Source organism: Arachis stenosperma, chromosome 5 (genome assembly GCF_014773155.1).
Source record: "Arachis stenosperma cultivar V10309 chromosome 5, arast.V10309.gnm1.PFL2, whole genome shotgun sequence".
In the NCBI taxonomy this organism is placed as follows: domain Eukaryota; kingdom Viridiplantae; phylum Streptophyta; class Magnoliopsida; order Fabales; family Fabaceae; genus Arachis; species Arachis stenosperma.
Window position 1 is genome coordinate 46,470,959 of NC_080381.1, and position 72,089 is coordinate 46,543,047.

General features: G+C 37.4%; 3 protein-coding genes and 1 pseudogene across 5 annotated transcripts; 2 read left to right on the plus strand and 2 right to left on the minus strand.

Moving 5' to 3' along the window:
* Positions 1-7,677: 7,677 nt before the first annotated feature.
* LOC130981797 (transcription factor MYB124-like) lies at positions 7,678-13,761 on the minus strand. Of its 3 annotated transcripts, XM_057905503.1 has the most exons (13): positions 13,600-13,760; positions 12,644-12,896; positions 12,496-12,542; positions 12,325-12,381; positions 12,112-12,184; positions 11,812-11,867; positions 11,535-11,714; positions 11,276-11,457; positions 10,997-11,139; positions 10,339-10,732; positions 9,966-10,111; positions 8,990-9,040; positions 7,679-8,433 (listed from the first exon to the last, which is right to left on the minus strand). In XM_057905503.1, the coding sequence occupies exons 2-13, from the start codon at positions 12,749-12,751 to the stop codon at positions 8,320-8,322; spliced, it is 1,551 nt and encodes a 516-aa protein (XP_057761486.1). In that variant the 5' UTR covers positions 12,752-12,896; positions 13,600-13,760; the 3' UTR covers positions 7,679-8,319. The 3 variants fall into 3 exon arrangements, with proteins under 3 accessions (XP_057761488.1, XP_057761486.1, XP_057761487.1); XM_057905505.1 differs by having other exon boundaries at positions 7,678-8,433; positions 12,462-12,542; positions 12,644-13,761; XM_057905504.1 differs by lacking the exon at positions 8,990-9,040 and having other exon boundaries at positions 7,680-8,433; positions 12,644-13,755.
* A 3,597-nt stretch (positions 13,762-17,358) lies between these two features.
* Positions 17,359-18,825, plus strand: LOC130980763 (protein MAIN-LIKE 1-like). Its single transcript, XM_057904411.1, has 3 exons — positions 17,359-17,436; positions 17,971-18,737; positions 18,822-18,825. Exons 1-3 carry the CDS (start codon positions 17,359-17,361, stop codon positions 18,823-18,825), a joined length of 849 nt encoding a protein of 282 aa, XP_057760394.1.
* Positions 18,826-41,966: 23,141 nt separating this feature from the next.
* Positions 41,967-44,420, minus strand: LOC130980764 (uncharacterized). Its single transcript, XM_057904412.1, has one exon. It carries the CDS (start codon positions 44,418-44,420, stop codon positions 41,967-41,969), a length of 2,454 nt encoding a protein of 817 aa, XP_057760395.1.
* An 8,018-nt stretch (positions 44,421-52,438) lies between these two features.
* Positions 52,439-56,791, plus strand: LOC130980765 (uncharacterized; annotated as a pseudogene).
* The last annotated feature ends 15,298 nt before the right edge of the window (positions 56,792-72,089 follow it).

The window sequence follows — 72,089 nt, forward strand, 5'->3', positions numbered from 1 at the left end:
TGAACAACTAGAAGGAAGAAGTAGGAAAGCAGAGATTCAGAAGGAACACAGCACTTCCATACACCTATCCGAAATTCCCACCATTGGATTACATGAGTAACTTTGTCTTTATTTTCTGTTTATTTACTATTATTTGATTTTCAAAATTCTATAATCAATTATTATTCGCCTGACTGAGATTTACAAGATGACCATAGCTTGCTTCATACCAACAATCTCTGTGGGATCGACCCTTACTCACGTAAGGTATTACTTGGATGACCCAGTACACTTGCTGGTTAGTTGTGACAAAGTGTGATTCACGTTTGAGAGCACCAAGCCTTTGGAGCCATTATTGATGATCACAATTTCGTCCACCATGCTGCTCTGCCTGGTTCAACCGTGCTTTCATATTCCTTATGGAGGCTTTGGTCTCCTGCATTAAGCCTTGCTGGCTCTTTACAAGTTCCGCTAATGCAGGTGCCAGGTCAAGAGTACTCTGAGGCTGTGGAGAGTGAGGAGGAGGGTTGTTACCTAAACTTTGCAAGCTCAACACTTGTTGTGTGAGAGAGTTCAACTGTTGGACTAAAGATTCATTTTGTTCATGAATAGCGGATTCGGTTGACACTCTGTTGTCTTCCCTTTTCATTGAGGTCTTCTCTGATGGCTATAGGTATTGGTTGTTAGCCACCATCTCAATGAGTTTGTTGGCCTCCTCTAGAGTTTTCTTCATATGTAAAGAGCCACCCGCAGAATTATCCATGAATACCTTTGCTCTTTCAGAGAGCCCGTCATAGAAGATATCCAGCTTGACCCACTCTGTGAACATTTCAATGGGACATTTTCTGAGCATCAACTTGTACCTTTCCCACGTGTCATAGAGAGACTCGCTCTCTTCCTGCTTCAAAGTCTAAATATCCCTCTGTAGCTTAGTCATCTTCTTTGGTGAAAAGTACTTGTTTAGAAATTTGTTGACTACCTCACTCCAGGTGTTCAAGCTCCTCTTGGGTTGGACATCCAACCAATCTTTTGCTTGATTTCTCAAAGCAAATGGGAAGAGCATTATCCTATAGACTTCAGGATCCACTCCATGAGTCTTTACAGTGTCACAGATCTGCAAAAAAATCTGATATAAACTTGCTGGGGTCTTCTTGTAAAAGCCCATGAAACTGGCAGTTCTGTTGTACCAGGATGATTAACTGAGGGTTGAGCTCAAAACTGTCAACTCCAATAGGAGGTGTACTAATGCTCCTTCCATAGAAGTCAGGAGTGGGAGCTGTATAAGACCCCAAAGTTCTTCTGGGTTGTGCATCCTCATTTGGATCCATAGTAATTTTTAGTATTCCTGTACAAGTAAGAGACAAAGAAAAGTGGGAGTCTCTATGTCAAAGTATACAGAACTCCCAGTGAGATACCTAAGAAGAAACAACAAGAATTAAAAATATTTAAATTTTTTTAAGAAATTTTGAAAATAAATAAAAAATAGGAAGAAAAAGGAATTACGAAATTCGAAAAATTTAAAAAAAATAGAAAGAAATGGGTGTAAAAATGTTGAAATTCAAAAAGAAAGAGAAAAGAAAAATTAAGGAAATACCAAACTTTTAAAATTTAAAATAAAACAAACAATTAACTAATCAAGATTTGAAAATAAAGATAAAAGATTTAATTTTAAAAATTTAAAATTCAAAAAGAGAAGGTCCAACAAAAGATTTGAAATTCAAATTTTAAAAATAAAGAGTCAATAAAGATTTAAAAATTTAAAATTTAAAAGATTTGAAATTTAATTTTAAAATTTTGAAATTTAAAATTTAAAGATTTGAAATTCAATTTTGAAATTTTAAAATCAAATCAAGGAAAATAAGATAATATTTGAAAATAAAAATAGTTAAGATAAAGAGCAAGAATTTAAAAGATGTGATTTTAAAATTTAAAATTTATCCACACAAGACACCAAACTTAAAATTTAAATTCAAATAAAGATAAGATAAAGATTTTAAGAATTTAAATTTTAAAAAATTTGAAATTTTGAAAAAAAAGTTTTTAAAACAAAAATTGAAAATTAAAAAGATAAAGAAAACACTTAAGACACACTAAACTTAAAAATTTTGAAATCAAATACACTAAATTTTGAAAATTTAAAGAGAAAAATACTAAAAGACACCAAACTTAAAAATTTTGAAATCAAACAAAAGAAAATAGCAAGAACAATTCGAATACCAAGAAGAAAAACCAAGAACAAGTTTTCAAAAACTCAAGAAAAGATAGACCAACTAATGCCCAAAAGACAGAACAATACAAACCCAACTGACACCAAACTTAAGAACTCACACAAGCCTCAAACAAAAGATAAAGATTACTAAAGAAAAGAAAATATTTTGAAAAATTTTTGAAAAAGAATAACAAGAAACACACGAAATGAAAGAAAACAAATAAAAGATACCTGATCTAAGCAGCAAGATAACCGGTAGTTGTCAATCACGAACAATCCCCAGCAATGGTGCCAAAAACTTCGTGCGCAAAATTAGTACTTCGCACAACTGAACCGGCAAGTGCACCGAGTCGTCCAAGTAATACCTCAGGTGAGTGAGGGTCGAATCCCACGAGGATTGTTGAATTGAGCAAGCAGTAGTTATCTTGCAAATCTTAGTCAGGCGATCAGAAAAGAGTGGTTGTTGTAGTAACGTAAAAAACAAAATAAGAATGAAAATAATACCAACTTGACATAGAAACAATGATGAGGAATCAGTTAAGGTCTCGGAGATGCTTGTTCTTCCGAATTAATACTTCTTACTGACTACTTTAATAATGAGTGATTCGTTCAATGGCAAGGCTGTAAGTGATCGACACCATGCCAATGGTCATTAATCTCCTCTGATCCACATCAACTGCCACGCCAATGGTCAATTGATCTGAACGAGGGTGAAGCTCTAGCAATTCAAAATCTGATGATCCTACTCAAAATGTCACAGAAAAGGTCAGATCTTTCGGATCGAAGAACGAAGCTCAGGATTCTAGCCTTAGCACCACAGAAACCTAAGTTATCCACTACTAACGAGATTTTATGTCACATATCCCAGTTACACCAGATAACATGTTGGAACCTGTGATGCATTCTCAAGATGCAGCTCAATACTATCCCGCCAAGGACTAGCAAGACCTCATGTAGAACAGGGGTCATACGCTAGTTCCACCCAATCCATAAAGATTATGAACGACAATACATCATAGAATGAAATCAGACATGTATTAAAGTAGAAAAGTAATGATATTAATCCATAGGAATGAGCAGAGCTCCTATCCTTAACCTAGGAGGTTTAGTTGCTCATGATTTACAGGAAAGAAAATATGAACCGTGTAAAGGGTCAAGAGTCTCTAACAAGGGTGAACTCTTGTCTATATATACTAATATAATAACCAATAATTACAAAACTTAGATAGACTGGACTCCTGGTGCGAAAATTCACTTCTTGGGCCCACTTGGTGAGTGTTTGGGCTGAGCTTGGGGTGAATTCATGTGCTGGGACTTCTCTTGGGGCGTTGAACGCCGGATTTGGTCCAACTTGGGCGTTCAACGCCGGGCTTGTTCCATTTGGGGCATTCAATGTCGAACAAGGAGTGATTTAGGCGTTCAATGCCCATTTTGGGTTATCGTTTCCAAAGTAAAGTATAGACTATTATATATTGTTGGAAAGTCCTAAAAGTTAGCTTTCCAACGCCATTGAGTGTGCATCATTTAGACCTTTATAGCTCAAGACATGCTCGTTGGAGTGCACGGAGGTCAGGATCTGACAGCATCTGCTAGCCTTTCTTTCCATCTGAATCTGACTTTGCCAAAACTTGCAGTTTTCACCCAAAATTCATCTGAAATCACAAAAAAAAAAACACCAAAACTCAAAGTAGCATCCAAAAAGTGATTTTTGCACTAAAACATACTAAAACTTGATAAAATGTAACTAAGAGAACAATACCAAAAAGTGTATAAAATATCCGCTCATCACTACTACAAAGTGTAAAATATCATAACTAACAAAAGAAATCAAAGATTAAGTGTTGGAGAGAGGAATTGTTACCTACAAAAGTCGGTCACTGACCTCCCCACACTTAATGATTGCACCGTCCTTGGTGCATTCAAAGATGAACAAAGGGGTACGAAATCGCCACTTTCAATGGCCTAAGGATGATGTGACAGAGGATGGATCGCTACAACTAATGAGCTTCTTCAAAGGATTGTTTAGAGGGACTCGTTTTCCGCCTCATCAAAGCGGTCAACCATCTTCGGCCTCTTAGGAGGTGGTGGCTTGGCAGTTGGTTTACGAGTCACCACCTTGCTAGGTGTCTTTGATGCGGAATTTATAACCACACTTACTAACCGGCAAGTGCACCGGGTCGTACCAAGTAATACCTTACGTGAGTAAGGGTCGATCCTACGATGATTGATGGATTAAGCAACAATAGTATTTGATAGAATTAGTTAGGCAAGCAGAAAAGGATGTTGGAAGTTCAAAAGCATTAAACAGTAATGTTAGACTTTCAGAAAGCAAAAGCAGCAATGAGTTGGGAATAAAATTTGTAGAAAATAGTTAAGGCTTCAGAGTTATCTATTTTTCCAGATTAACTTTTCTTACTAACTATTTTAAATATGTAGGATTTAATTTATGGCAAACTATATGTGACTAGACCCTAATTCCTTAGACCTTCCTAGTCTCCTCTAAAATTCATTAACTGCCAATTCCTTGGTCATTTAATTCCAATTAGAGGGTAAAAATCAATTTTCAGTTTTCATGCCACAAAAACTCTAATTACCCAAAAATAAGGGGATTATATGTCACGTATCCCCTTAAATCCAAATAATTAAAATTTAGGAGAATATGTTTTCAAGCTATTGTTCAAGTATAGAGCTTTTCCAAGTTATACAAGAACTCAAATAGAAAGAGGGTCATACTTCCGTTCCACCCAAATTCATAATATAAAGAACGAGAACAATTCTTAAATATAAATCCAAAACATAAATTAAAATAGAAAAAGTAATAAAATCAATCCATACAAATAGACAGAGCTCCTAACCTTAACAATGGAGGATTAGTTGCTCATGGTTCAGAGTAGAAAATAAGGATTATCGTAAAAATTCTGTGTGTGTCTAAATGTATAGATTTCCTATTTATAATTAATCCTAATAAATTTAAAATCTAATTCTCTAAAAATAAAAATAATATCTTTTCCTAAAAGATAAGATTTGAATTTAAATTTAAATTAATTAACAGATCTTCAGTTGATGGGTGGGGACCACTTGATTTGTCCATTTTGCAGCTTCTAATCTGTGTTTGCTGGGCTGGAACTGGGTCAAAACGTGGCCCAAAATTGCCCCCAGCGTTTTTCTGTATTTTCTGCACGTGGCGCATGTCACACGGACGCGTTAGGCACGCGATCGCGTCGATGATCTTTTCTGCGAGTCACGCGGACGCGTCATTTGTGCAAATTCCAGTCCACGCGTTCGCGTCAGGCACACGATCGCGTCATTGCGCTTTTCTCCATTCCGCGCGGTCGCGTGAGCCATGCGTCCGCGTCGGTCTTCGCTGGTCATCTCTTTGGTTTCTTCTTTTTCTCTGCAGAAACTTCATCAAATCCCTCCGAATGCTACCTAAAATAAATAAAATTGCACAAAACTCAAAATAGCATCCATAGTGGCTAAAATATAATTAATTCTTAATTAAACTCAACAAATTAAGTACAAATTCACTAGGAAAAGATAGATAAGATGCTCACGCATCAGTCTTCTTAGAAGCTTTTTCCTTGTCTTTCTTGGTGGCCATCCTGAAAGGGGAGAAAAAGAAGGAAGATTAAGCCCAAAAACAAAGACATCAAAGCTAATAGAATATAGGTGGGAACTAATGCCAAATAAGAGTGTGGTTCTCAACTACATGGTAACTACAATATGTAAGTGAGAAAGCATCATAAGCGAATGGCATATCAACTAACACTTGATGTAAGAGTAAAGTCAAAACATAAGTAAATGGCACGAAGAGAGCACTTGGAAGCATCAATTTCAAACAACAATTGACACAAACAAGATTAGTTATAAGTATGAGAGAATTCAGTTCCAACCTAACTTAATAACAATGAAGCACAAAAACCAAAGAATAATGAGTTAGAAATGACTAAATCACTATCTTGTGTGTGGGACAAGAATTGCAAACAATGAATAAGAAAAAGTGAGTCATAAAAGACAATGTGAGTTCATATCAATGTACAAAGAATGCAAGTGTCATAAAAGATTAAGCACTGACCTAAAAATTTCATCATCCAACAATACCAAATAAGTCAAGAAGCACTAAAATGATCCAAAAAATTCTCAATAATTGAGTAGAAAAATTCAACACTAATGATAGAATAGCAAGTATAGAAAATAAGAAAAAAGAACTAACTACTGATAACAAAACTAAATGCAATTAAGAAGAAGAAAGGTAATCAAATACAACAATCAAAAGAAAAGTAGAAAGTAAGAGAAATTAAAAGATAAAACCTTGACAAAGGAAGAAAGAAGAAGAAGAAAGGAATAGGAAAGAGAGAAGAAGGAAGAAAGAAAGAAAGAAAGAAAAATGGAATAGGGAGGAAGAAACAGGGCAGCGAGCCCTTCAATTGAATTCGCAATGCAACGCGTATAAAAATTTATATGTATTAAGTTTCATATTTAACAAAAATTTAAAAATTTGTTATTGCTAGTGTATCCGTATGTCTAAATTCTAATGTCCGCATCATGGATTTTGTGTGACTAGTTTAGAATCAAATCAGTCAAAGTTTTTTAGGTGTACCTTCCAACAAGAATGTTAAACAGCTAAAGCAATGTGTTTTAATTTGTAAAGAGTTCCCCCCTTCCTTTCCTTCGTTCCTTTTCAGCAGTTGCTTTTTTTGCCAGTGTCATTATTACGTGTCCTCTGTCTTCCACCATCACCATTCAATGAAACTAATCATCAATCATTCTGATAACTAAATAAGAATGAAAACTTTCCCTCTCAGAAATTGTTCTTCTGCTCAGCACAGTGAGAAGTAACAAAACACAGAAAAATGTCTGCACTCTTGTCAGAGACTATGGCGTACAAGGTTTGCTGTATATTCTGTTACTGCAAGTGCAAGTACATAGTATAGGAAGAATTACAGGTATTTTCAGTAGTTCTAGACGTTAATCTAAATTATACATATATTTTATAATTTAAATTAATGGCTAAAACCACTTGAATACTCGTATTCTTGAAATATCTGAAAAAAATTTTCATAGTATATGAATATCTTTTACATTCTTCATATTATTATTATTATTATTATTATTATTATTATTATTATTATTATTATCATTTGTATAAAGGAAATTGAGCTTATTCTCCAGTTAAGAGCTTAAGTTTTGCAATAATAAAATGAGTTACACAAATTTAATGAATTTGTTATTAGCATTTTGGTACCACTGGCATTGATAGTGAATCTGAACTTCATTTTCATGTTCTGAAACGGGAATAAGAGTGCATAGTTGAGTTTTCATTCACAACTACAAAACCATGAAAGCCAAATTAATTATAACAGTGATTTAGATGCACTTTTTTCTTTTCCAGCTGAGAAAGTTCTTGATTTTCTTTCACTTCGTTTGAAGATTTATTTATGTCTGGTAATGTGTTTAAATTGCTAAATCAGAGTTAAGACAGAAAGTGAAAAAACAGTAGTTTTGCACACCAAAGCCAAATGCATTTCCACTCCAATCTATATTATGATTCAGTACATCAGAACCAAATAAAGAAAAAAAGAATAATCTTATTCTATGACCTATGCACACCCAAAATAACAAATAGGAATCCAATTTCCTACTGGTTAATCCTTTTACTCTCTTCTTATTTTTTTCTTTTTCATTTTTTTTCCTCTCTTCTATCTATGTCTCTCTGTTCATTATATGTAGTACGGATGGCGATTTGCCGATGTATACACACACTCCGGACGACGAAGTAATCACACAGCATTCTCTGTACAAAAAAAGAAAGAAAAGCAAACCAAAGAGAAAAAGCTGGATTGGAGAAAAAACAAACCCAGAACAAACCAAAAAGAATGACACACCATGCACACTTTTTTTGTGCATGGATAGTGTTAGACATGTTTTAAAGATCCTCTCAGAATGTGCCGTAACATTTTGGGAGGACGATGGAGGGTAAATGGCTTTCAAAACTTTTCAGGCTTACCAAAACTGCAAATTTTTTCCTCGAATGAGGTAAAAGGAGAACTAGGCAAAGCCGGATTTGCCAAGGGTGAAGAAGAGAGAAGGACATGCAGATATTTGTAGTTTAGAAGGATTAGAGAATGAGATTATAGGCTTTGTAGCAGGGCTCTTTTGCAGAGTGGTGGTTGCGAGGGGTTTAGGCTTATGTTGTTGAGGGATGGAGATTCCATTCCAAGTGTTTTCATGAGGAAGTTCCTCTCCTGCAACAAAAGAAAAAGAGGTATGTCAAAGAACAGAATCTGTTTTAATTTGTGCCCAACTCATAGAGACTAGCAGTTCAATAATAAGGCTTCAATATGTTCTTCGTTCCCAAGTTTGTCCATCGACTATTTTCGCCCGAGTTTAGTCCTTCATTTTTTAGGCTCAATTTGATAAAGGTTTTTATTTTTCTAGAGTAACTTATGAAATTTTCTAAAAGTTGTAGCACATGTGTTTGTGTTTGATAAAATCAAACTAAAAATTGTATTTGGCAAAACAGCTTTTAAAATTAAAAAGGACTATAATAGACATAAATATAAAAGTTAAATTTGGAAATTAATTAATATATAAAGTTATATCAGACTTTTAATTTTGATAAGCACAAATTAACTGTGAAAAGTTCTACTTTAAGTGTTTTCAAAAGCACTCCTGTTTTCTAAAAACTACAAGCACAAGCACATGATTTCGATTTACCAAATACAAAATGAAGAATTTACACAAATACATCTTCAAAAAGTTTTACCAAACCAAACCTTAAGATTATAGATCAATTCTCACCTTCTCAATGTAGCTTGATTTTAAGTGGTGATGTGGCAATGATGGGAATCGCTGTTTGTCATATCACCACTTAACAATTAACATATAATGTTGAGGACCAATTAATAATTATAGTAGTGCTTACAAATGCAGGACTAGAATTGTATGAAAATTTTGACAGACAAAACCTAGAAAGTGTAAAATTGAGGAACTAGTGCATATTTAAGCAAAATAATTAAAAAGGTTTAGCAGGAAACAATTCTAAGTAACATGATGACATCCACAATCCGGCCGCGATAGGAAATGCAGAAAGTTTCCTAAAGTTCCATTTATGCAGTATTCATGGTACTTGGTAGATAGTCTGCTTAATGTTCTATAGATATACCAAATGACAAATGGAGATGATGATAATAATTAACAGCTTCAATAGCATTCAGCATGAACACACTATAATTATGTTGTTCACCAATGTGTTTGTTTTGTCAACTGCTCAATATTATATTAACACATTTTCTTAGCCAATCTGCATGTGGTTACTGAAATATCTCCCTTGGAACCAAGGAATTATATCACCAGTTCTTGTTTAAAGCAAGAGATGAGATACCTAACCATAATTTTTAACTTGATACCTGAATATTGCATAAAGATTATGTTCTAGTATGTTCTGAAAGAGAATGTATTACTAGTATTTCAAATTCTGAGTTTATCACTTCCTCTGTTGACTTGTGCTGCTAAATTTTATGAACAAATATACCCTTTTTTCAATCTGCATTATTTTGAGCAGCTTAGTCCAGCAGCCAAATGATGTAAGCTACATTTTTTTAGATAACTACCAAAAAATGCTACCACTTATACTACTTGTAGTGGTATCAATTCTGTTTATCATATTTCCCATTATTGTTTATTAGTATATATAGTCAGGCTTAAAAAATCTATTACTGCCATTATCTTGCTGTCGAATTCTAATTCATAATCTCGGAGTGCGTAGGTAACTTACGCTTTCGGAAAATTGAGGGCTAGGAATTCCTGCAGCCAAGGATCTGAACAGAGGTGTAACTTGAAGAGGGGAACTGAACTCTGTCATTGATGAGGCAGAAACAATGCCATCTTTGTTCATCCGATCCTTATTTAATGCGAAAACATCTGTTACCGAAAAAATTACATAACTAATTAGCTATTCTTTCTTTATTAAAATGTTAGGACATCAAGATTAAGATATAAGAACTATTTCTTGAGAAATTATTAGGAGGAAAAAGAAAATCTAGTTCAAAATCCAGTTGAGAAAACTAATCATTTAAATTGAAATAGAGTCAAAATGTGGTTAGTCACCCGTAAACTAGAAATACTTTCACTCAAAATTCCTATCTTACCTTGATCCAAAGTTGCAGTAGAAAGAACACCTTGCTCACATTCCTTTTGATCTCCAATGTGTATTGACTTGAGTTCAGTTTCAATTTCCTGATGCAGCGAGTGTTCCGAGTTGTCGGCACCCAAATGAGGGAGGAGAGTTGATCCTGTGCTGTACTCAGAACTGCCAGGAGAGTCTTCATATAATTCCATTTGCCTAGAATACAATCCGAAACTATAGTCCTCATAGAACTTTGTGTTTTGAATGGATTTAAATTTCCTCCAACATGGTTGAATTCCCTCACTGTTACTCTTCAAGTCCTCCAACCAATCTCCTAGATCTACAAGCTGTAGATCCGGAACCTTACATCTCGGACCATCAGACTCTTTGGTTCGTTTCAGAAACTCTTGAAGAACCTGGCATCAATACCATAGGCATTAGAAGATAAATGAGAGGGGAAAAGGTCAAAGCTTTACTATGATTATCTGAAAGTTTTCATCATCATATTTGAGACTTTAATGTCAAAGAAGTTAGTCACTGAATAATGCTTATAATTAACTAATGGTGTGGCATAAAGTAAAGTGGGCCTATGCATTATCCATGCTTTTATCAAGAAATTATCACATGATCATAATAAGATTAATACTTTGTGATTAGCTTATTAAGCTATCAAGCCTCACCTTCCATGCATTTTCTAGACTTTGGTCCATGTTCTCTGCATCAACTTTTAGAGCTAATGAACTTAGCAACTCTGCTTGTTGCATCAATGCGTTTATCTTTGGATCATCCTTTTTGAGGAATGTCCCTTGCAACTTGTTTTGGCCTATAATAGCAAGATAAACCAAAAGTTAATTTAGCCAAAAGAAAGAAAAATAAAACTAAACATGGAAAGGAAAGGCTGGACATATCAATATATCATCGTGTTTACTTGTTTTCATCTTACAGCCGAAGAACATTACCATAACCATTAAACTTCAAACTGCAGATATCATGCTGATCTGATAAGTTGTTGACATTATGAGAGTTCGGAGGTAGCACGGCGAATGGCGCTCTTGGCTGCTGACTTATCTGAGTTCCATTTTGTTTATGTAATCTGTCTCCATAGTTTATCCTTTCTTCTACCACTGGAATATGCGGCCTCCTATATCGCAATAACGTTATCACTCTTCTATGAAGAATCTTTTGTGTATTTTGCTACTGAAGTTTATGATACTCTACCTCATCTTCTTAGTAGACACACCAGATTCTGATGCTGAATCTGTAACATGTCCATGTTGTAGAATAACCCTCTTATTATTTGAATTGGTGTAAGAAGTGTGGTTCTCTTTCGCTAATGCTTCATTTTTCGCTCTCTTTTTGCGCAATGTGGAGAACCGGTTCTTAACAGCATTATCCGTTCTGCACACAAAAGCAGGGAAGCATTGTATTAAGAATAGTTGTTGCTAACATTTCTATTGTAATTTTCATGCAAGTATATGAATGAATTTCTGGTTACCTGCCTGGAACCACCTTTGATATTTCTGTCCACCGGTTACCAAATAGTTTCTGAGCCTACAGAGACAATAGCAATCACACCATGTCAAAACAAAGATAAATTTCAAGTGAGATACATTTTGTCTAATCTGCAGAACTTTAGGAATAGAAGATGTTGGTTTAATGGGGTGTTTGGAAAACAATAATTTCAAGAAAATAATGGATTCTTCTTTTTCAATCAGCTTATCAATGGAGAAAACAGAAAGAAGCATGCAAAGATGAAAGTCCAAATTTTCAAAGTCATATTCAAGTTCCTAATTACCTCGCACAAGAGCATATCTTCCTCCGGTGACCAACCCCCTTTCTTGAAATCAGAATTCAAGTAAGTGAACCATCTGGTTAATTTATAAGTTTAAATAAGCATCAGATTGAGAAAAAAGAAAAACAACAAATAAAACAAGAATCATCAAAACAAAACCATCTTGAATAAGCCATGATCATAATTTGAAATTCAAATAAATAAAACAAACCTCACCTCCTTCTGCACTGTCTTGTAGTTTTATCCTTGAATTTAGAAGCAATAATACCCCAGCTGCAAATAGTTATTACAATCCAGAAATCCCTTAGTATCATCACATAACCATGTCAAATATGAAAAAATCACTACATAACTCAATATAGTGAAAAAGTGTGGTGTTATGAGTACTTTTCAGTTCCATGGATTCCAACCTGCTCCCTCAGAATATCATCCTCCTGAAACTCACATAGCACAACATATAAATTAATTATCATAAACAAAAACATTTCTAAACAATAATAGAAAAAACTTGTAGTGTAGTAAGAGAAGATGAAACCTCTTGAGTCCACATAACAATGCGATGCTCCTTCTTCTTATTAGATTCTTCATTATTGGCCACCACCACTACCTGCTTCTGCTTCTGCTTCTTCATATTATCTTGCATGATCTTTTTGGTGTCTTGAATATTCTTTTGTTTATTCTATATTATTAGTGTCGTGGCGCTTGCTCTCTCTATCAGAGACGCTCCCTTCTTTATTTTTATTTGTTTTTTACCGGAGCCAAGTTGCATGCTAAAGCCAACGCTCTCCCTTTATAATATACCAAAGCTTTTAGCAATTTTATTACAAAAGAGAGAGATATTTTAAAATTTTAAAAAAAAAGGAAAAGAAAACAAAAAGAGGGGGAAAGAAGGAAAAGAAAACCCCTTGTTACTTGTGTATCATCAAATCAAACTTTTACAAAGAGTGACTGTTCCAAAACGGGAACCGTAATAAGAATAAGATTGCATTCTGAAAAGTGACCTTAATAAGAGAAAAGCCATATGCTCTCAAAATGAAAACAAAACGGATATCATTAGTGTTAGTACCCTCCAAAGAAATGGCCTCGGATTCTAACTTTTCAGAACTTTGATCACAGAGAAAAATAGCATCTTATTATTCTCTCTGTAACCAAAACAGAACATAACAGGACACTCAAGTTAGGAGAGACCCAAATGAAATGAGAGAGAGAGATAGAAAATGGGCAATGGAGAATACATAAAAGGGTACTATAAGGGTTCATGGGTTTCGATCAAAATCTATTTTTCCGAAACCCGAGAGAGAGAGAGAGAGAGAGAGGGTGAATGTTATGTATGTGTAGTATTTTGGTGGAGTATGCAATTGATGAGGCAGAAAAGGTGGTGGTGATAGATCTAAAATTTGAACAACTTTGGGAATTTAAACGGAAAAAGAAAAGAAAAGAAAAAAGTTGGTGTTTTTGTTCAACGTTGGTTAAGTAGACATAGACAAGTACCTCGACTAAGAATGTTGTGATTTTGAGAGATCTCTGCTATATTCTGGGCGGAGACTGAAAATCCAGAGAGAGAAAACAATGGCATCAGAGAGAGAGAGAGAGAGAGAGAGAGAGAGAGAGAGGACATTCGATTGAATCAGAGACTTTTCTTAGTTTAGTTAGATGGAACAGTGCGAGTAGAGACAGTGTACTAGGGAGTGAGTCATGGGTCACCCTCCCAAACTGTTTTCTCGTCTTTAATTTTTCTATTTTATATTTTTCCACAAAGGGTCACATAGATTGGAAAATGTTAGGAACTCCATTAGTAGAGTTGATTTTATATGAAAGTTGATAGTTGAAAATTATTATATAAAAATTTAATTAAATAAATTAAATTTAATTTTAATATACTTTTAATAATGTAAAATATTTTACACATATGTATTTAATGTTTAAAATATTTTATAATGTCAATATATTAAAATTAAATCTTTATTTAATTATACATTATGATATAATTCAGTTGATATTTTAGTATTAAATCTTTTACATTTATTTGAAAAATAAATAAATAAATATTGTCAAGATAAGAAAGAACAAAAAAAAACTATTTTACTTTTTTGCATATTTGGTTATATGCTGCATGAATGATTATTCAGAAAAATAAATTTGTTTAAGAGATCGTATAATAAATAATTTTATATAGTAAGTATATTAAAATTAATTTTTTTATTATAATAGAAAAAGAGAAATAGTAAAAAGAAAAATCTTTATTATTCATTAATAAACAATAGTGAAATGGGGTGAACAAATATATAAAGAATCATATAATTCAATTTTAGCAATAAATTAAAGAGGTAACGTATAGTGAGGGGGTATGAAGGAAATGTTTGAATATGACCCGGAATTTATTTTATGAGAAGGTGCGTGCATTGTGTATTATGTTGGCGTAGACTACTGTACTCTCACTCTCCACTACGCACTTTAAAGTAAAAGAGGTACTCACCAATTTACCATGCTATGATGATGATATTGCAGTAGAAAAAGTAAACAATTTCTGATCAACTATTGCATGCAAATGATGCAAGCTAAGTGATAGGGGAGGGGTAGAGTATATGTATATATATACACATTCATATTCTTAGTAAGTATGTTATATTTGAATTTTAATTTGTGATATTTTAAGAATCCATGAGAAGGTACGTGACCTAACCAATGTGAGCGTTGCATCCTCAAACCTCATCAAACCATTTGTCTTTTGCATTGGAATTAAATGGCTCGTGATATCTTCATGCGCTTCATTAAATTTGATCAAATTTGATCAAGGATAAAGGATGATAATATAGACACCAAAATATATATATATATATATATATATATATATATAACGTCTCATAGGATGAATATAATTTGATGTATATTATTAATCTTATATATATACTATTTGGTGTAACACTGTATAAAATATAATATTGTATATTTACTAATTTTTTCAAACATGAGTAAATAAAAATGCTACTATTTTGTAATAATACGACATTTAAACACACAAAAATGTCTAATATCTATTTTTATTTTCTTAAAAAAAAAAGTTAAACTCTATATATAAGCAAATGTTAATGTATGCAATACTCTTATTATAGAGGTAAAGTCGAGTATTAATGTGTTTCTCTTAAAAAAATAATTTGATATTAGAGTTAAGAAGTAAATTAATAGGCTTTGAATTTTTATTTTTTTAATTTTTTAAATTTCAAATAATTAACTTAATTAACAAGTTACGTTTAAGTATCAATTATTCATATAAATTATAGTAAAAAATAGAAAATTAAAATTTATCTAATTAATAAAAAATACTAATAAAGAGGGATAAAGATGGATCATATAATTATAAGGATTTTTCGCCAATAAACTATAACTCAAATGATATTATTTTTGCATACTCATCTAAAAATTGTGGATTCGAGTCTCACTCCTAACTTTGAAAAAAAAATTATAAGGACTTTTCCCTTGCTTATTTGAATTTACCTTGTGGGTCGATTCTAAGCAGCATTACGTCAAAAGGGTACCATTCAAGATTGGAAAATTCAAATTCGAGCGTTCATAATAAACTAAAGTCCAACTTTAATTTCTTCTGTCCGGTATTGGGAAAATGACCCCAACCTTAACATTTGCATAGCCAAAAATACAAGGGAAGCTAAATTAATTAAGATCAATTAAAATATTGATATCCCAAAATGGAAGAAACCCTATTGCTTAAAAATTGGAAAAATATAATCATCAAAACGGCGTGACGGAAAGAGCAATATTAAGTACTATATAACATGAGCCCACAGCGAAGTGACCTAAACCTAACAATGCTGGAATTTAGTATACACTTAAACTTTCTTTAATCCAATTTAAGTTCAAACATTATGTGACATCATCATGGGTCTCAAATTAGCTTATACGGATTATGATAAATCTGAATTTGAAGATATTAATTAGTAGCGATTAATTAATAATATATATTTTTATCCTAGTACTTTATATATATATATATATATATATATATATATATATAATATATATATATAATATATATATATATATATATAGGTAGACAAATGTAACAAATTAAAGCACGTATGTTTGTGGAGAGAGAAAAAGGAAAAAAAAAGACAAAAGAAAGAAATTAACCCACTAAACCCTTCCATCAACTTCAATGTACTTAAAAGCAGCAAAACAAGAAATGAAAAGGGGGTGTTTATGTTTAACCATAGTTTTTAGTGGTACTAATAACATATTATCTTAATTAACTTTCTGGTGTTGCTCCTATAAACAAAACGGTTTTACCTACCAGATCCACCATGTCCTACGTGGACAGACAAAACGGTCGTGTGACACGTGGAGGGTTCAAAATTAAAAAGAGAAGGGTTTGCAAGAGTGAGAGCCACCTTATTATTATTATTAATCTAACGATTCCATTGGAAAATAATTAGAAGATAATTAACTTAGAATCAATTAGTTAAAAAATAAATTTATTATACCAAAAAAATTTATTATTCTAATTTTTTTAAATTTTAAAATTAAAAATAAAAATTATTTTTTAGTTAGTTAGTTTCAAATTGACTACACTCTAATTCGTCTTTTAAACTTTTTCTTAATCTATTAAATAAGAATAATAATATTTGCTTTTTAAATGTTGAAATTGGTGGAGCCCTAATAAGATTGGCATAAACCTACAAGATGGCCACCTCATTGTTCCCTGTCTTGACACCCGAATCTCCCGCCAAAAGTAACCTATTCATTAATTCCCAAAACACCCCATGTCTCTACTCTTCAATATCATTGGACCAAACAAATACAATTTAGGGCAATTGACTGAAATAAATAAAATGCTTCAAATCTTTACCCAAATACATAAAATGGAATCCTGTTACGTTAATGTGCAAAACCAATTCTATGTAATCCGTGGGAAATTAACACGGTTTTGAGTTTAAACGTAAACCGTGGGAGGTCCCAACGGTTTAGGAGCAATGCATGGCATGCATAAACCGTGGTAGGTTACCACGGTTTATGAAGAAAACACTATGAATATAAAATCCGGTAACCTACCGCGATTTATGAAGAAGTTTCAATAAGCATAAAACCCTCTAACCTCCCACGGTTTATGCATTGTAGCCTATAAAAACGTAATCCGCTGAAGGCTTTCACGGATCATTTGTGTCACCCAAAAAATTTTGAAGCTTGTTGTGTTGAGAGGAATTAGGAAGAGCTTTGAAGGTTTGAAGGAGGAATCCGATGGAGCCAATGGAGTCTGAGGATCGCTTGTACCGACTAAATGGCGTTGCTCACGTAGCAGGATACCTCGATGAAGAGGTAAGTTATTATTATTAACATTATTATTAATATTGTTAGTAATGTTATTTATGTAAATGTTGACATTATTAGCGTTATTGTTAGTAAAAATATTTTTTTATGTTTATTTGAATTGTTATTCTGATTAATATTATTTATATAAATATTGATATTGTTATGGTTATTGTTAATAAAAATATAATTGTTTATATAGAAATTGATATTATTATGGTTAGGGTTAGTAAGAATATTTTATTTTTTTTATTCTTAATGTTATTTCTACTAATATTATTTATATAAATATGGATATTATTAGGATTATTGTAGGTAAAAATATATTTTATTACGTTTATCCTTATTGTTATTCTGAGTAGAGTTATTTATATAAATATTAATATTATTATTGTTATTGTTAGTAAAAATATTACTTGTTGGTTAGAAATTGCTATTACCATGGTTATTATTAGTAGAATTTAATTTTTTTATTTTTATTGTTATTCTAGTAATTCTTTATAAGTTATGTTTATTTGTATTAGTGATTGATGTCTGTTGAAGGATTTTGTTACCCACATTTTGCAGCCTGCTAGGGTTATTAGCGGCGTCAGAAGACAACAAAATATGCCGTTACACGACCGGATTATACCCTATCTAGAGACAGCGGGCTTGTATCATTTGGCTAGACTTAACAGTCAGTGGTTCTGGGTTGATGAGCCTCTCCTTAGCGCATTCATTGAGCGGTGGCGTCCTGAGACACACACCTTCCACATGCCTTTTGGTGAGTGCAGTATCACTTTGCAAGATGTGGCATATCAGCTTGGTTTGCCGATCGATGGTGAGCCCGTTAGTGGGTGCCTGACCGAGTTTGAGAATCTGATGGAACACGGTAGACCAGCATGGGTGTGGTTCCGGGAGTTGTTTGGGGAGTTACCTCCACAGAGTAAAGTTAAGCAGATGACAGTGTGCTACACATGGTTCCATGAAAGGTTCCAGGTACTCCCAGAAGATGCTAGTGATGAGACCGTGCGTGTATACACTCGTGCTTATATTCTGATGCTGTTGTCCTCTCAGCTGTTTGCGGACAAGAATGCAAACAGGGTCCACCTTCGCTGGTTGCCTTATTTGGCATCGTTGGACGACTTGGGTAGATATAGCTGGGGCTCGGCTGCACTGGCCTGGCTGTATAGATGTCTTTGTCGTGGAACAAACAGAAACGTTGTTAACTTGGCTGGGCCGCTACAGCTTCTACAGTCTTGGATTTTCTGGAGGTTTCCCACTCTTAGGCCGAGTGGCTTTGATAGATTTGGGTTTCCTCTTGCTTCCAGGTTTGGTTTTATATTTTCGGTTCTTGAATTGTTAAACATCATGTGTTATTCTTCGTTTTGACATCATTTGAATTAAAATCGTAGGTAGGCCACGTTTATGCCGAGAAACGATGGAGGGGCCCACAGATTAGCTTCTGCACGCCTTTCATTGGATCGATTGCGTGTCCATGATGTGAGTCATTTAGTTATTGCTCTTACTTGCATTGGTTTATGCTATATGTCATGTTCTAACGACATTGTAACTGTTTCGATACAGTTTGTGTGGGAGCCTTATTCTTCTGTCGAGGTTGCTGCTGTTATTCATCCAGAGATACTAGTTGAGGAGCACCGTAGGCTTTGGACTGTCATCACTAGCCTGATATATTTTGCGGCGATTGAGTGGCATCAGGTCGATAGGGTCCTACCTTAGTTCGACGGTGTTCAGCATCTCCCTCAGCCGGCTCTGAACATAGATTGGCTACATGCAAAGGATGGCAGGGGTGGTGACCGCTGGTTCCCCACGTATTACTGGGAGTGGCATCAGTTTTGGGAGAATCGGCTTCAGTCAGTGATATGGGTTGATCGAGTCCTTGACCCCGGTCCATCATCAGAGTACCTGGATTGGTGGTGCCGTGTGGCGCACAGATTCCTATCCCCGGATGTTGCATTCCAGGATCCGAGGCCGATTTTGTTGTCTGAGGAGGCACGTCACAGAGGGTCGTCCCAGGCTCCTCCCAGGGTGCACGTCTACGACAGACCAGACAACAGGCGAGTCGATCGGCGTCGCCGAATAGGCACCCGGACCACGGATCGAGAGTGGCGTGAGTTCGCCCACCGTTTGGAGGAGGACCTCCCTGGACCTGAGCATGTGGATGCAGTGGATTATCGTTTTCCTCGGTGTAGAGGCAGACGTCAGCCTGGGCGGGATGGTCGTGCAGGGGCTCGAGGTCGAGGACCATCCGCTGAGGATGATGGCACTCAGCACGTTGTTGGTGAGGATGTAGTTGGTTCAGCCTCAGCTATGGATCAGCCTACCTTCGATGTGGGTAGTAGCTCTCAGGTCTTTGCAGACGTGGCCCCACATGCATTTGCTGAGTTTACTACGGCTGCTGTCGGGATGGAGATCGATGATCCCGTTACTGAGTCAGAGTTCTACAGGGATATAGCAGACATGCTCAGGGATGACGATGGTACTCATTATAGGCCACAGATGCCTGATGACCCTGCCCAGTTCGCTGATCAGCAGCCACGGATTGACGACGTTCAGCCTCAGATGCCTGTTGACCTCAACCAGCCTGCAGCATCTCCGTCTGACCCCTGGTTCACGTTAGGAGGGACACCTGCATCAGCGTTTAGCGCTGTTCCCGCACAGCCATCAGCACCAGCGGCAGATCAGAGACCGAGGCGGGTTAGGCGTCTGGTGCACGAATTTGTGATTCGCACAACTAACCAGCAAGTGCACTGGGTCGTCCAAGTAATACCTTACGTGAGTAAGGGTCGATCCCACGGAGATTATTGGCTTGAAGCAATCAATGTTTATTTTATTTGTCTTAGTTAGGATGTCACAAAATTGTTTGGATTACTTGAACAATAGAGTTATTTATTTATGAAGGATTGTGGAATATATTGGAATAATAAAGAATACTAGCGTTACTTGTTGTGCAATAATGGAGAATATGTTGGAGTTTTGGAGATGCTTTGTTCTCTGAACTTCAACTCTTCCTTGAGATCCTCTTCTCACATGCAAGGTCTATCCATGGCAAGCTCTATGTAGGGTGTCACCGTTGTCAATGGCTACTTCCCATCCTCGCAGTGAAAGCTAATGCTCACGCACTCTGTCACAGTACGGCCAATCACCGGTTGGTTCCCGCTTCCTACTGGAATAGATCCCTCTTTTGCGTCTGTCACTAACGCCCAGCAGGTTGCAAGTTTGAAGCACGTCACAGTCATTCAATCCTGGAATCCTACTCGGAATACCACAGACAAGGTTTAGACTTTCCGGATTCTCATGAATGCCGCCATCTATCTAGCTTATACCACGAAGATTCTGTTGGGGAATCTAAGAGATATTCATCTTCTGATAGAATGGAGGTGGTTGTCAGCACACGTTCATGGATTGAGGAAGGTGATGAGTGTCACGGATCATCACCTTCTCCACAGTTAAGCGCGAATAAACATCTTAGATAAGAACAAGCGTGTTGAATGGAAAACAAAGGAATTGTATTAAATCATCGAGACGCTGCAGAGCTCCTCACCCCCAACAATGGAGTTTAGAGACTCATGCCGTCAAAAGTATGTAATTCAGATCTGAAAATGTCATGAGGTACAAGATAAGTCTGTAAAAGTTGTTTAAATAGTAAACTAGTAACCTAGGTTTACAGAAAATGAATAACTAAGATTGGTGCAGAAATCCACTTCTGGGGCCCACTTGGTGTGCTGGGGCTGGACTAAAGCTTTCCACGTGTAAAGGCCTTTCTTGGCGTCAAACTCCAGGTTATGACGTGTTTTGGGCGTTCAACTCCGGATCATGACGTTTTTCTGGCGTTTTACTCCAGACAGCAGCATGAACTTGGCGTTTAACGCCAAGTTACGTCGTCTATCCTTGCGCAAAGTATGAACTATTATATATTGCTGGAAAGCCCTGGATGTCTACTTTCCAACGCCGTTGAGAGCGCGCCAATTGGACTCCTGTAGCTCCAGAAAATCCATTTCGAGTATGAACTATTATATTTGCTGGAAAGCCCTGGATGTCTACTTTCCAACGCCGTTGAGAGCGCGCCAATTGGACTCCTGTAGCTCCAGAAAATCCATTTCGAGTGCAGGAAGGTCAGGATCCACAGCATCAGCAGTCCTTTTTCAGCCTAAGTCAGATTTTGCTCAGCTCCCTCAATTCAGCCAGAAAATACCTGAAATCACAGAAAAACACACAAACTCATAGTAAAGTCCAGAAATATGATTTTTGCTTAAAAACTAATATTATTTTACTAAAAATTAACTGAAACATGCTAAAACCTACATGAAATTACCCCCAAAAAGCGTATAAAATATCCGCTCATCACAACACCAAACTTAAACTGTTGCTTGTCCTCGAGCAACTAGATAAATAAAATAGGTTTTAACAGAAATAAAGAAGTAATAATATTTTAGAGTTTTAAATGAAGCTTAGATTCTTATTAGATGAGCGGGGCTTGTAGCTTTTGTTTGAACAGTTTTGGCATCTCCCTGTATCTTTAAATTTCAGAATGATTGGCATCCTTAGGAACTCAGAATTCAGATAGTATCATTGACTCTCCTAGTGTAGTATGTTGATTCTTGAACACAGTTATTTTATGAGTCTTGGCTGTGGCCCTAAGCACTTTGTTTTCCAGTATTACCACCGGATACAAAATGCCACAGACACATAACTGGGTGAACCTTTTCAGATTGTGACTCAGCTTTGCTAGTCCCAATTAGTGGTGTCCAGAGCTCTAAGCACACTCTTTTGCTTTGGATCACGACTTTAACCACTCAGTCTCAAGCTTTCACTTGGACCTTCATGACACAAGCACATGGTTAGGGACAGCTTGATTTAGCGCTTAGGCCTGGATTTTATTTCCTTGGGCCCTCCTATCCATAGATGCTCAAAGCCTGGATCCTTTTTACTCTTGGCTAGTGCTCATGGCTGTGAATATATTTTTTTTTGAACTGCTTTTTCTTGCTTCAAGAATCAATTTCATGATTTTTCAGATCATCAATGATATTTTTCGTGTTCCTCATCCTTTCAGGAGCCAATATCATCAAATTCAAAGTACATATTATGCACTGTTCAAGCATTCATTCAGAGAACAAAAAGTATTGCCACCACATATAATTAATTATAAATTTATTATTAAGAACTCGAAAAATATAGATTACTTCTTTATTCTAAAATAAAATCTACTACTTTATTCATGCCTGATGATGATGAGAAAAATAAACTATAGCTTAATTGGAAATAAAATCAAAATAGACATACTAATTACTACTAAATATCTCCTAAGGTGAATTTCAATAAAATAATAAAAAAACGCTATCACTAAATTAAAGCAGGAAAATGGAACTCAGCAAACCTGTTGTTTTGAGTAGTAGATGTTCTTTTAATCTATGGAGCACTTTTCAGGGATTAATTTTTGGCGCTTCAGCTCCCTTAGATCACGCCCTTGCTCCTCCTGTTCCTTGAGCAGTTTGCAAATCATGCTACTTTGATTATTCTGTTCTTCCTTTATTTGATCCATAGCTTCTTGCAATCTGGAAATAGAAGCCTCAAGATGTTCCCAGTATTCGAATTGGGGGTTCTGGGAGGGCTTCTTGTGCTCTCCTCTTGGTTGAATCATCTTGTTGCTGTTGTCTGACCATTGATATTCAGTAATGGGCTTTTCAATTAGGATATATTCAGTTATTCCCATCTTCACTCCAGCATCTTTGCAAAGCATGGAAATTAGGCTTGGATAAGCCAATTTGGCGTCCTTGGAATTTTTGTTTGCAATTTTATATAGCTCACATGAGATCAGATGGACTTCCACTTCTTTTCCTTGCATGCAGTGAATCATGATTCCAAGATCCTGTCCAATCCTTTATTGACCCTCATCATTCTCCTATTAAAGGAGTCTGGGTCATCCTTCAGTTGAGGAATCTTGAATATCTCCTGATCTTGTCAGCATTGTATGAATGATCTTTCCTCTGACTACAGTCTTATGGTCAAAGAGAGCCGCTCCAATGATTCTTTGCCTTTCTGTCTGCCATAGATTAGCATAGAATTCCTGAACCATGTTCCTTCCCACTTTCGTTCAGGATTGGCCAGAATTTCCCAATTCCTATTCGAATCTGCTCTTGGATCTCCGGATATTCATCTTCTTTCAGATCAAATCTGACTTCCGGGATCATGATCTGTGACTCATTATCTTTAGTAATGGTGAATGTTCTTTAGTTAAGAACTTCCCTTGATTCCAGGGGCTTGGATTGCTCTTTTCCTTGCCCTTTTGGGTGGTTGCTTTCCTCTAGGGGCCATGATCAAGAGACACAATAGTTTTTGTGATCACGGGTAAAACACAACCAAACTTAGAGCTTTGCTTGTCCTCAAGCAAAAAGAGAAGAAAGAAGAGGGAATGAAGGAGAGCAGGTGTGGATGGTGTTGAGGAGGAAGTCGCCGAACACAAGATATAGGGAGGGGGTGGGTTAATTTCGAAAAATAAGAAAGAGATAGGATAGAAGATATGATGTTAAGAGATATGATTAGAAAAAGATATAATTTTTTAAAAAAAAGGAGAAAGATATGAAAAATAATTTTAAAAGATAGAATTGAAATTTTTAATTTAGAAAAAGATTTTAAAGATAGTAGATGTGTTGGAAACAAATTTGAAAAGATGATGGATTGAATTGGAAAGCCATTTGGCTTATGGATTAAGATATATTTAATATTTCGAAAAAGTGATTTTAGAAGTTAGGATAAAACTTTTGGAATTGAAAGTGATTTAAAATATGTTTATGCAAGAAATCATGAATGAAACATAAAAATTTTGAAAAATTATATAAAAAACGAAAAACCTCCATCCCATCATCCTGGCGTTGAACGCCCATGTGGTGCATGTTTTGGGCGTTCAACGCCCACATGGTGCTTCTCCTGGGCGTTCAACGCCCATTTGGAGCTTCTTTCTGGCGTTGAACGCCAGGAAGTCCTTCTTCACTGGGCGTTTTTCTGAACGCCCAGGATGCTAGCAGACTGGCGTTAAACGCCCAGAAGGTGCATCTTTCTGGCGTTTAACGCCCAGAAGATGCTCCTTTCTGGCGTTTAACGCCCAGATGGCTACCCTTACTGGTGTTAAACGCCCAGTGGGAGCTTCTTTTGGGCGTTTAACGCCCAAAGTATTTCTCACTGGCTTTTTTATGCCAGTGAGCTTCCAAATTTCCTTGTAACTTTGTGACTTCAATTATTTGATATTTCACCTTTGAAGATACTTGATATATACCTGAAACAAAATAAATTTAATTAATGAATAAAATTAAATTTTGTGATTGGCTAGGTTGCCTCCCAGCAAGCGCTTCTTTAATGTCATTAGCTGGACTATCACTGATTCTTCAATTAAGTCTCAGTCTTGAGCATTCTTGCTCAAAATTGCCTTCAAGATAATGTTTGACTCTTTGTCCATTAACAATGAATTTTTTTTAGAGTCATTATCCTGAAGCTCTATGTATCCATATGGTGATACGTTTGTAATGACATATGGACCTCTCCACCGGGATTTTAATTTCCCAGGGAATAATTTGAGCCTTGAATTAAATAACAGAACTTTCTGTCCTGGCTCAAAGACTCTGGATGACAATTTCTTATCATGCCATCTTTTTGCTTCTCTTTGTAAATTTTTGTATTTCGAAAGCATTGAGTCTAAATTCCTCTAGCTCATTTAACTGGAGCAATCGTCTTCTCCAGCTAACTTGGCATCAAGGTTCAGGAATCTGGTTGCCCAGTAGGCCTTGTGTTCCAGTTCCACTGGCAAGTGACACGCCTTTCCATACACAAGCTGGTATGGAGAGGTCCCTATAGGGGTCTTAAATGCTGTTCTGTATGCCCACAGAGCATCATCCAAGCTTCTTGCCCAATCCTTTCTACGGTTAATTACAGTCCGTTCCAGGATTCTTTGAGTTCTCTATTTGAGACTTCAGCTTGCCCATTAGTTTGTGGATGATATGGAGTAGCTACCCTGTGGTTGACTCCATAACGTACCAGAGCAGCATAAAGCTGTTTATTACAGAAATGAGTGCCCCCATCACTGATTAGCACTCTAGGGATACCAAATCTGCTGAAGATATGTTTCTGGAGGAACTTCAACACTTTTTTAGTGTCGTTAGTGGGTGTTGCAATAGCCTCCACCCATTTGGATACATAATCCACTGCCACCAGAATATAAGTGTTTGAGTATGATGGTGGGAAAGGTCCCATGAAGTCAATGCCCCATACATCAAACAACTCAATCTCCAAGATCCCTTGTTGAGGCATGGCATAACTGTGAGGTAGGTTGCCTGATCTTGGCAACTGTCACAATTAAGCACAATGCTCGGGAGTTTATAGAGAGTAGGCCAATAGAAGCCACTTTGGAGGACTCTTGTGGCTGTTCGCTCACTTCCAAAATGTCCTCCATACTGTGATCCATGGCAATGCCAAAGGATCTTCTGTGCTTCCTCTTTAGGCACACATCTACGGATTACTCCGTCTGCACATCTCTTGAAGAGATATGGTTCATCCCAAAGATAGTACTTTGCATCTGTGATTAATTTCTTTGATTGCACCCTACTGTACTCTTTGGGTATGAATCTCACTGCCTTGTAGTTTGCAATGTCTGCAAACCATGGCACTTCCTGGACGGCCAGCAGTTGCTCATCCGGAAAGGTTTCAGAGATCTCAGTGAGAGGGAGGGACGCCCCTTCCACTGGTTCTATTCGGGACAGGTGATTGGTGCGCGAAATTGTTATCACTACAACTTCGCACAACTAACCAGCAAGTGCACTGGGTCGTCCAAGTAATACCTTACGCGAGTAAGGGTCGATCCCACGGAGATTGGTGGTATGAAGCAAGCTATGGTCATCTTGTAAATCTCAGTCAGGCAGACTCAAATGTATAATGGTGATGAACGAAAATAACATAAAGATAAAGATAGTGATACTTATGTATATCATTGGTGTAAGAGCTTCAGATAAGCGTATGAAGATGCCTTCCCTTCCGTCTCTCTGCTTTCCTACTGTCTTCATCCAATCCTTTCTTACTCCTTTCCATGGCAAGCTCGTGTAGGGTCTCACTGTTGTCAGCAGCTACCTCCCATCCTCTCAGTGAAAGCGATTGCATATGTCCTGTCACGGCATAGCGGAATTCAGCTGTCGGTTCTCGGTCAGGCCGGAATAATATCCATCGATACTTTTGCATCTGTCACCAGACGCCCCGCCTGCTAGGAGTTTGAAGCACGTCACAGTCATTCAATCATTGAATCCTACTCAGAATACCATAGACAAGGTTTAGACCTTCCGGATTCTCTTGAATGCCGCCATCAGGTCCTGCCTATACCACGAAGATTCCGAAGAATCCAAGAGATATTCACTAAGCCTCAGATGCTTGTAGAACAAGAATGGTTGTCAGTCACCTTGTTCATGGGTGAGAATGGTGATGGGCGTCAATCATCACCTTCATCAAGTTGAAGAACAAGTGATATCTTGGACAAAGAACAAGCGGAATTGAATGGAAGAACAATAGTAATTGCATTAATACTCGAGGTACAGCAGAGCTCCACACCTTAATCTATGGTGTAGAAACTCCACCGTTGAAAATACATAAGAACAAGGTCTAGGCATGGCCGAATGGCCAGCCTCCCAATGAGGGTTCAATCATCAAAACATGATCAAAGATCGATGAAAATACAATAGTAAAAGGTCCTATATAGAAAACTAGTAGTCTAGGGTGTACATAGATGAGTAAATGACATAAAAATCCACTTCCGGGCCCACTTGGTGTGTGCTTGGGCTGAGCAATGAAGGAATTTCGTGTAGAGACGTTTTCTGGAGTTAAACGCCAGCTTTTAATCCAGTTTGGGCGTTTAACTCCCAATTAGGTGCCAGTTCCGGCGTTTAACGCTGGGAATTCTTGGGGTGACTTTGAACGCCGGTTTGGGCCATCAAATCTTGGGCAAAGTATGGACTATCATATATTGCTGGAAAGCCCAGGATGTCTACTTTCAACGCCGTTGAGAGCGCGCCAATTGGGCTTCTGTAGCTCCAGAAAATCCACTTCGAGTGCAGGGAGGTCAGAATCCAACAGCATCTGTAGTCCTTTTCAGTCTCTGGATCAGATTTTTGCTCAGATCCCTCAATTTCAGCCAAAAAATACCTGAAATCACAGAAAAACACACAAACTCATAGTAAAGTCCAGAAAAGTGAATTTTAACTAAAAACTAATAAAAATATAATAAAAACTAAACTAAAACTACTAAAAACATACTAAAAACAATGCCAAAAAGCGTACAAATTATCCGCTCATCACAACACCAAACTTAAATTGTTGCTTGTCCCCAAGCAACTGAAAATCAAATAAGATAAAAAGAAGAGAATATACTATAGACTCCAAATTATCAATGAAACATAGCTCCAAATCAGATGAGCGGGACTAGTAGCTTTTTGCCTCCAAACAGTTTTGGCATCTCACTTTATCCTCTGAGGTTCAGAATGATTGGCTTCTTTAGGAACTTAGAATCCAGATAGTGTTATTGATTCTCCTAGTTAAGTATGATGATTCTTGAACACAGCTACTTATTGAGTCTTGGCTGTGGCCCAAAGCACTCTGTCTTCCAGTATTACCACCGGATACATACATGCCACAGACACATAATTGGGTGAACCTTTTCAGATTGTGACTCAGCTTTGCTAAAGTCCCCAATTAGAGGTGTCCAGGGTTCTTAAGCACACTCTTATTGCCTTGGATCACAACTTTATTTCTTTCTTTTTCTTTTTTTTTTTTTTTTTTTTTTTTGTTTCTCTTCTTTCTTTTTTTTTTTTGTTTTTTTTGTATTCACTGCTTTTTCTTGCTTCAAGAATCATTTTTATGATTTTTCAGATCCTCAGTAACATGTCTCCTTTTTCATCATTCTTTCAAGAGCCAACAACTTTAACATTCATGAACCACAAATTCAAAAGACATATGCACTGTTCAAGCATACATTCAGAAAACAAAAGCATTGCCACCACATCAAACTAATTAAGCTAGTTTTAAAGATGAATTGAAATCCTGTACTTCTTGTTCTTTTGTGATAAAAACAGTTTCATTTAAGAAAGGTGATGGATTCATATTCATAGCTTTAAGGCATAGACACTAAGACACTAATGATCATAAGACACAAACATGGATAAACATAAAGCACTAAAATTCGAAAAACGGAAAAATAAAGAACAAGGAGATTAAAGAACGGGTCCACCTTAGTGATGGCGGCTCTTTCTTTCTCTTGAAGATCCTATGGAGTGCTTGAGCTCCTCAATGTCTCTTCCTTGTCTTTGTTGCTCCTCTCTCATGATCCTTTGATCTTCTCCAATTTCATGGAGGAGGATGGCATGTTCTTGGTGCTCCACCCTTAGTTGTCCCATGTTAGAACTTAATTCTCCTAGGGAGGTGTTCAGTTGCTCCCAATAGTCTTGTGGAGGAAAGTGCATCCCTTGAGGTATCTCAGAGATCTCTTGATGAGAGGGGTCTCTTGTTTGCTCCATCTTCTTCTTAGTGATGGGCTTGAGGTCATGCCTTCTCAGTTGAACCGGCTTTGGATGCCATAAATGGTTATGGAAAAACAAAAAGCAATGCTTTTACCACACCAAACTTAAAAGGTTTGCTCGTCCTCGAGCAAAAGAAGAAGAAGAGAGTAGAAGAAGAAGAAATAGGGGAGAGGGAGATGGCTTTGTGGTTCGGCCAAAAGGGGGAGAAGTGGTGGTTTATGAAGGATGGATGTGAGTGTTGAAGAGATGTTGAGGTGATTGGTGAATGGGTGAAGAAGAAGGAGAGAGTGGTGGGGTTGGTGGGGATCCTGTGGGGTCCACAGATCCTGAGGTGTCAAGGAAAAGTCATCCCTGCACCAAATGGCATCAAAATCCACGTTTTGAGCCATTTCTGGCGTTAAACGCCGGGCTGGTGCCCATTCCTGGCGTTTAACGCCAGGTTGTAGCCCTTTTCTGGCGTTTAACGCCAGTCTGGTGCCCTTTCTGGCGTTAAACGCCCAGAATGGTGCCAGACTGGGCGTTAAACGCCCAACTGCTAGGCTTACTGGCGTTTAAACGCCAGCACTTCTTCCTCCAGGGTGTGCTGTTTTTCTTCCTGTTTTCATTCTGTTTTTGCTTTTCAATGGATTTTGTGACTTCTTATGATCATCAACCTACAAAAAAGATAAAATAACAAAAGAAAATAGTTAACTATAAAACATTGGGTTGCCTCCCAACAAGCGCTTCTTTAATGTCATTAGCTTGACAGAGGACTCTCATGGAGCCTCAGAAATACTCAGAACCGTGTTGGAACCTCCCAACACCAAACTTAGAGTTGAATGTGGGGGTTCAACACCAAACTTAGAGTTTGGTTGTGGCCTCCCAACACCAAACTTAGAGTTTGACTGTGGGGGCTCTGCTTGGCTCTGTTTTGAGAGAAGCTCTTCATGCTTCCTCTCCATGATGATAGAGGGATGTCCTTGGGCCTTAAACACCAAGGATTCTTCATTCACTTGAATGATCAACTCTCCTCTATCAACATCAATCACAGCCTTTGCTGTGGCTAGGAAGGGTCTGCCAAGGATGATGGATTCATCCATGCACTTCCCAGTCTCTAGGACTATGAAATCAGTAGGGATGTAATGGTCTTCAATCTTCACCAAAACATTCTCTACAAGTCCATGAGCTTGTTTTCTTGAATTGTCTGCCATCTCTAATGAGATTCTTGCAGCTTGCACCTCAAAGATCCCTAATTTCTCCATTACAGAGAGGGGCATGAGGTTTACACTTGACCCTAAGTCACACAAGGCCTTCTTGAAGGTCATGGTGCCTATGGTACAAGGTATAGAAAACTTCCCAGGATCCTGCCTCTTTTGAGGCAGTTTCTGCCTAGACAAGTCATCCAGTTCTTTGGTGAGCAAAGGAGGTTCATCCTCCCAAGTCTCATTTCCAAATAACTTGTCATTTAGCTTCATGATTGCTCCAAGGTATTTAGCAACTTGCTCTTCAGTGACATACTCATCCTCTTCAGAGGAAGAATACTCATCAGAGCTCATGAATGGCAGAAGTGATTCCAATGGAATCTCTATGGTCTCATTTTGAGCCTCAGATTCCCATTGGAACTCAGAGGAGATTGGTACACGCCCACTGAGGTCTTCCTCAATGGCGTCCTCCTCCTCTCTTTCCTCTCCACATTCGGCCATGGTTATGGCTTTGCACTCTCCTTTTGGATTTTCTTCTGTATTACTTGGGAGAGTACTAGGAGGGAGTTCAGTAACTTTTCTTGCTCAGTTGACCCACTTGTCCTTCCAAATTTCTGATGGAGGACCTTGTTTCATTCATGAAACTTTGAGTGGTCTTTATTAGATCAGAGACCATTGTTGCTAAGTCAGAGGGGTTCTGCTTAGGATTCTCTGTCTGTTGCTGAGAAGATGATGGAAAAGGTTTGCCATTGCTAAACTTGTTTCTTCCACCATTATTATTGAAACCTTGTTGAGGTCTCTCTTGATTCTTCCATGAGAGATTTGGGTGATTTCTCCATGAAGAATTATAGGTGTTACCATAGGGTTCTCCTAGGTAATTCACCTCTTCCATTGAAGGGTTCTCAGGATCATAAGCTTCTTCCTCAGATGAAGCCTCCTTAGTACTGCTTGGTGCATTTTGCATTCCAGACAGACTTTGAGAAATCAAATTGACTTGTTGAGTCAATATCTTGTTCTGAGCCAATATGGCATTCAGAGTGTCAATCTCAAGAACTCCTTTCTTCTGACTAGTCCCATAGTTCACAGGATTCCTTTCAGAAGTGTACATGAATTGGTTATTTGCAACCATTTCAATTAGCTCTTGAGCTTCTGTAGGCGTCTTCTTCAAATGAAGAGATCCTCCAGAAGAGCTATCCAAGGACATCTTAGATAGTTCAGAGAGACCATCATAGAAAATACCTATGATGCTCCATTCAGAAAGCATGTCAGAAGGAAATCTTCTGATTAATTGTTTGTATCTTTCCCAAGCTTCATAGAGGGATTCTCCATCCTTCTGTCTGAAGGTTTGGACTTCCACTCTAAGCTTACTCAATTTTTGAGGTGGAAAGAACTTTGCCAAGAAGGCATTGACTAGCTTTTCCCAAGAGTCCAGGCTTTCTTTAGGTTGAGAGTCCAACCATATTCTAGCTCTGTCTCTTACAGCAAAAGGGAATAGCATCAGTCTATAGACCTCAGGGTCAACCCCATTAGTCTTGACTGTGTCACAGATTTGCAAGAATTCAGCTAAGAACTGATGAGGATCTTCCATTGGAAGTCCATGGAACTTGCAATTCTGTTGCATTAGAGAAACTAATTGAGGCTTAAGCTCAAAGTTGTTTGCTCTAATGGCAGGGATAGAGATGCTTCTCCCCTAAAAGTCGGGAGTAGGTGCAGTAAAGTCACCCAGCACCTTCCTTGCATTGTTTGCATTGTTGTTGTTTTCGGCTGCCATGTGTTCTTCTTCTTTGAAGAATTCGGTCAGCTTCAACAAGAATGCCTTTGTCTTTGTTCCTGCTCATATGAAAGAGAAGAAAACAAGAAAATATGGAATCCTCTATGTCACAGTATAGAGATTCCTTGAGGTGTCAGAGGAAAAGAAAAGTAGAAGACAGAAGTAGAAAATTCGAACTTATCAAAGAAGATGGAGTTCGAATTTTGCATTAAGAGATAGTGTTAGTCCAAAAGTAGAAGGATGTGAGAAGAAGGGAAGTAATTTTCGAAAATTTAAGTAAAAGATTTTGAAAACATTTTGAAAAACACTTAATTGATTTTCGAAAATAAGAGTGGAAAAGAAATCAAGTAATTTTTGAAAAAGATTTTAAATTAGAAATCAAAAAGATATGATTGAAAACTTATTTTGAAAAAGATGTGATTGAAAAATTATGGTTTTAAAAAGATATGATTGAAAAGATATGATTTGAAAACAATTTTAAAAAGATATGATTTGAAAACAATTTTAAAAGATATGATTTGAAAACAATTTTAAAAAGATTTGATTTTAAAAATTAATGACTTGCCTAACAAGAAAAGATATGATTCAAACATAAAACCTTCCTTAACAGAAAAGGCAAAAAATGTTCAATCAAATCATTAATTGTTAGTAAGTATCTTTGAAAAAGGAAAGAAATTGATTTTGAAAACATTTGATTGAAAAGATATGATTTGAAAAAGATTTGATTTTGAAAAACTTTGAAAACTTGAAAAAAAATTTGATTTGAAAAACAAAATCTTCCCCCTTTGCCATCCTGGCGTTAAACGCCCAGAATGGTGCACATTCTGGCGTTTAACGCCCAAACTACTACCCTTTTGGGCGTTAAACGCCCAGCCAGGCACCCTGGCTGGCGTTTAAACGCCAGTCTGTCTTCTTCACTGGGCATTTTCGAATGCCCAGCTTTTTCTGTGTGATTCCTCTGCAGTATGTTCTGAATCTTCAATTCTCTGTATTATTGACTTGAAAAGACACAAATTAAAAATATTTTTGGATTTTTAATAATAAGGAATAATCAAAATGCAACTAAAATCAAATAACAATGCATGCAAGACACCAAACTTAGCAGTTTGTATACTATTGACACTAACTACATGAGAATGCATATGAGAAAACAACAAAACACTCAAGTCAATAGAATTCAAAGATCAAAACAAGGAAATCATCAAGAACATCTTGAAGACTAATGAAGATACATGCATGAATGCAATAAGAACAGAAACATGCAATTGACACTAAACTTAAGATGAGACTCTAGACTCAAACAAGAAATATTTTTGGATTTTATGATTTTATAAATTTTTTTTTTTCGAAAATTAAGTGAAAAGGAAAATAAAGGTATCAAAATTCTTAATGAGAATTCCAGGAATCATGCAATGTTAGTCTAAAGCTTTAGTCTAAAGGGATTAGACATGGCCGGCTAAGCTTCAGCAGGACATTGCATTCAAGAGCTAAATTGATGATGATCAATCAGCTTTGGTGATGATAAGAACATCACTTTGAAACACTAGAATTCACTCTTAAGAACTCTGAAAAATAAAAAATACCTAATCTAAGCAACAAGATGAACCGTCAGTTGTCCATACACAAGAACAATCCCCGGCAACGGCGCCAAAAACTTGGTGCGCGAAATTGTTATCACTACAACTTCGCACAACTAACCAGCAAGTGCACTGGGTCGTCCAAGTAATACCTTACGCGAGTAAGGGTCGATCCCACGGAGATTGGTGGTATGAAGCAAGCTATGGTCATCTTGTAAATCTCAGTCAGGCAGACTCAAATGTATAATGGTGATGAACGAAAATAACATAAAGATAAAGATAGTGATACTTATGTATATCATTGGTGTAAGAGCTTCAGATAAGCGTATGAAGATGCCTTCCCTTCCGTCTCTCTGCTTTCCTACTGTCTTCATCCAATCCTTTCTTACTCCTTTCCATGGCAAGCTCGTGTAGGGTCTCACTGTTGTCAGCAGCTACCTCCCATCCTCTCAGTGAAAGCGATTGCATATGTCCTGTCACGGCATAGCGGAATTCAGCTGTCGGTTCTCGGTCAGGCCGGAATAATATCCATCGATACTTTTGCATCTGTCACCAGACGCCCCGCCTGCTAGGAGTTTGAAGCACGTCACAGTCATTCAATCATTGAATCCTACTCAGAATACCACAGACAAGGTTTAGACCTTCCGGATTCTCTTGAATGCCGCCATCAGGTCCTGCCTATACCACGAAGATTCCGAAGAATCCAAGAGATATTCACTAAGCCTCAGATGCTTGTAGAACAAGAATGGTTGTCAGTCACCTTGTTCATGGGTGAGAATGGTGATGGGCGTCAATCATCACCTTCATCAAGTTGAAGAACAAGTGATATCTTGGACAAAGAACAAGCGGAATTGAATGGAAGAACAATAGTAATTGCATTAATACTCGAGGTACAGCAGAGCTCCACACCTTAATCTATGGTGTGTAGAAACTCCACCGTTGAAAATACATAAGAACAAGGTCTAGGCATGGCCGAATGGCCAGCCTCCCAATGAGGGTTCAATCATCAAAACATGATCAAAGATCGATGAAAATACAATAGTAAAAGGTCCTATATATAGAAAACTAGTAGTCTAGGGTGTACATAGATGAGTAAATGACATAAAAATCCACTTCCGGGCCCACTTGGTGTGTGCTTGGGCTGAGCAATGAAGGAATTTCGTGTAGAGACGTTTTCTGGAGTTAAACGCCAGCTTTTAATCCAGTTTGGGCGTTTAACTCCCAATTAGGTGCCAGTTCCGGCGTTTAACGCTGGGAATTCTTGGGGTGACTTTGAACGCCGGTTTGGGCCATCAAATCTTGGGCAAAGTATGGACTATCATATATTGCTGGAAAGCCCAGGATGTCTACTTTCCAACGCCGTTGAGAGCGCGCCAATTGGGCTTCTGTAGCTCCAGAAAATCCACTTCGAGTGCAGGGAGGTCAGAATCCAACAGCATCTGTAGTCCTTTTCAGTCTCTGGATCAGATTTTTGCTCAGATCCCTCAATTTCAGCCAAAAAATACCTGAAATCACAGAAAAACACACAAACTCATAGTAAAGTCCAGAAAAGTGAATTTTAACTAAAAACTAATAAAAATATAATAAAAACTAAACTAAAACTACTAAAAACATACTAAAAACAATGCCAAAAAGCGTACAAATTATCCGCTCATCAGTGATCTGCTACTTGATTTTCTGTCCCTTTTCTGTCTCTTATTTCTATATCAAACTCCTGCAGAAGCAGCACCCATCTGATAAGTCTGGGTTTTGAATCCTGCTTTGTGAGTAGATATTTAAGAGCAGCATGATCAGTGTACACAATCACTTTTGATCCTACTAAATAGGATCTGAATTTATCAATGGCGTAAACCACTGCGAGTAGCTCTTTTTCTGTGGTTGTGTAATTCTTCTGTGCGTCATTTAAGACACGGCTAGCATAGTAAATGACGTGCAGAAGCTTGTCATGCCTTTGTCCCAACACTGCACCAATGGCATGGTCACTGGCATCACACATCAGTTCAAATGGTAATGTCCAGTCTGGTGCAGAGATGATTGGTGCTGAAACCAATTTAGCTTTCAGGGTCTCAAATGCCTGCAGACACTCTTTATCAAAGATAAATGGCGTGTCAGCAGCTAGCAGGTTGCTCAGAGGTTTGGCAATTTTTGAAAAGTCCTTTATAAACCTCCTATAGAATCCCGCATGCCCCAGAAAGCTTCTGATTGCCTTAACATTAGCAGGTGGTGGTAATTTTTCAATTACCTCTACTTTAGCTTGGTCCACCTCTATTTCCTTGTTCGAAATTTTGTGCCCAAGGACAATTCCTTCAGTCACCATAAAGTGACATTTTTCCCAGTTTAAAACCAGGTTAGTCTCTTGGCATCTTTTCAGAACAAGTGCTAAATGGTTAAGGCAGGAACTGAATGAGTCTCCAAATACTGAAAAGTCATCCATGAAGACTTCCAGGAATTTTTCCACCATGTCAGAGAAAATTGAGAGCATGCACCTCTGAAAAGTTGCAGGTGCATTGCACAGGCCAAATGGCATCCTTCTGTATGCAAATACTCTAGATGGGCATGTGAATGCCGTTTTCTCCTGATCCTGGGGATCTACTGCAATTTGATTATAACCTGAATATCCATCCAGGAAGCAGTAGTATTCATGACCTGCTAGTCTTTCTAGCATCTGGTCTATGAATGGTAAAGGAAAATGATCCTTTCTGGTGGCTGTGTTGAGCCTTCTGTAATCAATGCACATACGCCACCCTGTAACTGTCCTTGTAGGAACCAGTTCATTTTTTTCATTATGAACCACTGTCATGCCACCTTTCTTAGGGACAACTTGGACAGGGCTCACCCAGGGGCTGTCAGAAATAGGATAAATAATCCCAGCCTCTAGTAATTTAGTGACCTCCTTCTGCACCACTTCCTTCATGGCTGGGTTCAGCCGCCTCTGTGGTTGGACCACAGGCTTGGCGTCACCTTCCAATAGGATCTTGTGCATGCATCTGGCTGGGCTAATGCCCTTAAGATCACTGATGGACCACCCAAGAGCTGTCTTGTGTGTCCTTAGCACTTGAATTAGTGCTTCCTCTTCCTGTGGCTCTAAGGTAGAGCTTATAATTACAGGAAAGGTATCGCCTTCTCCCAGAAATGCATATTTCAAGGATGGTGGTAATGGTTTGAGTTCGGGTTTTGGAGGTTTCTCCTCTTCTTGAGGGATTTTCAGAGGTTCTATTATCTTCTCTGACTCCTCCAAATCAGGCTGAACATCTTTAAAGATGTCCTCTAGTTCTGATTCCAAACTCTCAGCCATATTGACCTCTCTTACTAGAGAATCAATAATATCAACACTCATGCAGTCATTTGGGGTGTCTGGATGTTGCATTGCTTTGACAACATTCAACTTGAAATCCTCCTCATTGACTCTCAAGGTTACTTCCCCTTTTTGAACATCAATGAGGGTTCGGCCAGTTGCTAGGAAAGGTCTTCCTAGAATGAGAGTTGCACTCTTGTGCTCTTCCATTTCCAGCACCACAAAGTCAGTAGGAAAGGCGAATGGCCCAACCTTGACAATCATGTCTTCAATCACGCCTGATGGGTACTTAATGGAGCCATCAGCAAGTTGAAGACATATCCTGGTTGGTTTAATTTCTTCAGTTAAACCAAGCTTTCTGATGGTAGATGCAGGTATTAGGTTGATACTTGCCCCAAGATCACATAAAGCTTGCTTGGTACAATTACCCTCTAATGTGCATGGTATCATAAAGCTCCCAGGATCTTTAAGCTTCTCAGGTAAGCTTTTCAGAATGACTGCACTGCATTCTTCAGTGAGGTAGACTTTTTCAGTTTCCCTCCAATCCTTCTTATGACTTAAGATCTCTTTCATGAACTTAGCATAAGAGGGTATTTGCTCAAGTGCTTCTGTAAACGGAATCTTTATTTCAAGAGTCCTGAGATAGTCTGCAAAGCGGGCAAACTGCTTATCCTGTTCCGCTTGGCGGAGTTTTTGAGGATAAGGCATTTTGGCTTTGTATTCCTCAACCTTAGTTGCTGCAGGCTTATTGCCTATAGAAGTGGGTTGGGAAGCCTTTTTAGAAGGGTTATCATCAGCACTCGTAGGTGACTTATCCCCCACTGGCAATTGAGTGCCAGAGGTGGGAGATGGAGTGGCGTTAGACGCCATCTCCTTGTTGGTTACTGGTGTTTGAACGCCAGAACCATGTCCCTTTTGGGCGTTCAACGCCAGATCCATGCTTGTTTCTGGCGTTGAACGCCAGGAATTAGCATGGTCTGGGCGTTCAGCGCCAGCTTTATTCCTTTCTGGGCTCTGATTGTCCTCAGAGGGATTTTGAGTATCCTCTTGTCCATTTCTTGGTTTCCTGCTGCTTTGAAGTGAGGTGTTTAATGTTTTCCCACTTCTTAATTGAAATGCTTGGCATTCTTCTGTTATTTGTTTTGACAGTTTCTTTTCTGTCTGCTTTAATTGTACTTCCATGTTCCTGTTAGCCATTCTTGTTTCCTGTAATATTTCCTTGAATTCGGCTAGTTGCTGAGTTAGAAAATCTAATTGCTGATTGAATTCATTAGCCTGATCCACTGGACTGAGTTCTGCAGTTACTGTTTTAGCTTCTTCTTTCATAGAGGATTCACTGCTTAGGTACAGATGCTGATTTCTAGCAACTGTATCAATAAGCTCTTGAGCTTCTTCAATTGTTTTTCTCATATGTATAGATCCACCAGCTGAGTGGTCTAGAGAAATCTGAGCTTTTTCTGTAAGCCCATAGTAGAAGATGTCTAATTGCACCCATTCTGAAAACATTTCAGAGGGGCATTTTCTTAGCATCTCTCTGTATCTCTCCCAAGCATCATAAAGGGATTCATTATCTCCTTGTTTGAAGCCTTGGATGTTTAGCCTTAGCTGTGTCATCCGTTTGGGAGGGAAATAGTGATTCAGGAATTTTTCTGACAGCTGTTTCCATGTTTTTATGCTGTTCTTAGGCTGGTTATTTAACCACCTCTTAGCTTGATCTTTTACAGCAAATGGAAACAGTAATAGTCTGTAGACATCCTGATCTACTTCCTTATCATGTACTGTATCAGCAATTTGCAGAAATTGTGCCAGAAACTCTGTAGGTTCTTCATGTGGAAGACCAGAATACTGGCAGTTTTGCTGCACCATGATAATGAGCTGAGGATTCAGCTCAAAGCTACTAACTCCAATGGAGGGTATACAGATACTACTCCCATATGAAGCAGTAGTGGGGTTAGCAGATGACCCCAGAGTCCTCTTGGACTGTCCATTCACACTTACTTCCATAATGGAATACAAGTTGAGAATTTATATGTTGAGAATTATTTATTTTATAGTAATGGAATAACAAAAAAATGGGATATAAATATAAAAATATTTTGAAGATATTTTGTGAAAGAAAATTATATTTTTTTTAATATAAAAACGAAATAAATAAATGAAAGTGAAAATTTTTGAAATTAAAAATTGAATTTTTAATATAAAATTTTCGAAAAATGTAGTTCAAAATTAGTTAGAAAATAAATTTTTTTTTGAATTTTGAATTTTATGATGAAAGAGAAAAACACACAAGAGACACAAGATTTAAAATTTTTAGATCTAATGTTCCTTGTTTTCGAAAATTTTTGGAGGGAAAACACCAAGGAACACCAAACTTAAAAATTTTAAGATCAAGACACAAGAAAAACCCAAGAACACCTTGAAGGTTCACAAGAACACCAAGAACAAAAGAAAGAACACCAAACTTAAAATTTTTAGAAAATCAAGACAAGTTTTCGAAAATTTAAAGAAAGATTAACAAGAAAACACCAAACTTAAAGTTTGGCACAAGATTAAATTAAGAAAAATTATTTTTGAAAAAGATTTTCAAAAGTACTGGTGCTCCCTTATCAAGAATATAAACCAATGCTTTAGCCAATTGGGAATAAATATGACACTTGATGCAGATATTCCAATTAGTGCTTTAAAAGGAACACAAGTGAAACAAGAAAAGACACAAAGCAAGAAAAAATCAAGATCAAACAAGAAAAATAAGCAAGAACAACTTGAAGATTAATAAAGAACAAAAATCACAAGTCGAAATTTTTAAAGAAAAATATGAGATATGCAATTGACACCAAACTTAGAACAAGACACTAAAACTCACGAAAATTAGCAATTAATTAAGAGAAAAATAATAAATTTTGAAAAAAAATTTTTGAAAAGAAACTATCCTATCAAGATTTAATGACTCTATAGCAATAAAAACAAGAATAAAAATAAAAACAAATTATTCCTAATCTAAGAAATAAAATAAACCTTTAATTGTCCAAACTCAATAATCCCCGGCAACGGCGCCAAAAACTTGGTGCACGAATTTGTGATTCGCACAACTAACCAGCAAGTGCACTGGGTCGTCCAAGTAATACCTTACGTGAGTAAGGGTCGATCCCACGGAGATTATTGGCTTGAAGCAATCAATGTTTATTTTATTTGTCTTAGTTAGGATGTCACAAAATTGTTTGGATTACTTGAACAATAGAGTTATTTGTTTATGAAGGATTGTGGAATATATTGGAATAATAAAGAATACTAGCGTTACTTGTTGTGCAATAATGGAGAATATGTTGGAGTTTTGGAGATGCTTTGTTCTCTGAACTTCAACTCTTCCTTGAGATCCTCTTCTCACACGCAAGGTCTATCCATGGCGAGCTCTATGTAGGGTGTCACCGTTGTCAATGGCTACTTCCCATCCTCGCAGTGAAAGCTAATGCTCACGCACTCTGTCACAGTACGGCCAATCACCGGTTGGTTCCCGCTTCCTACTGGAATAGAATCCCTCTTTTGCGTCTGTCACTAACGCCCAGCAGGTTGCAAGTTTGAAGCACGTCACAGTCATTCAATCCTGGAATCCTACTCGGAATACCACAGACAAGGTTTAGACTTTCCGGATTCTCATGAATGCCGCCATCTATCTAGCTTATACCACGAAGATTCTGTTGGGGAATCTAAGAGATATTCATTCATTCTGATGTAGAACGGAGGTGGTTGTCAGGCACACGTTCATGGATTGAGAAAGGTGATGAGTGTCACGGATCATCACCTTCTCCACAGTTAAGCGCGAATAAACATCTTAGATAAGAACAAGCGTGTTTGAATGGAAAACAAAGGAATTGTATTAAATCATCGAGACGCTGCAGAGCTCCTCACCCCCAACAATGGAGTTTAGAGACTCATGCCATCAAAAGTATGTAATTCATATCTGAAAATGTCATGAGGTACAAGATAAGTCTGTAAAAGTTGTTTAAATAGTAAACTAGTAACCTAGGTTTACAGAAAATGAATAACTAAGATAATTGGTGCAGAAATCCACTTCTGGGGCCCACTTGGTGTGTGCTGGGGCTGGGACTAAAGCTTTCCACGTGTAAAGGCCTTTCTTGGCGTCAAACTCCAGGTTATGACGTGTTTTGGGCGTTCAACTCCGGATCATGACGTTTTTCTGGCGTTTTACTCCATACAGCAGCATGAACTTGGCGTTTAACGCCAAGTTACGTCGTCTATCCTTGCGCAAAGTATGAACTATTATATATTGCTGGAAAGCCCTAGATGTCTACTTTCCAACGCCGTTGAGAGCGCGCCAATTGGACTCCTGTAGCTCCAGAAAATCCATTTCGAGTGCAGGGAGGTCAGGATCCAACAGCATCAGCAGTCCTTTTTCAGCCTAAGTCAGATTTTTGCTTAGCTCCCTCAATTTCTGCCAGAAAATACCTGAAATCACAGAAAAACACACAAACTCATAGTAAAGTCCAGAAATATGATTTTTGCTTAAAAACTAATATTATTTTACTAAAAATTAACTGAAACATGCTAAAACCTACATGAAATTACCCCCAAAAAGCGTATAAAATATCCGCTCATCAGCGTCCTACATTGTGTGGCACTGGAGGTCACCTGCTTGGTCAGTTTGACGATGATGATAGTGACACCATTGAGGATTCTGATTAGTTATGTCATATTTTTATCTCCAGTTTGAACTATGTAACCTTATGTACTTAGCATCTTAGTGAGACGTCTATCTTTATGGTTTTGTATAACGTTATTTTTATTTGTACTTGGTAGATAAACCGGTTTGGACTTTTATTATGCGCATTCTTAATGATACCAAAGTAAATCAATCAAACATCTTAAATAAACGCAATTTATTAATACGAAATTAGCGCATTAAATTAACATGTTGGCAGTCATCGACTTAACCAACCATAGATGGCTACAAAAAAATAAAACTATGTAGACGACATCATAAACAGCATGATCTCTAGGCTGACCCTCCACCAGTCTGTCTTCGCTGGTCACAGTTCCTCCGCGTATGCCCAGGCTGACGGCATAGCCCACATCGCTTAGGTAGGTTCTCCTGAGACTGATCCATACTACCACGAATCCTGGTTGCCCTTGGACGACCTTCCTTTGCACGCCTCAAATCAGGGTCAGGAATGACAGTGGGCCCAGCATATGGAGGCCACAGTCCTTCAGGGATAGGTGGAAAAAACCCTGCTTGTAAACGTTGAACACCTCACTCATACGATATACCTCGTGAACATATGATGCCCAATTAAGGCGGGAGTATGCGCAACACGCAATGGCATGGCAACAAGGATAATGCAGCGCCTGAAAGTGTCCACAGTCGCAACTGTTTTCTTTAAGGGAAACTCTATAGCTACCCAGCGAGAAGCTCCCGGTTGGTGTTGTCTCGGCGACCGTGTACTCGGATTGATGCCTGTCATACAACATCACCGTGAAGCACCTAGAGTCTCTTATATTCCGATCAATAGCCTTGACCAAGGCCTGACAAAACTCCTGCCCAGATCCGACTTGTGCCTCTGCTGTCTGTCCGCGGACCACAAATAGCTGAGCAAGCCTCCCGTAGGTTGACTTAGCCAAAGCTGTGACCGGGAGGTTGCGAGTTCCCTTTAACACGGAGTTTACACATTCACTGATGTTGGTTGTCATGTGCCCGAACCGTCGACCACTATCCTCATGTTGGGTCCATTTGTCGTACTCCATCCGGTTGGCCCAATCACACATTGCTGGATTCTCAGTCCGCATGATGTCAAACCAGTAATAGAACTCTGCTTCAGTCTTTGCGTAGGCAGCATTCACCAGCATTCTCCTTAAGTCCTTACCTTTGAACGTAAGGGCAAAATTGGCTGCCACATGCCGAATACAGTACGCTCGGAAAGCACGGGGAGGGAGCCACCCATTCTCTGGTGCCTCAAGCGCTACCTTGATCCCATTATGCCTGTTGGAGATAACAAGGATACCCTCCTGAGGAGTTACATGCTCTCGTAGGTTGGACAAGAAGAATGACCACGACTCTGCATTCTCTCCCTCCACAAGGGCAAATGTTATCGGTAGGATGTTCGAGTTCCCATCCTGTGCTATCGCCAACAGCAGCGTCCCTCCATACTTGCCATACAGGTGGGTACCATCAATACTGACAAGGGGCTTGCAATGCCGGAATGCCTCAATGCACGGTGGAAATGTCCAGAAAAGTCGGTGAAAGTACACCATCGACTCGTCAACCTCACCACGAAGCCGAACGGGAGAGGTCTTCAACACCGTGATTGTTCCGGGCATTGTTGACTGGACCCCTAACATCCAACGTGGCAGGTCCGCGTACGACTCTTCCCAATCGCCATATATTTGTGCCACTGCCTTCTGCTTGGCCATCCAAACCTTCCTGTAGCTAGGCCGGAACCCGTAATCAGCTTCTGTAGCTTGTTGCAATACCTTTACCGTAACCGCAGCGTCTGCCCTAACCAACGGAAGAATCCTCGCACAGATAACGTGGTGATCCAGCTGACGGTGATCACTCGAAATAGAGGTTGCCAAGCATGTGTGTGGCCCGTTGTACCTCCTAACCTCCCAAGTGCCCTTGCGTGCACGCAGGGCTACTTGAATCAACCAATTACAACCCTTCCCGAATTCCTTGCATTTTCCATGATACTTCAGATGATCTGATTCGATGACTCTGTACTCAACACCTCGGCGGATGCTATAGTCCTTCACACTCAGCACAGCTTCATCTTTGTTCTGAAATGATTGCCCGATCTGAAATTCTGTAGAAGTGCCCCCGACTGTGTTACCGCCTTCCTCTTGTTGAGCCAGAGCATCCAAGTTTAGTGTGGAGAAGTGTGGAGGGTACTGCTGAGAAGCAGAACTTGAAGGCATATGCTGCGTATGTGGATTTGCACCTGTGTCATCGTCGTTGTCCCCTACAATATCAACAGGCTCCTGGTCAGAGTCATCGTCACACATTGCATTCTCTACTCGATCGGGTCCAACGAAGCCTTCCATATAAGTTAACAGGCCAGCCCCAGTGGCGACATCGTGAGGAGGCTCAACGACTGCTGCATTCTCCAAAGTTACAGAACCAACAACCTCTGTTCGGTCTAAATCAGCCGCGAATGAAGGGGATGCTACTGGTGGATGATACGGTCTGACCGTAGGCATCGAACTAGATGCACCTCCGGCGGCAGTCGAGCCAGGAACTGGAGCGGATGCCCCAGAGCTTTCAACACCGACCTCCAACTTCGCAAACAACTCATGGATTCTGATCTCCGGAAAACTCCTTACGCAATGGAACAAAACCCTAAGATCTTCATCAGCCTTAACCACAAAGGTATCATACTTAACACCGGTCGAGACAACTGCGATGGGGATCTTGTAGTATAGTTTCTTCACCCACTTGCTACCAAACACGCCAAGCTTCTGCAGGATGCTGTTCTTCAAATCTGATAAGGAGCTTGACGAACTGATGAAAACACTCAGTGGTTCTCTATCAGTGAACTTCACACCCTCGCTTTTGCTTTTTTTAATTTTGCCACAGCAATGCACTAAGGCTAGAAAACTCTCTCCCTCACTTGCCATTGTGAAATGATCTCTTATGGAGCTTGAATCACTCACATATATATAGAGTTTCCGTGGCTGTAAACCGTGGGAACCTTCAGGGTTTTATGCACATCACTCCTCCTTCATAAACCGTGGTAGGCCACAAAGGTTTATATTCATAGTGTTTTCTTCATAAACCGTAGTAACCTACCACGGTTTATGCTTGCCATGCATTGCTCCTAAACCGTTGGGACCTTCCACGGTTTACGTTTAAACTCAAAACCGTGTTAACTTCCCACGGATTATATAGAATTGGTTTTGCACATTAACGTAACAGGATTCCATTTTATGTATTTGGGTAAAGATTTGAAGCAGTTTATTTATTTCAGTAAATTGCCCTACAATTTATGTATGAGTGAAGTAAAATGAGGAATCTTTAATTTTGTGGAAGATATATATTTATTTTAGGGTAATACACCTCCATAAACTAAAGAGAGATGGATTTTACCTGAATTTTCAAATCAAATTTTATTACGTGTATATTTTAGAGTATATTTTTATATAAATTAAATTGATGTAACTCGATTTAGGTACATAAATAGTAAATCGAATTGATCAAATTCGAATTACTAGTGATAAAGGTAAATTGAATTGACGTGATTCGATTTAAGATGGATGTAAATTTACTTTAAGGTAAATCGACCTTACCAAATTCGATTTGGCATGCATATACTTAGATACATGTAATTTGAAGCGGTTAAATTTGATTTATGTGCAAAATGCACGAATTGTATAAATCGAATTCATAAAATCCAATTTATTATATTTTGATACACCAACAATTATATCTATATAGAGCTAATGCTAAATCGAATTCAATTAGTTCGATAATACGAGTCTATAAAAAGAATTGTATATTATAAAGTTTAAATTTTTTTATTATGTATAGATTATTATAAATTTTATTATGTATAAGTTAGTAATGAAAAAAAAATGCATTACAAATATAAGTTACTTTTCATACTATATTGATAAAAATTGTACTACTGACTAATTTAGTATTTTTTTTGCACTATAAATTATATCTAAGAATTGATATTTGATTATTATTAATATATTTTTAAAAATATGTATTTAACTTTTAATTTTATTTCTATGATTTTATATTTTTATTTAATTATAACCGAGACAATCGGGTAAATCAATGACTCACCGGTTGAACCAGTAACCCAGTAATCCAATCGTATGACCGGATCAATTACCAATTCAGTTCTGACAGCTACGCTTTAACACATATATTAGGAGGGTGCTTTTTTTATTGCTGCCTTTCTTATAATAAGCAGGTTGCCAACCAAGATTTTGGATACAAAATCTCCTTTTAAGATGCTTAATAGCTCAAAGCATGATTATTCTCTTTTAAAAATTTTTGGCTGTGCTTGTTTTTCACATTTAAGACCCTTTAATAAACAAAAACTAGATTTCAGGTCTTAGTTATGTGTTTTCTTGGGATATGCTCCTCAATCAAAGGTATCTAAATGTCTTACTAAAAATGTTAGAATTATTATAGCTAGAAATGTTATTTTTGATGAAAAATCTTTTTCTTACTCTTCTGAATTCACTATTTTATCTTCTCCTATGAATCATACTAACAATTATGCACTTCCTTCCAATTTTGATTCATATCATCCTATTTTCATTTCATGATACATGCTCAAAAAGACAACTGGGACATTCTAAGACAAAAGGGCAGAACAAGAATTTCACACTTTTAGAGGACCCCATCACTAGAGCACATGCAAAAAAAACTCAAGGAGAGCTTTAGAAACTTGACAATACTTATGCATAAGGAGTTACATCAAGTTTTAGCCAAGGAAAAATGGACAAGACCTATTGGACTAAGTCAGGATAGCAAGAAACCCAATAATACTTTTCAAATTCAGTGGAAAGCATAATTTATCATTGAATTTTGAAAGTTTAGGCCTTTGTTTTAGTTTATTTTGCGGTTAAAGTTTGTTAGAAGATTTGTACCATTTACACAGCTTTTGATAAATAAATTTTCCGTTGCTTTTAGCAAGTTTTTATTGTGTGATTAAGTGAGGTGAATGATTTGCTTTGCTTGTTGCATGAAGAAGATTGAAGAATCCAACACTAAGGTGATTTGTGTGGTGGTTCCGTTTAGTTTTCATCCATCTAATCTAAGTTGTCAAGGAAAGGTTCTTTGAAGGTCTAGTAGGGAGCCCCTTCCGATGACGTAGGTTGCTAAGAACAGGTTTCTTAGAGGTCTAGTAAGGTTATCTATCTTTTTATGTTTCCGCTGCGTTCTTTTGGGTATACCCTTTACTAAATAATCCTTATCTATTGTGATAAAACCTTAATCCCTAATCAATTTCTTATCATCTGGTATCAGTTACAGGTTGTAGATAAATTCTTATTTATCTGCACGTTCCAAGATTCTTGCTTAGTCTCTTTATTTTTCTCTTTAATTTTTGCAGATTTACTTCAGTTGCTTAAAAAAAACGAAAATTTCTTCCTTGAATTCCGTTGCTACAATTTTCATATATTAAAGTTAACATCTGCAAAAAAAAAAGTAAAAAAAAAAACGTAAAAAGAAAACAAAATTTCGAATTTTTTCACCTTTGTTTTAGCTTTCCAAATTTACTTTGGGTTCCAGTTAGGATTCAATTTTACTAGTTTCTGTCATCTTAGTATCACTTTTTGTTTTTCTTCCTTTATTACATACTTTGATTGTCTTCTTATCAAGTTGAACATCTCTATCATTCAGATTATCTTAGTTTGGTGTCTCAATTCCTCATTTTCTGAAGTGTAACTTATTAAAGCAATCCAAGATTGGAAAAAGACAAGAGTGGTGAGCTCAATAGAGGGTAAAAAGCCAATATTAGGTGTAAACACGAGTGTCCTACTCCGAGTGATACACGTGAGAAGAGTGTTGTGAGGTCTTTTCTTTCACAGGTTCATTGATGGCTAATGATGTTGAGAATTATTGTCGGTCTAGAATTATTTAAAATAAGAATCACTTCGTTAATAGCATAGTCCAAACCAACAATGAACTCTCACAATTAAAGTTTAAATCAAAGATGTCACAATTCAACACAAAATAATCGGGAGTTTTAAATCCCGGGTCGTTTTCCCTAAGAGTTACAATGAGGTACTCAATTATTGGCTATGAGGAATTTGGGGGTTTTGATTATAAGAGAAAAGAAATTAAAATGACAAATAATTAAATGGAAAGCAAGTAAAAAAAATAAAAATAGAAATTAAATAGCAAAAAGGGCTCTTGGCAAGAATTGGGGAATTAAGGATTCCTATCCTAGTTATCGACTACAAACATGGTAATTGTGTAGAAGTAATTCCAATTAGTCAATCCTAACATCGAGAATTAGTCAAAAGGGTATAATTGATCTCAATCCGCAAGTCCTTGCCAACTCTATTAATGGAAGGCTTAGAGTTAGTGGAAACCAAATCAACTAACAATCCTCATATAATGTAGAATGGATATCCACCACTCAAGTTCACCCAATTACCCAATTTTCCAACCAAGAGTGTGAAAAACTATACAAAAATCCAACCAAGCATTTTATCAAACACTTGGAAGGTACAAAATAAAATCATGGTAAAATGACAAGAAATATAAATTCCACAACTACCAATTGCAAGAAAACAATAATAACAACTAAATTGAACAATGAGAAACATAGAACATGAATTGCATTAATTGAAATTAAAAGTAATAAAGTGTCATAAACATAAAGGAATAAAATAAAAGAGATGACAAGTAGAAGTAAAGAACAAAGATGCAAGAAAAAATAAATGGCAAAGAAAACTAAATGGAAACAAGAATTAAGCCTAAATCTAAGAGAGAACTAACCTAATCTACCCTAATTCTAGAGAGAAATGAGAGGTTCTCTCTAGAATATAACCTAAAGCATGTTTCTAATCTATCCTAATTGCCCTCCACTTGACATGGAGTGATGCCCCTTTGATATAGAACTCAATCAGCTTTAGAAAGTCCCAAAATAAGGCTCTGGAGGCTCAGAAATCGCCCCCAGCGATTTGCATTAATGAGGTCACGTGCTGGGACTTATGCGTACGCACAGACGTGTGCGTACGCACAGACGTGTGCGTACGCACACTTGCTGATCTTTCACTTGTGCGTGCGCACATATTGTCATGCGTGCGCACACATGGTGTTGTGCTTCTTGTGCGTACGCATAGCAGGTTGTGCATACTCACACATGGCTGTGTGCTTCTCCTTTGATTTCTTCATGTTTTTTTCCTATTGCACGCTTTTCCTCCACTCTCATCAAGTTGTTCCAACCTATTATACCTGAAATTACTCATCAAACTCATCAAGACATCGAATGGAATGAAAGTAGAATAAAATTGGTTAAATTAAGCACAAAATAGTATGTTCACAATTAAGCTCAATTTAGGGAGAGAACACAAAAGTATGCTATTTAGATGGATAAATATGGGTTTATATGATGAAATCCACTCAAATCAATCCAAAATTTATCGTCAAATATGGATTCATCAGCTAACAATGAAGGAAATCCTGATCCACAACTAACTTTCTGCATCGACGCACTTGCTGGTGTAGTCGCGAGAATTGAACAGCGTCATGATGAGATGGATTCCCAAATCAATTCTTTCTCCCATGGTCGAAGAGCGCGGTCCCAAGAATCTGTTCATAATCGTTCTGTGGAGTCTGAGGAGGAGACTTCGCCCAAATCCTGATGTCATGGACTACGGGAAGATGTTGATAGTAACCTCAATGCTATCATGATGCGCATCCCATAATTTAAAGGCAGAAGTGACCCTGAAGCTTACCTGGAATGGGAACGAAAGGTGGAGTGTAAACCCTGCTAAATAAGTAAATTATTAGCCAATAAATTAATTTTTAATAAGAAAATTAGAAATATAAATCTTATACTAAAATAGGATAGAGCTCATTAAAACTAGAATTTTGACACAAATTCTAAAAATTTTGGCCCAAAATTGGGCCAAACAGACCGAACCAGTCGAACCGAACCCGTGGGCCCAACCAATCCACTCATTTAAGTGAGCTTCAGCTCACTTATCCCTCCTCTGCATGCAAAGAATGCTGAAGCTCAGCACAAGGGAGAAGAAGTTAATCAAATTCACAAAAACCCTTGATTTCATTCAAATTCATGTAACTTTTTATCCGGGATTTCGATTGTCGCACCGTTTGTGGCCACACATTCGCATCGTCGAGCTCTTCAAAGTCCAAAAAATTGTAAGGTAAGAAAGTCATATTTTCTTCCTCAATTTCCACATTCCCAGTTTTGAAATTCATGAGTTATAATGTTGAAAATTGTTCAATTTTGGTGTTTAGGCTCAAATTAGCTTGAGGAGAACGTTAATTCTTGCTTCTTGGTGCTTGTGTAAGGTGAGAATCCTAGAACTCTAGCTAATTCATTGATTTTGTATTTTGGGTATTGAATTTTAGGAATATGTTTGTGATAATTATGTTAGGTGCATGTAAATATGTGATGTGAGGCAATTGGATATGTTGGGAGCTCAATTGGAAGCTTGAAGTGAGATCTAGTTGCTGGATTTTGGTGTTTGAGGCTTACAATTTTCTTTGTAGGTTGCCTTTGGGAAAATACATGAAAATCGGCCAAAGTTTGGTTTAGGTTTCACGTATGTAATATATAACATTCTATGAAGACTTAGGCCAGTTGACTTTAAGATAGGAATGAATGTATGAGTATATAAATTGATTAGTGCTTAATGATAAGTGTTAAGTTTTGGCTTAATTGTTGCTATTGGAGTTTAAAAGTTGGACTATTGAATGATGAATTATTGATGCTCGCAAAGTGAGAAAAAGAATGAACATGAGCTTGTGGTGGTATGTTGGTGAATGTTGTGACTAAAATCAAAATATTTTGGTATGTGATCATGTATAAATTGATGTAAAACTGTTTGAAGTAGGTTGTGGATGATCTTGGCAAAACAAATGATATGTGGTTGTGTTTATTATATGTAATAAAAGTATGACTTGAGTTTAGTTTGATGAAAATTGAGATATGGTAGGCTTGGAAGGAATATTGTGGTGATGGCAAGGTTATGTTGTGTTGGTTTTGGTATATGGTATATTAGGTTTGAGTTGGTTTCTTTAAGAAAATTGAGGTTTTGAACTTGGTGAAAAAATAGTTTTTGGCCAAACTTCGGCGAGCCATAACTTGCCTTCCGGACCTCCAAATGATTTCAAACTTGTTTTGTATGAAAATTGGGTTCATAAAGTTTATGCCGTTTGAAGAATGGATGAAAAACGTTTTAAGAGCAAAAAGTTATTCGCGTCGGAAGTTTGGGGTTTAAAATGGTGAATCTGCAGATTTCAGACTTAGTAAAATTTTTGGTAAAATGTACGCCCATGCGTATACGTGATATGATACTTTTGTGTACGTGGAACCCTCATTCGCATGTGGTGGCTACTGCCTCCCATGCATGCGTACGCGAACAAGCCAATGCGTACGCGTCATGGGCAAAACTTGCACGCCTACGTGTACGCGTGGCTGACACGTGCGCGTGGCCTCTGTTTTCTGCAAAACTGGATTTTGTGTTTTTAAACAAAATTTTAAACTTCTAAACCTCTATTTTCATTCTTTTAGTTATATAATATAATAATAAGCCTAGTAGTTAGTTGAAGCTAGGAAATAGAAGTAACTTGGGGATGAAGTAAAGGTTAAAAGTGATGAGTTGTTTGAGGAAGATGTGTGTGTATGATGGCTATATATTGCCATGGCTATGATGAATGATTATGTAATGAATATGAATGGTTATGAATATTATGCGGCTTATGAATTTAATGTTATCTGAGATACGAGTTTCCCTGGGTACAGAGCCGTGGCTTGCCACCACGTGTTCCAGGTTGAGACTTGATACTCTATTGACCTTACGTCGTAAGGGTGACCGGGCACGTATAAATTCCTGAGAATGGATATCCCCCATTGAGTAAGTTATATATGAATGTATGAATGTATGAATGAAATGAGAAAAAGCTATGCATAGACTCATGGGGATGCGCAACGAGGGACAGTCTAAGGGTTTCGGACTTGTTGGGTTGGCTGGATAATCGACAGATGAGCCTCATCAGCCATAGGATAGGCATACATCATGTGCATTATGTTTTTTTGTTTGCTATGCATTATTTGGGAGTGCCTAATTGTATATATTTTGTTAATTGCTATATTTGTTACTTGCACTACTTGCCTCCTACCTATGCTTGCAATTGTCTGTTTGTCTGTCTGTGAAAACTCACTGGAGACAGAGGAATGGAGGAAAGGTGGTCAATGTAAGGTTAAGATTAAGTTAAGCTGAGTTTAGATTTTCCTTAGAACACCTACCCCTTTGTGGTTTCTATTTAGTACTTAAGGTTTATAATCTGAGTGTCGGCGTTCTAGGATTGCCTCTAGAATTCCCAAGACCTTATATATTATGTTCGTGGTACCTTTACCATGTTGAGAATCTCCAGTTCTCACCCACACTGTGTTGTTGTTTTCAGATGCAGGTCGAGAGGCTCCTCGGTAGGCGTCTGGACTTCTGTAGCGGTGCGGTTTTCTGGGTTTTCTTTGTATGTATAGTTTATGTTTATATATGTACTTAACTCTCCGAACAGCTACTTTATTTTGTTCCTCTTAGAGGTTTAAGAAGAGTTAAAGTTTTATCTTTATATTTTGGGTATTTTGGGATATGTACATATGTATGTAAATATTCTTCGGCCAACCTTAGTTTCGCAGGCTGAGTCAGGAGCTTGTTATATTTTTGTTGTCTCTCTATTCCTATTACCTATTTAGTTATGCTTTTAAACCTTAGTTTTCTTCACACGTAAGTAATCTCGTTTCTTGAGCATTGCGCTTTTTATTTTGCGATTTCGTTTTTACCTATTTTTCAAGGCTCCTAGTTTATTATATTCTTTCTCCTATTATATGTATGTATTTTATTTTGGAGGTCGTAGCACCTCGCCACCTCTATTTTACGTCCTAGGTATAAAGCTCTGTGTGATAGGGTGTTACATGGAGCTCCTTTTTCAATGTCACAACTACTCTGATGTGAAAAAGGTAAGACCAGCGACTGTGGAATTCTCGGATTATGCCCTTGTCTGGTGGGCTGAGCTGGTCAAAAAGAGAAGACAGAATGAAAAACCACCAATTCAATCTTGGGAGAAGATGAAGAAGGTCATGCGACAACGGTTTGTCCCTTCTTACTACTACTTGGAGCTACATCAACGGCTCCAACGGTTATACCAAGGTTCTAAGTCTGTGGAGATCAAGATGCTGCTAATCCAAGGAAATATTGAGGAGGAGTCTGAGGCTTTTATGACATGTTTCTTGAGTGGGTTGAACCGAGATATTGCAAATACTGTTGAATGTCACCCATTTATGAATATGGAAGACCTGGTGAATCTGGCTATGAAGGTGAAAAAATAGCAAAAGGTGAAAAGGCTGCATACTTCTTCCAACCCTACTTCAAGGTGGGATTCTAGAGGTGCTAATTTCAGGAAAAAGACTGGATCCAAACCTATCGAATCGAAGGAGAAGCCTATAGACCAGTACAGAAAGACGCACACGCCTAATTTCACTTCTAAACTTCCTGCACGACATCGTGATATTACCTGCTTTAAGTGCCGCGGATTAGGCCATTATGCTTCCAAGTGTCCAAATAAAAGGACCATGGTCATTAAAGCGAATGATATTTTCTCAGAATATGATAACTTAGATAAGTATGAGGACATGCCAGATGCGGATGATGCTACAGATACTTCTGATATCGTTGAGTATGTTGTTAGTGGAGAGGCCCTTGTTACTAAGCGAATCTTAAATGTACAAGTTAAGGACGATCATTTAAAGTAGCATGAGAAAATCTTTCATACAAAAGTTTTATTGGGAGGCAAGGTTGGACTCATGATCATTGATGCTGAAAGTCATACAAACATTGCTAGCTCTACATTGATCACAAAATTGGGATTAAAATTCACCAAACATCCTAACACTTAAAAACTAGAGTGGCTAAGTGATGTTGGTGAATTGAAGGTTATGAAGCAAGCCCCGTATAGTTCTCTGTTAGGAAATATAGTGATTAGATACTTTGTGATATAGTTCCCATGCAGGCTTGTCATCTACTCCTAGGACATCCATGGCAGCATGATAGGAGGGTGGTCTATGATGGTTTCACAAATCGATACTCCTTTACCAACTTTGGAAAGAAGATTACCCTTGCATCTTTATCCCCTAAAGAAGTTTACTTGGAGCAATAGAGCATGCGCGAATCCACAAAAGTGTCTTTAGGATGTGAGAAAATTGAAAAATAAGAGGGTAAAGAGAGGGCTTTGAGAGAAGAAAAGAGTGATAAAAAAAGCTAGGGTTTGAGTGAAATAGAGAGTTGTAAGAGAGAAAAATCTTTAGAGAGTGAAAGTGCTCACAAGATGTTTTTTTTATGCAAAAGAGAGGGTTCTGAAGCATGCTAGATTAAGGAAAAAAACATTAGTATTAGTGAGATTTAGAGAGTCTTTACTATCTACCATTGAAACTAACCATGAACTGCCTAGTGATTTTATTTCACTTTTGCAGGAATTTGGAGATGTCTTTCCGGAGGAGATGCTCCCAGGTTTACCCTTGTTACGAGGCAACGAGCATCAAATTGACTTTTTCTCCGGATCAAGTATTCCTAATCGACCAGCTTACCGGACCAATCCTGAGGAGGCGAAGGAACTACAACGGCAAGTTGAGGACCTTTTGGCTAAGGGTTTTGTGAGAGAAAGCATGAGTCTTTGTGTTGTTCCGGTACTGTTGGTGCTCAAGAAGGATGGCTCATAGAGGATGTGCGTTGACTGCAGAGCTGTAAACAAGATTATGGTAAAGTATCGCCATCCTATTCCTAGACTTGATGATATGCTTGATGAATTGCATGGTTCTGTTATTTTTACTAAAATAGATTTAAGGAGTGGTTATCATCAAATACGAATAAAACTTGGTAATGAATGAAAAACACCTTTCAAAACTAAATATGGTTTGTGTGAGTAGTTAGTTATGCCATTTGGATTGACTAATGCACCTAGTATATTCATGAGATTAATGAACCATGTTTTGCGAGAATTTTTAAGTAAATTTGTAGTTGTTTATTTCGATTATATCTTTATCTACAGTAAATATCTTAATGATCATATTTTGCATGTTCAATCTATTTTAGAGGTACTTAGAAAGGAAAAATTGTATGTTAATCTTCAAAAGTGCTCGTTCTATCTAAGTAAAGTCGTGTTCTTAAGTTTTGTGAAAAGTTTTGAAGGGATTGAGGTAGATGATGAAAAGGTGAAGGCTATTAGAGAATGGCCCACACCTCAAAGCGTCTCTGATGTTAGAAGTTTTCATGGTCTTGCGAGTTTTTATAGGAGGTTTGTTAAAGATTTTTTCACTATTGCTGCTCCTTTAACTGAAATCATCAAGAAACATGTCAGCTTTAAATAGGATCAAGAACAAGAACTTGCCTTTAACACCTTGAAAGAATTATTGTGTTCTGCCCCCATTCTTATTTTACCAGATTTTTCAAAAACTTTTGAAATAGAATGTGATGCTTCCGGGATTGGTATAAGAGCTATTTTGATGCATTAAAAGTAAGCCATCGCCTATTTCAGTGAGAAGTTGAATGGAGCCCGTCTCAACTACTCAACTTGTGATAAAAAGCTTTATTCCTTGGTGAGAGCTTTGAAAGTGTGGCAGCATTATTTGCTACCTAAGGAATTTGTGGTGCATACTAACCATGAATCCTTCAAACACCTGAAGGGCCAACGAAAGCTGAACAAGAGACATGCAAAATGGATAGAATTCCTTGAATCCTCTCCACACATAATTGCCTATAAGAAAGGTAAAGAGCATGTGGTTGTTGATGCATTATCTAGAAGGTATTCCTTAATCACAACCCGTACTTCTAAGTTGTTAGGTTTTAACTGTATGAAGGAATTATATGCAACTAATTCTAATTTTACCTCTATCTATGCTACATGTGAACACGGTGCACATAACAAATTCTATAAGCATAATGGTTTTCTTTTTCAGGGTAATAGGATTTGTGTACCTACTTGTTTTATTAGGGAGCTACTTGTTCTAGAATCACATAGTGGAGATTTGATGGGTCATTTTGGTGTGCATAAGACTTTGGATGTTTTATCTAAGCATTTTTACTGGCCCCACTTGTGTAAAGATGTTGAAAAGTTTTGTGCCAAATACATTGTATGTAAACAAGCTAAATCTAACTCATTACCACATGGCTTGTATACTCCTTTACCTGTTCCTGTGCATCCATGGGTTGATATTTCTATGGATTTTGTTCTTGGTTTGCCTAGAACTAGGAGAGGTCGAAAAAGCATTTTTGTTGTGGTAGATAGATTTAGTAAAATGACTCATTTCATTGCTTTCCATAAAACTGATGATGCCACAAATATTGCTGACCTATTCTTTAGAGAAGTTGTGCGCTTTCATGGTGTTTCCCAAACTATTATTTCTGATCGTGATGTCAAATTCTTAATTCACTTTTGGAAAATTTTATGGAGAAAGTTAGGAACAAAATTGTTATACTCAACTACTTGTCACCCCTCAAACTGATGGTCAAACTGAAGTGGTAAACAGGACATTAGGAACCTTATTGCGTCCTGTTGTTGGTAAGAATTTGAAAACCTGGAAAGATTGTTTACCTTTTATTAAGTTTGCTTATAATAGAAAAATCCATTCTTCCACTAGTTTTTCACCCTTTGAACTTGTCTATGGTTAATCCTCTAACTGTCTTGGATTTAATACCTTTACCTTTGAGTGATCTAGTTAGCTTAGATGGAACAAGCAAGGCTGAGAAGGTTAAAGCAATACATGCAAAGGCTCGTGACCTAATTGAGCGGAAGAATAAAGCTATGGCTGAAAGGATTAACAAGAGCCGAAAGCATGTAGTCTTTGAACCCAGAGATTGGGTTTGGATACATTTGAGGAAGGAGAGATTTCCTACTCAAAGGAACTCTAAACTTGATGCTGAAGGGGATGGTCCATTCCAAGTGCTTGAGAAGATCAATGATAATGCCTACAAGATTGACCTACCAGGTGAGTATAATATCTCTGCTACCTTTAATGTTTCTGATCTCTCTCTGATAAATCAACATTTTATGGTATTTATTTACTCTAATTGGGTGAATTTTATCAACTTTTCCTACATTTATTCAATGAAATAGCATAGTTTCATGATTTCTTCCTAAATTCTGCTTGAAAGTGAAAACATGCTTTTTGGGCCTTTTAATTGTTAAATTCTATTCACTTTAATCCCATTTGATGCCTTAATGTATTTGTTAAGTGATTTCAGGTTTTCAAGGCAAGTATGGGTTGAAGAAGTGAGAAAAGGAGCATGCAAAAGGGAAGAAACCATGAAGAAATGGAGTTTGGACATTCCAGCATCCGTGCGTGTGATGTGAGCGGAAATTGGTGAATTAAAAATTATTAAAATGGTTGCGTTGTAAGTATAGTTCTTAACTCACCAAAATCTGCCTATCAATTTAAAATGTGTCACAGAAAATTTAAATTAAAAATTACTGGGAGTATGAATCCCAGGTCGTCTCCTAACGAGTTACAGAAAGTGTGCTATTTTATTAACCAGAGGTTTTCAAAGAAGTGAATTTTGTAACAGGAAAATTTAAAGTTAATAGAATTGAATAATGTAAATAAAAAGCCTTGACTGGGAGTTGATCAGTTAGAATCTCTAATGTTGCTGGAATTCTCTCAGAGTAATTGATAATTAAAGATTGGTTTGTTTAATTATCCCTTACTAAGTAAGGGAAAGTCGAACAAATTGGAATGCTATGTCTGTTCACAAGTTGCAATTCAATTAATAAAAATGAGTTGGTATTAGTGACTATAGAGCAATCCAATAATTATCCCAATTACAAATTCTCCTTCAATCCTTCCAACTCAAGAGTTCCTTTCAATCAACTCCCCATCAAGTGAGGGGAACTACTCGCTCATTGTAAATAACAAATCCATAACATATGAAAAGGAATTAAAAGAAGACATGATTATTGGAATGTAAAATGGATTAAAATGAAAGGAATAATTCTCGTATTAAATAATCATAAAAATATTTAAATGATAAAATTGAACAAAGCAAAGAACATGGAAGAATAAAACCAAGTTAAGAAAACGAACTAGAGTGACGAAGTCTTGATGAGGCAATGACTCTTCTCAATATCCTAATGCCAAAAATAGTAGAAAAATAAAATCCTAAAAGTATCAATTGTTTTCAGAGAAGGAAAACCTAGAGGAGGAGTAAAACTAGATCTAAAAACTCAAAACTGTGTAGAATGAATGTTGTCTTTGTTTCTGCATATTCTCTGGTTCTAGTCTGCTGTTCTGATAAACCCCATTTGTAGGGTTTATCTTGTATTAATTTTAGGGGATTTTATAACCTTTTACCCATATTTATTCAATAAAATAGCATGGTTTTATAACTTCTCCCTTAATTGTGCTTAAGAGTGAAAACATGTTTTTTAGGTCTTAAAATAAATAAATTTAATTCACCTTGATTCCATTAGATGCCTTGATATGTTTGTTAAGTGATTTAAGGTTTAGAAGGCAAAGATTGGATCAAGGGAATGAAGAAAGAAAGCATGAAAAGTTGGAGAACTCATGAAGAAATGAAAGAACCGGAAAGCTGTCAAGCCGACCTCTTCGCACTTAAACGACCATAAGGTGAGCTACAGAGGTCCAAATGATGCGGTTTCAGTTGAGTTGGAAATCTAACATCCGGGGCTTCGAAACGATATAAGATTTGCCATAGTCGCATCGTGCATAAGGGCGTGCACGCCCACGGTACGCGGACGCGCCGATGGTGGCACATGACCCACTTAATGCAACACGTGGCTAGCGATTTTAGAAGCCTTGTGGGCCCAATCCAACTCATTTCTGATGCTATTTAAGTCAAGGATTGAAGAGGAATCAGGATACTTGACATACTTTTCATACTTTTAATCATTAGTCATAGTTTAGTTTTAGAGTTAGTTTCTAGAGAGAGAAGCTCTCACTTCTCTCTAGAATTAGGATTAGGATTAGGTTTAGTTCTTAGATCTAGATTTTAATTCATGCATTCTTCTACTTCTATCTTCTCAATTCCTTATTGTCACATTCATCTTCCTCTATTCTTTTGTTGTAATTTCCTTTATGTTGTTCTTATACTTAGTTGTAGATCTACTATTGTTCCTTCCATTTTCTTTCAATTCAATAAGAGGTAATTCATAATAATTGTTCTTCTTTGCTTTTCTATTATTGATCTCTTACCTTTGTAGTTAGATCTCTCTTTAATTATTGCAATTTATGTTGTTTACTTTTATTGCCTTTTATGTGTTTGTTGAAATGCCTCTTCTAGATATAGTATAGATTTTGTTCCTCTTGGCCTAGGTAGAGTAATTAATGACACTCGAGTTATCTAATTCCTTTGTTGATTGGTAATTGGAGCTAATTGGTTTGGAGTGCACTAAAGCTAGTCTTTCCTTGGGAGTTGGCTAGGACTTGTAGCTCAAGTCAATTCATCCACTTGACTTTCCTTTATTTAGTAAGTGTTAACTAAGTGGTAGCAATGAACAATTCTCATCACAATTGAGAAGGATAACTAGGATAGGACTTCTAACTTTCATACCTTGCCAAGAGCCTTTTATAGTTGTTAGTTTATTTTCATTGCCATTTACTTTTCATGCTTCTTATCCAAAACCCCAAAACACATTTCTAACCAATAACAAGACACTTTATTGTAAATCCTAGGGAGAACGACCCGAGGTTTAAATACTTCGGTTTATAGATTTTAGGGGTTTGTACATGTGACAAACAAATTTTTGCATGAAAGGATTATTGTTGGTTTAGAGACTATACTTCAACGAGATTTCATTTGTGAAATTCTAAACCGTCAAAAATCCTAATCATCAAAATGGTGCCGTTTTCGGAGATTTGCAATGGTGTTATGTTATTGGTTATTGTACATATGTGAATATTGTGAATAGGTTTATCTTTTGTTTTTTCTTAATTTTTGTTAGTTTTCTTTTGCTCTCTCACTATGAATTCTCACTTTGGCTTTGAGTTTGGTTCTAATTGTGTTGTAGGAAATGTGGACTTTAATGGCAACATGTACCAAGGATGGAACCAACAAAGATGGGAGGAGCCTCAAGGAATTGATCACTCCTATTGGCAACGACCTCCGGACAATTATAGGTATAATTCCCATCCTAATGCATGTCAATTTAACGGCTATGATGACTCTTTTTGTGACACTCAACAATCACCATCATATACCTATGAATCTCATCCTCAACATGAACCTCAACCATTCTCACAAGCCTTTCATTACCAAACACCGCCCTATGATCCATATCCATCATATGACCAAACCCCCATACCATACTCTTATGACCATTATGAACAAGAACCCTTAGAACCACCACAACCCTATCAAGATTACTCCCAAGAACCACCTCAATACACACAATCTCCACAACCTTACCAAGAAGAACCACCTTCCTATTATGAACCCTCTCTCCAAAATAATGAACCTTCTTACTCACCCCAAACCCCAATAGACGATCCTCTCACTTTGTTACTTCAAGGACAAGAAGCCATGAAGTGGGATACACTTGAGTTTGTGACCAATTTGACCAAGGTGGTGCATACTTTAGCCCACCAATGCTTGAATACTCAAGGTACTTCTGTGACCACATGTGAAAAGTCAAAAGAAGAGCAAAGCGTGAAGGAGAAATTAGAAAATTCAGTGGAGAAGAAGGAGTCAAATTTTGTGTTAGAACATTTGGAGGAGCCTATGATCATTGAAGAAAAGGAAGAGGTTGTTGAAGATTTAGGAGATGTTGAAAGTCCAAGGGAATGTAGCATCATGGAGTACTCTTCCAAGAAGCTTGATATTGATGTTGAGGAGGGTGCGCAACCTCCAAGGCATATCATCGTTGGAGACTTGGAAGAGGCTTATCAAGAAATGGATTCAATTATGGATGAATTTCTCTCTACAATGGAATTCTCTCCCATTGGACATGAAGTTGAAATTATAAAAGAATGTGCACAACCTCCCATACCCTTGGTGAGCAACGAAAAAGAGAGAGAATTGGAGGAGAGCTACCAAGAGGGAAAAGTTAGCATGGTGTATATCAAAATTGAAGAATATGAAGAGGTTGATCAAGAGATGGATTTATTCATCAATGAATTCCTATCCAAAATTGAATCACCTTCCATTGGGCAAGATGAATTTCTTGAAGACAACACCAAGCAAAGTGAAAAAGGGAAAAAGGTTGAAATTGAAGAAGCTTGTGAAGAGGTGGAAACAACTAAAGAAGAGCCCAAGGAAGTAGACCTTGCATTGTCTAAGTATGGGGAAGTCTCCCTTCCCAAGTTACCATCCAATACAACATTTAAGTGGGTAAAATCTCTACCCCTAAGTCTTAATTTCTCACTTGAATATGGGTTAATTGAAAATGATGGTCAACTTAGAGCTCTTTGTGGAGTTAAGAGTAGAAAAGAGTTGTGTAGTGGTTGGAAACATCATTCTAAGCTCATGATGGTTGCAAGCTCAAAATTCAAGAGCAATGGTTGGTGTGGAACCAAATTGCATGGGTCTAGGATGATGTTTGGTTGCTTAAATGAGAATTCCAAGATTATGCCACCCAAGTGGAATAATGATAATCAACTCAAAGATGGGTGTAGAAATAAGATATGGGATCCCGGAATACATGAGGATTGCCTTTGGGAGCTCATAGCTTGTGAGAAACTCCATCCATGCTTGAAGTTATTAATCTTGAAGAATGGAGCTTATTGGAAGACCAAGCATTGGTGGATGTTCCAAGATGAGTACAAGCACAAGCCACCTTGATAAGAAGCTCCCCATAAGTCCAACTTAAGGACAATAAATAAAAGTGCTAGGTGGGAGATACCCCACCATGGTAAACTCTTTCCATACTCTTTTAGTTTTGTTAATAAGTGAATTGAGTTGCCATTGTAGGTAGATTCTCATTTTCATTTTTATCTTTTGTAAATATTGGTAGAATTAGTTTAATTTCTTGTTTTTGTTGTTTTATTGAGTTTAGTTAGTAGTATAGTATGTTTAATAAGGTTCTAGGGTGTTTTGGTAGCTGTTTGGAGGTTTGGAAGGTTTGAATAGGTGCAAGAACTTAGAAAAAATATTTTGAAAAAACAGAACACCATCCATGCATGCGCGCACATCACGCGTACGCTCACCTCATGCATTTTCGACCATCCACGCGCACGCGCACTGTACGCATACGCGTGGATGCAAAATTTCACCTCCAACCAAAAAACCCGAGAGTTAGGCCTGCACTGTGCGAACATTGGGCCTAAGGCACAAGTCTGTGCACGCGTGCGCGCACCTGGCACGTACGCGCACATGATCTTAAATTCAAAATGCACGCGCACGCACGCTGTGCGCGCGAGCGTCGATTGCACGATCTACACTCCTGGTACTTTTACCCGAGAGTTATGCCAGACTTGGGCCGACATTATGCCTCTCACCTAACTCAATGCACGCGTGCGCGCATCTGGCGCGTACACGTCCTTAGGCCAATATGCACATCGACGCGTACGCGTCGGTAAAAAAAAAGTTTTTTTTTCTCCCCTTCCATTTTCTTTTGCTTATCACATTCGCATACTTCTACTCTTCCTATTTTCATTTAGTTTTTGTAGCATGTTTTCGTTTTTTTTTTAAGTCATTTTAATAATGGTGTTGCATCTTCCTACTCAATTGTTGAGGATTTCTTGCATTACTTTGGTGCTTCTTGACTTGTTTGATATTGTTGGGTGATGAAACTTTTAAATCAATGCTTCATCTTGTATGACTCTTGTGTCTTTGTGCATTAATATGACCTCATATTAATATGACCCACTTCTTCTCATTTGAACTTGATGCTCAATACACTCTTCATGCTTTAACCTTACTCTTGCATCGAGCTTAATGATATGCCTTAGCTTACATGTAGTAGGGAATCATACTCTTATTTGGCATTAGCCCCCGCCTATGTTCTAATTGCTTTGATATCTTTGTTATAGGATTAATTTTCTTTCTTTTTCTCCCCTTTTAGGTTGGCCACCAAGAAGGGAGAAAGGAAAAATTTCTAAATGGGGCAACAAACAAGTCATATGCACAACCATTTGAGGAGCTCATCAATTGTAGCAACCCGTCCACCCTACTCTTCTTTGCATGCATCGAGGACGGTGCAATCTTCAAGTGTGGGGAGGCCGTCGTCCGACCGATCTCCATGGGTAACAATTTCCTTTTCAACACCAATGTTAGTTAGTTGTTGCATTGCATGATAGGTTGCATGTTAGTTAGAATTTGTACATATTTTTACCACTTCATTCTTATTAGGACCACTTGGTTATGGTGATGATTTCCTTTCCAAGAAACTGTTTTAGGGCACCCTACCAATTTGAAAAATTTTTGTTGAACTTGCTTGAAAGAATGTATTTTGAAACATGGTTTTTGAGCTAAGAACACAAGCTTGTGAGTTTTGAGCCTAATTGTGTGGTTACATCTTATAACCACTTATTTTCCTTCTTGTGTGCATTATTCTCTTTCTATGATTGTAATCTTTGATTTGTTTGATTTTTTATGTCCATTATTTTGTGTATTCATGCATTTATATGATTGAGGTCATTATTTCATTAGCTCACTTACCCAAATGGCCTTACCTTCTATCTTCCTTTGTTAGCCAAATTTGAGCCTACGATTAACCCACTTTGTTCTTAATTTAGCACATTACAAGCCTTAAAGCGAAAAACAATAAAAGTCCTTATTTGGATCTTTGAGTATAATTCAAGTGTGGGAACCTTGGGACATTGGGTAAATAAAAGGGTAGTTTTGTATTATTAGTGTAAATATTGGGAATTGGGTACATACTCATGTATTGATCGAATGTAAAACCTTATGCATTGATGCTCTTATAAAAAAATGAGAAAAACAAAAGAAAAAAAAAAGAAAAAAAATATAGAAAAGAAAGAAGAAGAAAAACAATAAAAAGGGGACAAAATGCCCCAAAGTGAAGCTCAAACAATAAATAATCAATGCATATGGAATGTGAATAAAAAAAAAGAAAATGCATGAGTATGTGAAAAAGTGAGAAATGGGTAGTTAGATTAGAACTTAATTGTATAGGATGTCATAGGTTAGGTGGGAAGTCTAAGCCTATCAAAGATTCAAACTTCAAGCTCACTTGACCAAATATGCATCCTACCTTAACCCTAGCCCCATTACAACCTAAAGAAAAGACCTCATGATACTTGTATGCATGCATGAAATATATGTTGATTGTTAGAAGAAAAACAAATCTTAGAAAGCATGATTAGGGGAGAATTGAGTGAATCAACCCCAAACACTGAGCGACTAGAGTGCAAACACTTCCGGTGAGGGTTCGATGCTCAATTCCTTGATTCCCGGCTTTCACGAGCGTTCTTCTTGCAAGTCTATGTGAACTTCATGTTTATACTTCAATTGGTAGGACTCATGAATCATTATATGATCTTAAGCCCTACTTGTGCATGTCTTGGAGATTGATTTATTTTAACCAAGTAGGTAGAATCATTTTGCATCTAGTTGCATTCATGTAGATAGGATGCATATAGATAGGTTACATTTAATAAATATTGATACCCTTTGTTTCTCTCTTGGCTTAAGCATGGGGACATGCTTGGTTTAAGTGTGGGGAGGTTGATAAACCCCATTTGTAGGGTTTATCTTGTATTGATTTTAGGGGATTTTATAACCTTTTACCCATATTTATTCAATAAAATAGCATGGTTTTATAACTTCTCCCTTAATTGTGCTTAAGAGTGAAAACATGCTTTTTAGGTCTTAAAATAAATAAATTTAATTCACCTTGATTCCATTAGATGTCTTGATATGTTTGTTAAGTGATTTAAGATTTAGGAGGCAAAGATTGGATCAAGGGAATGAAGAAAGAAAGCATGAAAAGTTCGAGAACTCATGAAGAAATGAAAGAACCGGAAAGCTGTCAAGCGGACCTCTTCGCACTTAAACGACCATAACTTGAGCTACAGAGGTCCAAATGATGCGGTTTTAGTTGGGTTGGAAAGCTAACATCTGGGGCTTCAAAACGATATAAGATTTTCCATAGTCGCATCACGCATAGGGGCGCGCATGCGCACGGTACGCGGACGCGCCGATGGTGGCACATGACCCACTTAATGCAACACATGGCCAGTGATTTTAGAAGCCTTGTGGGCCCAATCCAACTCATTTCTGATGCTATTTAAGTCAAGGATTGAAGGGGAATCAGGATACTTGACATACTTTTCATACTTTTAATCATTAGTCATAGTTTAGTTTTAGAGTTAGTTTCTAGAGAGAGAAGCTCTCACTTCTCTCTAGAATTAGGATTAGGATTAGGTTTAGTTCCTAGATCTAGCTTTTAATTCATGCATTCTTCTACTTCTATCTTCTCAATTCCTTATTGTCACATTCATCTTCCTCTATTCTTTTGTTGTAATTTCCTTTATGTTGTTCTTATACTTAGTTGTAGATCTACTATTGTTCCTTCCATTTTCTTTCAATTCAATAAGAGGTAATTCATAATAATTGTTCTTCTTTGCTTTTCTATTGTTGATCTCTTGCCTTTGTAGTTAGATCTCTCTTTAATTCTTGCAATTTATGTTGTTTACTTTTATTGCCTTTTATGTGTTTGCTGAAATGCCTCTTCTAGATATAGTATAGATTTTGTTCCTCTTGGCCTAGGTAGAGTAATTAGTGACACTTGAGTTATCTAATTCCTTTGTTAATTGGTAATTGGAGAGATTGCTTATTGGTTTGGAGTGCACTAAAGCTAATCTTTCCTTGGGAGTTGGCTAGGACTTGTGGCTCAAGTCAATTCATCCACTTGACTTTCTTTTATTTAGTAAGGGTTAACTAAGTGGTAGCAATGAACAATTCTCATCACAATTGAGAAGGATAACTAGGATAGGACTTCTAACTTTCATACCTTGCCAAGAGCCTTTTATAGTTATTAGTTTATTTTCATTGCCATTTACTTTTCATGCTTCTTATCCAAAACCCCAAAACACATTTCTAACCAATAACAAGACACTTTATTGTAAATCCTAGGGAGAACGACCCGAGGTTTAAATACTTCGGTTTATAGATTTTAGGGGTTTGTACTTGTGACAAACAAATTTTTGCATGAAAGGATTATTGTTGGTTTAGAGACTATACTTCAACAAGATTTCATTTGTGAAATTCTAAACCGTCAAAAATCCAAATCATCATGTTCCGGGCTGAAAACTGGGTCGAAATAGGGTCCAACATTGCCCCCAACGAATTCTGCAGATTATGCAGATTGCACATGTCACGCGATCGCGTCACTCATGCGGACGCGTCACTCGCGCTTTTCCATGCCACGCGTTCGCGTCGTCCACGCTACCGCGTCGCTTGAGCTTTTCCAATCCGTGCGGCCGTGCGATCCATGCGGCCGCGTCACTGCGATTTGCTCTCCTTCGCGCGGTCGCGTGAGCCATGCGACCGCGTCACTTCTCGCTGGTTATCTCCTCAAATTCTTGTGTTCCTTCCATTTTTCGCTAGCTTCCTTTCCAATCTCTAACTCATTCATGCCCTGTAAAGTCTGAAATACTCAACACACAGATCACGGCATCGAATGGGATAAAGGAGAATTAAAAGTACATAATTAAAGTCATTAGGAAGCAGTTTTCAAACATGTAATGAATTCAGGAAGGAAATCTAAATGCATGCTATTTTAATGAATAAGTGGGTAAGGATCACGATAAAACCACACAATTAAACATAATATAAACCATAAAATAGTGGTTTATCAGCGTGCGCACAAGCGACGTGTACGCGTGACCCACGCGTATGTGTGGGAGGATTTTTGGGTCACGCGTACGCGTGACCCACGCGTACGCGTGACCCGAGTCATGTGAGCTCGTTAATGCAAATCGCTGGGGCAAATTCTGGGCCTCCAAAACCCAGTCCAACTCATTTCTGAAGCTGTTTCAACCCCAAATCAAGTGGAAACAAGGGGGGACAATTAGGTTTAGCTTTTACATGCTTTTCTACTTGTTTTCTAGAGAAAGAAGCTCTCCCCGCTCTCTAGAATTAGGTTAGTTTTAGTTAATTTCTCTTTAATTTCAGTCTTTATTTCTTGTTTTGATGTAGTTTCCTTTATGTTTTCATGCTCTCTTGTCTTTATCTTCTTTACTTCTCTTGTCATTTCTTTTATTTTGTCATTTTTATGTTTATGGATACTTTTGTTAATTTTAATTTTAATTAATGCAAATTTATGTTTCTATGTCATTGTTACTTTCTTTAGTTATTATTGTTATTTCCTTGCTTTGGTAGCTTTAGAATTTATTTTATTGCATTTTAATATTATCTTATTTTCATACATACCAAGTGTTTGATGAAATGCTTGGCTTAGTTCTCACTTAGTTTTTCTTCACTTTTGCCTTGGAATTGATGACTTTGGTAACCCTTGAGTCATTGATGTCCATTCTTGTTTGATACATTAGAGTAGTTAGTTGATTTGGTTTTCCTTGACTCTAAGTGACCTAATAGTGTTGATTTAGGACTTGGGGATTGAAATCAACTATGCCTATTTGACTTGTCTTCGATGTAAGATTGACTAAGTATGATTAACTCTTCACAATCATCATGTGTTTGTGGTCAATGGCTAGGATAGGTAACCTTAGCTCTCAATTACTTGCCAAAAGGTGTTTCTTGCATTTGAATTTTCCTTTCCTTGCTTTTCTTGTTTTGACTTTTATTACTTTGACTTTTAAGTTCTTGCATGCTCAGTTACTTTCTTGCTATTTATATTACTTGCTTCTCTTGCATTCCCAATCCCCATTCCCTAATAGCCAATGATGATCACTTAATTGCAACACCTAGGGAAGACGACCCGGGAGTCTAAATACTCTCGGTTTATGTTTGGATTTTTGAAATTAAACATTGATTGATCGATTGTCGGGTTATTACTATACTTACAACACCAACTCTAATTTGATGGAAAATTCCTAATCTATGCAATTTGGCCATTGTCAAATTGGTGTCGTTGCCAGGGAGTTGCAATGGTGTATTTTGTTGGCTATTATACATATATAAATATTGTGAATAGCCTGTTTTTGGTTTATTATGCATATGTTGCTTGCTTATTTTTAGCTATTGTAAATATATAAATAATAGTGAATATCTTGCTTTTTGTTTGCTATTGTGAATATTTTGATATTGTGAATATATTTTTCTTGTTTGCCTTTTGTTTCTTCTTGTTGGGAGCTCATAGCTTGTTGGACACTCCATCTAAGCTTGGTGCAATCAATTGGGAATTTTGGAGATTCAAGCATTGTGGAAGCTCCAAGATGAATATAAGCACTAAATTAAAGCTCTCCATAAGTCCAACTTAAGGACAATAAACCAAAGTGCTAGGTGGGAGACACCCCACCAAGGTAACACCTTTTTAACCCTCTCTTTGTACATAGTTTTAATTCATTGCATTTTGCCTCTTGTAGATAGCTTAGGTTTAGTTTAAATTCAAGCTTAATTTGATTAAATTTTAGCTTTGGTCATGTGTTTTTGATGAATAATATGTTTTGGGGTTGAAAAGCTATTTTGGATGTCAAGTTTTGTGCCTTAAGGCACTAAAATTTTTGAGAAAAATAGAGCATGTGCGTGCGCACACACCTGTGCGTATGTACACAACTCCAATTTCCACGTTCTGTGCGCGCACCCCCTTGTGTGTGCGCACACCAGCTTATGCACCTTCTGCTAGGAGCGTTAGCACACCTTGTGCGTCCGCACCCTCTTCTTTTTGCCTCTTGTGCGTGTGCACGGACTTGTGTGCATACGCACAGACGGCGAGATAGCTGGCAATTTTGACGCTTCGTGTTAAAAAAAAGAAATTTTGCCTTTCTGTGCGTGGGCACTGCCCTGTGCGTTGGTGATGATTGGATTTTTGACGGTTTAGAATTTCACTAATGAAATCTCGTTGTAAAGTATAGTTTCTAAACCAACAATAACCCTTTCATACAAAAAGTTGTTTGTCACAAGTACAAACCCCTAAATTTATAAACCGAAGTATTGGACCTCGGGTCGTTCTCCCTAGGAATTACAATAAAGTGTCTTGTTATTGGTTATGAGTTATTCTGGGGGTTTGGATAAGAAGCATGAAAAGTAAATGACAATGAAAATAAACTAACAACTATAAAAAGCTCTTGGCAAGGTATAAAGATTAGAAGTCCTATCCTAGTTATCCTTCTCAATTGTGATGAGAATTGTTCATTGCTACCACTTAGTTAACCTCTAACCATGGGGGAAAGTCAAGTGGATGAATCAATTTGATTCCTCAAGTCCTAATCAACTCCTAGAGGAATGACTAGCTTTAGAGGCATTCAAATCAATTAGCAAATTCTAATTATCAATCAACAAAGGGATTAGATAACTCAAGAGTCACTAATTACTCTACCTAGGCCAAGAGGAACAAAACCTACACTAAAACCCAACCAAGCATTTCATCAAACACTCGGAAGGCATAAAAGGAAAGCATAGTAAATCAACAACAAGAATAAAATCTAGCAATAATTATTGCAAAGAATTAACAACAACAATCAAGGAAATCACAATTATCATGAATTACCTCAAATTGCATTATTGAAAGAAAACAAAGGAACAACAATCTATCCAAAACAAAATGAAGAATTACAATTATTAAAGCACATAGCTAGAAAGAGGAAGAGGGGAAGATTAAGACTTGATGAAGAAGAAGTGAATTGAGGCATGAATTAAACCTAGATCTAAGAAGAGAGATTAATCTAACCTTAATCCTAATTCTAGAGAGAAGTGAGAGCTTCTCTCTCTAAACTAACTCTAAAACTAATCCTAATTATGCTATATGCTAGATTCATTGCCTTCCCCTCAATCCTTGATCCTTTTATTCCTTTCTCTCAGCAATTGGCGCCAAAATGGGTTCAGAAACCCTCTCAAATCGCCAGGCACGTGTTGCTTTAATGAAGTCATGTGCGAGCTTCGACACGTGCGCGCACGGTACGCGTGCGCGTCCCTGGCCGATTCTGCAATGTGCGCGCGAGCGCCTTGTGCGCGTGCGCGTGCTTGGACGGGATTAATTCTTTGGCTTTTGTGCTTCTCTCCACTTGCATGCTTTCTTCCTTGCTCCCTTGATCCACGTCTAGCCTATTTCAACCTGAGATTACTAGCAAACACATCAAGGCATCTTATGGAATCAAAGAGGAATTAGAATTCATCAAAATAAGGCTTAGAAAGTATGTTTTTACACTTAAGCACAAATACGGGAGAGATTACAAAACCATGCCAATTCATAGGTTAAATGCGAGAAAAGATCATCAAAATACTCTAAATTCAATACAAGATAAACCCTAAAAATGGGGTTTATCAGTTGGCACAGATCAAACCATGGCTTCTGTTCGCGGCGTTAGCACACATAGTGAGAACGCACAACCATTCTCATTTTGCTCATCGACGCGTACGCGTCACCCCACACATACGTGTCATCTTGCATTTTTCGCCGCACCGCGCGCACGCATCCTCCACGTGTACGTGTGGCCCCTTGTGCGCACGCACAGCTCCTTGTGCGTACGCACACCCCTGTTTTCTCACCACTATACTTCTCTTCTTCTCTTTTCTCTATTTCTTTCCTTTTTTCTCTTCTCCTCTCTTCTTTCCCTTCTCCTACCACCACTCACCACTATACTTCACCATCGACGACACTCACCCTTAGTTAGTTAGTTAGTCAGTTAGTTAGTTTTTTAGTTTGTTTGTTTTATTTTCTAATTTAGTGCTACGTGTGGGATGATTGAGTTGATTTATTGTTTGTGTTGACACATTGCTGCTTAATTATTGACATTGTTATTGCTATATATTGTTGGATATCTTTATTGAGGTTATGAATTGTTGCTTGGTGTTGAGTTCTTCATGTTTCATTTTGCACATACCAAGTACTTTTGACATTGCCTTCATGAATCTTATTGAATTTCGAAATTGCATGTTTTGGCCACCATGTAGTTTGACTTCATTATCTATAGTTAGGCAATTTATTTTTAGTTGATGAATTTTTTGTTAGGTGATACTTATTTAGGATTGATTTTTATTTAAGTCACCTATTTGATGCATTAACATTGAGAGTTGTGAAATTGGATCATGAGCTTACCTAATGACACTTTTTGAGTTTTACAAGCTTGGTGGACTATGCTTGTCATGTTTTCTACTTCATGTCAATTAGGTGTTGCTTTATTAACCAATTCACAATTCCTTAATTCGTACTTGAATGCTGTCATGCTTTTTTATTACTTATTTGTTTATTTTAACCTACAAGCTTCTTTAAAGTATTTCAAGCACACTAGAATGAGTGAAGTGCATGCTTATTTTATCTAATTGTGACATAGCTTTCCATTCTAGTGTGTGTGTTCTAAACCGTGCAACTTAAAATACACACACTTGTTTCCTTCATGTCACAAACTTATTTACTCACCTCATTCTAGTGAATATCACATTATTCTAACAATCCATGCTTCCTTGTTTTCCAATTACTCATCTTACGGTGATACTTCCTATTTTTCATGAATGATTCATCACAAGCAAAAAAGAAAGCGGGAGGAAGAGCACGCAGCAGCCGATTGATCCACCAGCTGAAGGTGGCAATCCAAAATTACCACACTTCCCTTGCTCACCTTTGAGTGCACGGAGGACTGTGCAAATCCTTAAGTGTGGGAAGGTCGTCGCCAATCGACAATCTTGGGTGACATATCTAATCGTAACACTTTCACATTTTTTTTGAATTCTTAGTTGCATTTTTTGGGTTTGTATATATTTTAGAGCTTTAATTGCATGTTTCTTAGTGATGAGCGGATAATTTATACGCTTTTTGGCATTGTTTTTAGGTAGTTTTTAGTAAGTTCAAGCTACTTTTAGGGATGTTTTCATTAGTTTTTATGTTAAATTCACATTTCTGGATTTTACTATGAGTTTGTGTGTTTTTCTGTGATTTCAGATAATTTCTGGCTAAAATTGAGGGACTTGAGCAAAACTCTGAAAAAGGCTGACAAAAAGGACTGCTGATGCTGTTGGAATCTGACCTCCCTGCACTCGAAATGGATTTTCTGGAGCTACAGAACTTCAAATGGCGCGCTCTCAATGGCGTTGGAAAGTAGACATCCAGAGATTTCCAGCAATATATAATAGTCCATACTTTATTCGGAAATTGACGACGTAACTTGGCGTTGAACGCCAAGTACATGCTGCTGTCTGGAGTTAAACGCCAGAAACACGTCATGATCCGGAGTTGAACGCCCAAAACACATCATAACTTGGAGTTCAACTCCAACAAAAGCTTCAGCTCGTGGATAGATCAAGCTCAGCCCCAACATACACCAAGTGGGCCCCAGAAGTGGATTTATGCATCAATTACTTACTCATGTAAACCCTAGGAGCTAGTTTATTATAAATAGAACTTTTTACTATCATAATCTCATCCTGGATTGTATTTTGAATCCTGTGATCACGTTTGAGGGGGCTGGCCATTCGGCCATGCCTGAACCTTTCACTTATGTATTTTCAACGGTGGAGTTTCTGCACACTATAGATTAAGGG

Excerpts from the sequence above, each read along its gene's own strand:
- LOC130981797 (XM_057905503.1), bottom strand. The coding sequence starts at position 12,751 with ATGCAAGATAATATGAAGAAGCAGAAGCAGAAGCAGGTAGTGGTGGTG. Across the intron at positions 10,733-10,996 it reads GTCTAGAAAATGCATGGAAG|GTTCTTCAAGAGTTTCTGAA; the intron begins GTGAGGCTTGAT and ends TATTGATGCCAG. Across the intron at positions 8,434-8,989 it reads AATCAAGCTACATTGAGAAG|GAGAGGAACTTCCTCATGAA; the intron begins GTGAGAATTGAT and ends CTTTTGTTGCAG.
- LOC130980763 (XM_057904411.1), top strand. The coding sequence starts at position 17,359 with ATGGAGCCAATGGAGTCTGAGGATCGCTTGTACCGACTAAATGGCGTT. Across the intron at positions 17,437-17,970 it reads CAGGATACCTCGATGAAGAG|GATTTTGTTACCCACATTTT; the intron begins GTAAGTTATTAT and ends TGTCTGTTGAAG.
- LOC130980764 (XM_057904412.1), bottom strand. The coding sequence starts at position 44,420 with ATGGCAAGTGAGGGAGAGAGTTTTCTAGCCTTAGTGCATTGCTGTGGC.